At 43.6% G+C, this 60,948-nt stretch overlaps 1 protein-coding gene across 1 annotated transcript; it reads left to right on the forward strand.

Annotated features, from left to right (window-relative positions):
• The first annotated feature begins 27,521 nt into the window (after window positions 1–27,521).
• On the forward strand, window positions 27,522–60,720 carry LOC134407641 (multiple epidermal growth factor-like domains protein 6). The gene is made up of 14 exons (XM_063139510.1): window positions 27,522–27,754; window positions 29,261–29,381; window positions 31,853–31,940; window positions 34,527–34,715; window positions 35,866–35,974; window positions 43,530–43,637; window positions 49,738–49,930; window positions 51,105–51,241; window positions 51,958–52,182; window positions 54,136–54,277; window positions 57,164–57,287; window positions 58,418–58,609; window positions 59,476–59,613; window positions 60,409–60,720. The coding sequence occupies exons 1-14, from the start codon at window positions 27,697–27,699 to the stop codon at window positions 60,718–60,720; spliced, it is 2,136 nt and encodes a 711-aa protein (XP_062995580.1). The 5' UTR covers window positions 27,522–27,696.
• Window positions 60,721–60,948: the final 228 nt, after the last annotated feature.

Below are 60,948 nucleotides of genomic sequence, written 5' to 3' on the forward strand. Positions count from 1 at the left end.
CTAATAGCTAACTTGGAGGATTTCTTGAACTTCTGGTTGAATCCAACCATGACTAATTCTAGACTGAAATGCAATTTCTCCAAGGAAGTAAACAATTGAAGTCAGAGTTTGCAAAGGAAGCTTCGATTGGATGCCTTATCACCCAACTGGAAACCTAGAAAGTGACCCTAAGAAATGCATGCACTCTCCCGCACCCCCAGAATGCCACTTTAAACAATACTTTGTTGCCCTACGCTTACTGCTGACATCTGTATTTGCAGTGGATGGAATAGCATTAACAACCAACATGTATATAAAGCAACTGTCTTGTGGCACCTTAAAGATTAAGTAAGGGTGCAATCCTTCGCATGTTTAGGTAGAAAAAGCTGCAAGTCCTGGGAGATGTGAGGGTTTTTTTCCTGCCTAAACATGTGTAGGGTTGCATCCTAATTTCTTTCATTGAGCCAAAAAAAAAGGCGCTCAGATCAGCTTATGATCAAGGAAGGTGTCCCTGTCCTCATGCTTGAAACCTAAATGACATGCACAAAAGGAAAAGGGATTAGGAGGGAGAAGGAAAAAAGTAAACAAATAAACAAAAAAACTTAGTGTTTTTATAAGAAATAGCTGGAGTATACAGAGTTAAAGGACCAGAGTAACCAAAGGTTACTGGTGTCTCAGGGCAGTAGTGGGCCACTTTCTCACCTCCCTCTGTCCTTCATCTTGATGGGATGGCTGCTGCCAAGTGACAATTTGTGGAGGGTTGAGCCTCCACGAACTGGGTGTATCAAGAAAAATATAAAATACAAATAAAATGCAAAAGCTGAAATATAGGCAAAATATGTCTAGTGACCCTTGAGAGAACAGCAGTTATGAATTGTGAGGTTTACGAATGTGAGTGGTCATTGTGCTTATTTTGTTTTTAATTAAGAGTTTAATTTCCCAAATACAAGGAGAAACGAGTAAGAGAGAGAGAGAGAAAATCCACATCAAGCTTAAGTCTAGTTATTGAGAGAGGGTGCCATATTTAGGTTGCAATTATGGGAACCCTAGACATTGTCTGGAGCCTCGTGTGGCGCAGAGTGGTAAAGCAGCAGTTTCTGCAGCTGAAACTCGCCCCACGGCCTGAGTTCGATCCCAGCGGAAGCTGGTTCTCAGACAGCCGGCTCGGGTCGACTCAGCCTTCCTTCCTCCCCGAGGTCGGTAAAATGAGTACCCAGTTAGCTGGGGGAAAGGTAATAATGGCCGGGGAAGGCAACGGCAAACCACCCCGCTATAAGGCCTGCCAAGAAAACGTCAGCGAAAGCTGGCATCCCTCCAAGAGTCAGTAATGACTCAGTGCTTGCACGAGAGGTTCCTTTCCTTTTCCAGACATTGTCTGAGGGGCGATAGGATTACAGGGATTAGCCCTGCCCTCTAGGTATCAATGCAGTTGACACGTTTTGGTGTATGGATGTTCATGTATGAGTTCCCTCCATAGGGACATGAACCCTGGTCAAATAGGGTTTGCATTCCTATGAATATTTAGACAGTAACATGCATGTACAGCCATATGCATGTACCCCCCTCCCCCGGCAGAGTGCCTCTGGTCTCACATTGACCTGAGAGTATGGCCTCTGCATAAATCAGAGTCTACATGGCAGGGCTCCCTGGGTGCATTCTCAGGGGCCCCATCATGTATTCGGTACCCATAGGCATGCCCGATCACCACCCAGCTGGTACAGCTTGGGTAGAGGTTGTTTTTTGCGGGTGGGGGTGGGGGTGCCAGAAATAAAGTAAGATGTGATGGTTTCAGATGGTGATTTCTCTTCAATTTTTCACAATATAACTTCATGTTCTCCTACCTACTGTACCCCGTCTAAACTACATTATTCTCTTTCCCACACTCTAATCCACCAAAACAACAAACATGCAGACCCTTCCTATCTCTATCCCACATCTCTCTCTCAACAACTCTCATCTCATATCATTCCTCTCTCTCATATACTCTCATCTCATACCTTCTTGTTATTAAATTACATTCATTTATACCTGGTGTGGTCATTGGAGTACCTGAGGAAGGGTACAGGTCGATCTATGGTAGCAGCGGAAGGGAGAAGTTTGGGGCGAGGGTGCAGGTCTGTATAGCTGTGGGGCCTAAGCAAAAGTAGGTGTGCTACAGGGATGGATTTAGCATCTCAAACCCCTGATGAAGGCACCTGAGCTGGGTCCTTTGGGTTCAAAAAAGAATAGAGGTGGTCCAGAGTAAACCCAGTGAAGGGTGGGCGTCACAGCCCCATCATGTATTGAGTACCCATAGGTATGCCTGATCACCGCCCAGCCTCTACCCGGCTTGGGTAGAGGACGTTTTTGTGGGCAGTGGGGGGAGCCAGAAATAAAGGAGGATATGGCGCATGCTCTGCATGCGTACAGCCTCATGAGGTGGGGGCAGAACAAAGTCTATAAAGGCTCATCCCCACGAAGCCATCGGCCTCTTTCAATTTCAGCCCCACCTTCCCTCTTTATAAACCAGTATGGGAATAACCAGGCGTCCTCTTTGCAAGGGAAGCTGAGTATGAATTTTCCCTGTCATTCAGTAATGTGCAGGTTTTCACCTCCATACTGGATCCAATCTTTAGAAGTGGAGGATAAATAAGTTAATTATAAATGGCAAGGTTGTGCGGGAATTTTGGGAAGTCAGGATAGGGATGGTGAGCACTCTGGCACCTTTGTGGTGATTGGCAATCCAGAGGTCCTGCTCCTCGGGGGCTTTGCAGCTTTCATCTCAGGATATGGTTTGCCTTTGGGGACCTTCTTGTCTCATCTACTCGACTACGCAGCCTGAGTGGAGATGACATGGGTCGGTCTCACCAAACATGCAAGTGTAGTTGAAAAGAGGTGCCGGGTCACCCGACCCCTGTTTTCAGCTGAGTGGCTCACCCTAAGGGGGAAGGCTAGTTGCCTGAGGAATAAGCTTGATTCCCACACGTTCACACGCAGATCCATGGAGGGGAGAATCTCCATGTGTAAATAAAGAGGCCCTATTTAATCCCAAGATCTGGTGTCTGTGGGTTTATTTCTGGGACTTCCTACTCTGCTCGCAACAAGCACCTGCGTGAGTATTCAGTACCATGTTCCCTACGTCCCATCAAAATTGTGTGCATTTTACACAGTGGGGAGATGCAGAACCCCTCACTGCAGGGACAGATCTTGTATGCCTCCATATCAAGAGAAATGTGTGCAAGATCAATTCTGCACATGTCAGAAGTCAATGGCGCATCCTTATCGACATGTCCCAATCAGGCCATAGTTAGCTCAATGGTGCATCCAATGTAGAACTCAACTACTGAACTTTGTAAGTTAAAAAGTTAAAAGTAGTACTCCCAACATTCAAACGTATATTCTCCTAACTGATATTCCTCCATACTATGCCGCAAAAGGGAATGAAATTATACCTATGTTCTGTCTGTCGCCAGTTACTTTGAGTCATCCGGTCCCCAGCAATTTATTTTGTGATGTTTTCCTATTCTAGCCTCAAACCCCTGCATGTAGCTTTTGCTCATCACCTGCCCTGTAAAAAAAGAAAGGAGGGGGAAGTCTAAATTAAGGCAATAAAAGCAATTAGAGGTCTCATGGATGGAGGGAGCTCCATATGAGGAGGAGCTTTTTTAAAAAATAGGACGATTTAGTTTGCAGCGGAGATGAAAGTGGTGAAGATGGCAATGAATGAGAGAAGGTTAAGCCAGGCGTGTCTGTTTATCCTCTCCTGTATTTCAAGGACAAAGAAAGAGGGAGGTGGGAAAATTAAGCCATTGTGTAAGGAAGTGGGTTTCTATTATTTCCATAATTACTCTTTGGTAATTAAAAAACATTTTCCTAAGACTTTAAACAGCTTTTTACAGGAATAAAATAGGTATTTACATAAACAGCACTGTCCATAATTAGATTGGGTAAAGAAATTTCTGAAGAATTCTCAACGGCATAAAGTTCCCTTAGATTTTGTTTTGTACCAGGAAGATGATTAGTTTAGTTTACTCAACTTCTATGCAGATTCTCACACAAAAGTAAAACACAGAGAATACACTTGTTCATGAAAATAAATGGCTTGCTGCTGCTTTTTTTAATACAGTCTTTATCCTTGGTGTTTGTGTGTTAGTTCCATCCAATGAACATCTTATTGCATGCACATTACTGGGCATTTACAGAGTTTGCTCAGGTCCCTCCCATGACATTGTCTGCCTCCCTAGTGCTTTCTGGCCTCCCTTGCATGACAAAAAGCTCTCCATAAAGTCCGATTTTTTTTAAAACTGGGAATTGCTGCTCTCTCCTGCTGTGTGCAGGAGAAACAGCGCCATTAGAACAGTGGACTGAATAGGCCTCGTGCTCATTGTGTACTTCCTCTTTTGAAAAGAGGAACTAACTGAGAAATGAAAACGCGGGCAGAGAAGCGATGGTAGGGAGTGTGATTCCCCCCAGTGTGGTGGAGCTCTGTGGGGTGTGTGTGTGTGTGTGTCTTTTACAAGGTACAGCAACTGTGTAAGCAGTCTGCCCCCTGTTTTCCACCCTCCACAAAACCTAGTATGCTCTGCTTCATTAGAGGCAAAAGTGGCAGCTTCCACCCAAAATAAATAAATAAAATAAAATGAGGAACAGTTTCCAGTCATCGGCAAACTGGCTTCTCTTTTTCTTAAGGAGCTGAGAAGAAGCAAAACTTTAGACGTTTTCTCAGAAAATACCTTCTGAGGAATTTTGGCTCCGCTCTGCTGCCGTATCCTGGTCCTACTCAGCACTGATGACTATTTTGAAAGTGCCTGAGTTGAGAACACACACAAGAATGTAATTTTCATGAGAGACTGAAGACCCACTTTTCTATTTTGCTTTCCTTCCTCCCTCCCACCCCAGCCTTCCTCCAGTGGTCCATTTGCTAATTGCTTGGAAACGATTCTTGGGAACGAGGAATTCCTGTTCCGGAAGATGCAGATCAAATGCGATGTCTTGGGTGCAGACAGGGACAACGTTCTTGCTGCCCCACATGGATAATATTTGTCTCTGTGTTTGTTTGGCGGGGCTATTTTTTCCTGGCCCAGGGAAATGTTTGAGAAACTGAAAGTACCTTGCCATTGCAACCACTCAAGGAAGCTAAGAGATACACACAGCTGCTCTCTTTCCTCTTCTCCTCCTTCTCCTTCCTGTGCAGTGCTACATTGCCAATTAGCAATGCTTTCCCTCACATCAAACAAAAGGAAGAGCCTCTGATAACTGGAAAAATCCTGCACCGTGGTGGATTTAGCATCCTCTTGAGCCCTCGATGTTCCGATTGCAGCAGGCGAAGCAGAGATAATGGAAGGAAGAGATGCAATTTTTGTGCTGAAAATTTCTTTCTTTTATCTGGAGATGCAGACATACCTTATGTTTGGGGGTGGGGAGAGAGAGATGTCCCCCAAACAAAGTAGATATATTTCATCTCATGTAAATATTATTCACTGCTTTGCAGCCAGACGTCCTCGTGACTCAAATGCTCTCAGCAAAACAACTAGTTGCCCTGGGCCAAACCCAGCCCTTCCTGCAATGATGCTGCAATTTACCAATTTACCATTTTCTGTCTAATTTCTGTTGCCAGAACATACATTTCAACAGGAGGTGGAACGAAATAATGAGAAAGAGGATTACTGAACTGCAGAAAAAAGACCTATTTATTTCCTGTGTCAAATAACACGCATTTAGCCACAGCTGTTTGTACCCTAATGCTTAACACAATTAAAGGACCTTCTAAGCTTGAGTCATTGTGTGCCATTAAGCAGGGATGTCCATGAATAGAAAAATTGTCCCTTTGGGGCCCCAATGGATTCCCACTGCAATCCTAGCCTGCATTTGCAAGCTGGTACAGGGACTTTGGATGGGTTGGGGGAGGTAAATTTGTGCAAACCATGCATATTTTGACTGTAACTTACATAATTTGCAAAAATGATGGGCAAAATGTGAGTGATTTGTGCAAATTGAAGAAATTTGCATGAATTGTGCCAGCAATTTGCACATCTTGCTTCCCAGAAATAATAATAATTAAAAAATGGAAATTGCAAGCTGGCCCAATTTGATGCAGATCGAGTCAGGCCCAATCATGGGAAAGTGAGCCAAACTCTGACTAAATCCTGATGAATATTAGAGCAGTACGACAATGGAACCAATGACCTAGGGAGGTCGTGAGCTATCCCACACTAGAGGCCTTCAAGAGGCAGTTGGACAGCCATCTGTCAGGCATGCTTTAAGGTGGATTTCTGCACTGAGCAGGGGGTTGGACTTGATGGCCTTATAGACCCTTTCCAACTCATCTATTCTAGAATTCTAATTTCACTGCTCAGACAGATTCTGCTGACCTGCCAACTTGTACATGTACATTCTAGAATTAGAGGATTTAGGGAGACAGAGACAAGGGCTTCCAAAGGATAATCAGCTGTGTTTATATTAGAAATTAATCATTGAGTTAACAAAAGCTCAAAAATGTAGTAGCAGCCCTAGTGAATATAGGTGAAACAATTGAAAATTGAAAACAGAGAAGTATTATGCATGCTGAGTAATTTCTGAATGGGCATGTGAGTCTTTCCAAATATGGAAAGGGGAATGAAAGGAGATGGTGTAATTAAGATGCCACTGGGAGATACAAGGTGGTGGTGGAATTGAGGAGTGCAAATTCTGGGCAGGCTCATATGGGAGGATGTGGCCTGTCAGTTACCCTGAGCCCAAGCTGTTTAGGGCTTTATAGGTACGTACCAGAAACTTGAACTAGGGATTGACGAAACTGTCAATTTTACTTCCTCTCAGTCTTCATATTTTTCCTATCTTACGTAAGGTTGGTCTCCAATTTTGAGAATTACTCCAGTCTTAAGTTTGGTTTGCCCCAATTTGGGGAATATTTTTTTAAAAAAGAAGGCTGCATGGAATTTTGTAAGCACTTTTATGCACGGTTCTCCAAAGACGTGCACGTTGTATGTATTTTTGCCTAGTAACGTACATTTCTTCAAGCACATCTCCTAATACAATGTATTTTTGAAAGGTAATGGTGTTTCAGTTCATCCAGTTGTTCAAAAGCGCAAAATTAGTTAAGGTTCCATCCTTACTTTAAATTGAGTTTGGAAATAAATTTGAAGTCAGTGCCGCTGACCAGTGGGATATGTTCTATAAAATGTGCACAAGATGAAACGTTGGTTACCATGTTTTGCATTAATTGAAGCTTCTGGACACTGTTCAAGGGCAGCCCCACATAGAATGCATTGCAGTAATCTAAATGTGAGGGGATAAAGGCATGTATCACTGTGGCTAGATCCCCCTACCCCTTCCCCAGGTGCACCAGCCACACCTGGGCAAAGGCACCCTTGCCACCCACACCATGCTATTTTCACTAATATACCCATTTCTGCTTGCACTTTACACCAATATATGCAATTTTTATTCATTTCCTTCACAAAATTAGGACAAGTGATAACTTTGTTGTGGTTTGCATATTGGTTTGGGAAGTGCAAATTAGGCTGATTCGCATTAAAATGCAAACTGGTTGAATTTCTCCCCAGTGCGTATCCTTAGGGGGTTGACTAGATGGGTCTTGGAACTTCACCCTTCCCAGTTTTAACAAAATCATCTGTGCAATTAAGCAAGGCCACATAGCTAATTGATCCAAAGAATTGTAATTGGTTAGTGTAACTACTTAATTGATTTAATGTTTGCACTGTACCAGGAACCTCAAGCATGGTGATAGCAGCACTTCTATAGAGATTATCATCTTTGTAGAGAAAAAGATCAACACAAAAAATGTATCAGGGTTTTTGTTTTCAGCGGCTGAATGCTGTGTTGAGTTTTGGTTTCGCACAAATTTGCAGGAACAAGATTAAGTAGTGACACTTTACTGAGACTGTCAAGGTCATCAACCACAGACAAATAACTCAAAGTCCTTGTAGGAAATAGCTTGGCGACCCATTTTTTAAGGCACTGCATGTCTGTGGAAAATCATAAGTGTTATGATCAGGACTTCAAGCACCAACCAGGACTAAGATGTGGACAGGATGGGGCTAGTCCTGTTGAATAACAAGACCTCATATCCCAGTCACCTTGTCTAGGGCCCTGAAAGCCCATTATTTGAACATCCTTATTATCCAGCCTGGGAGGGCAACGACTTTTGGTCCAGGGCCAGATTATTACACACACCCCAGACACACGTCCCTTGATCTCATTCTTCTGGCTCTTGACCACAGATGGGACTTTCTCTACATACTACACATCATGCTCAATACATGGTGTGCAGCTCTATATTGGTTTTTCTTCACTCAAAAGTAAGCATGGAGCGGCGGGTCAATTTGGATCGGGATTGCCAAGGAGAAAGCCTTTCAACTCTCGGAGAGTCTGCTGCCCAGTGGACATGGATGCAAATAGCATCATTTTCTCATTGGGTCTGCTAAGATATGGAGTCACTTCCATCACCAGCAAGAAATAATTCTCAACACCAAATCTAGAGCACCCACCACTGCCTCTGGAGCAGGCATTGGTACCTCCACTGTTCCTTTCCCCTACAACACATAACCTTTCTAGTGTTCTTTCTTCAGTTAGTAGAGGCTCACAAATAAGCAAATTGCATCTCACTAGGGATGCACAGACTCACCTCTGCCCGTTCTCGCCAGGGGCTTGCCAAGTTGCTGCTGCCCACTCACTGTGTGAGCCACTGGATGACCTGGTGAGTGCCCAGCAAGTCCTGCAGGGCCACCCATCCCCTTAGCAAGTTGCCACTTTGCGTAAAAATGGCGGCTCGGGGTTTTCCAGAAATGTAATCTTGCATAAACGGCAGCAAAAATAGCATATACCGCTAGACTCGTCTTTCCTCTGAAAGAACAGTCTGATCCTTGTCTTCATCAGTATCTCGTCTTCATCAGAGTCTTCTCCTGTACCCGAAAAGGCTGAGAGAGCTGGGGTCATGGCACCTGGGTTCTTGGGGAAAAGGGAGGTGGCGGTTTCCCGTAAAGGTTTTGGGAGCACTCAGATGAATCCCTTGGAAAAAAAGTTCACCCCTTAACAATTATTGATACTGATGGTTTGCAAAAATGTGACTCATTTCAAGCAAAAGGATGCTCGTGTATCCGTCTTTGCAGCTAGGCCAAACAAGGCGTTTCATTGTGCATTTGAAATTAGTCAAGTCTGCTTTCTGATGGGAATGTAAGAAAGTGAATTTCAGTTCTAAATAGAATACTTTTTTAAACCTGTCAAGATTTAAAGTGTCTTATTTTAACCAAGGACAATCGGAACAATTTCTTTACAAATTAATAATAATAATAATAATAATAATAATAATAATAATAACTTTTTGCAAAATGCATATGCTCCCCCCAAACATTTAGAAAAAAATATCTAAAAATGGCCCATTAGGATGCAAGAAGCTCCCTGCTGGCATGTAATCCGTTATCACTCACTCCCACCACACTTTATTCAAACTGTGCACCCAACCTTAGCTCTGCAAAAATATGCAAAGGTCAAAATAACAAATTGCTTAGAGATTATAAAAATCCCATTTCCCATTCGCTGGAACCTATGCTCAGGAAGCTTCTAGCAATTTGTTGTTTCCACCTTTCTCTCTCTCTCTCTCTCTTGCTCTCTGCTTTGCCAAGTCCAACAAAACATGGTATGCTAGAATGTTCACGTCTCGTTGTTTTTCGAAAGTTAGGGGTTCAGGGGCCCTGCATGTAAAAGTTAGAGCTAAGTACCTTCTAAATTGGGTGTGTTCCGTTGCATCCAAACGGGCATGTCACTGAAGAGTTGTGGATCTGCCAACATTATTTGAGGAAATGGCTAAAAGAAGCTGTGATGGTACCAATATGGATTGGGTCCACATCATGGGGGATTAGGTCTACATCATTACCTTCTATCCCACATGGATTCAATGATGCAGACAGGTTCCCTCTCCAGATTGGCTATTAATTGTGGAGGAAGAAACACTGAGCCACTTTGCCACAGAAAATGTGCAACAGACAACTCAGAGAAGTCAAGATGTGTCCCCCCCCAAATCTGGTTTTTGTTTTGTTCTACATTGGGGCCTGTTCAGACAACATGTTAAGCCATGCAGCAAATGTTTAGTGAGGATGTTTAAACTGTGGTTATGTAGCATCCATGGTTAGGAATGGTTCAGCCGACACCCTAAGTTATGGTTCACATGACATACTAAGCCATGGGCCCTTTCTACACCTAAGGATTGTCCCAGGAAAATGGAGGGATTGTCCCTGCCTGCTCCCGGGATTCCCTGTATGTCATTTGGATGCACAGGGATGATCCCAGGATGATACTGGGGAAAAGGCTGGTGTAGAAACTGCCGTAATATTTAACTCAAAATGCTTAACTCCCATGGCTTACCATGTCATCTGAACAGGGTCATTGCCCTGGCCCTGACAAAGATCTTAATTAAAACACATTGGGCAGAAGAAATTAAATGTCTTTTGGTCTACTGCTTTCCTTTCCTCTTCATTCTGACTTTTACAGTCCCCAAATGGTGTGGGACAAGGGATGGGAGAGATGTTTATTCAGTCTGCCAGCCTAATTCTCACTTCCTGGCCTAAAATGCAGATTGGAACACAAGTTAGAATGCTCACTCCTCTGAATTTTGCAGTGCAGTTCTAAATTCAAAGAGGCTGTTAAAATGTGTGTTTTGTGGGAAATCATGTACGAAGTGTATATGTTAGGGGAAACTGTGTACAAAAATACACGTAGATTCTCATGCATTTCTTTTTTTAAAAAAATGCAGACCGATACAGAAATTCGGAAGAGCAGACTGAATACATGTGAAACTTACAAGGCCAGAAATAGACTGATTTGTCCATCACAACACTATTTTAAGAATTGCCTCCATCCATATGAATCTGATCAATCCTTGAAATCAGCCAGTACATCTGTGCCCCTCTGTCATCTAAATACATTAGGTCAGCTGAAGGGATGAGGCTTTTACTCTGGTAGCACTGCAACACCTTGCTGAGAGATATTCACCTGGCCTAATTTTTGTTCTCCCTCTGGCGAACAGCTGACTTTTTCAGCAGGTTTTTTCAGATGCTGGATTAGATTTTGATGCAGACTTAATTAGACTTCGAATAGGCTGATTGGAAGTGATGGAAGTTGTTAGAAGGTCTGCTCTAAGTATGGCTAAGTCTGGATTGAACCCACTGCTGTGGGCTTTAAACTAAATTTCTAACTGCAGCTGTTTTGTTATGGGTATTGATCTTTTAATTGCCATTTCAGCTTAAATTTTGTTTTAAGTATATCACTTGGAATTCTGTAGTTTGCTGCCTCGAGTATTTTGCTGGCTCATGAGAAAAATGCTGAAAAGCACACTACAATTCTCAGGGACTCAGCAACTGGCCCAGGAAACTGCTGAGCGACTGTCCTGAGTGACAGGTTGCTCAGAGTGAGGGAATGCAGCAGGCAGTGGAGGCAGGAGAGTGGGTTGGCAACTCTTGCACCACTGAACTCTCATTAGCAGTGTTGCCTCTTGTGTTTCTTGACTTAATCATCTGCAATCCACATTTTTTTAAAAACAACAACAACAACTATTTTGTTACCTGGACATTGGAGGGAGTCAGAAATCTATCTCTGGCCTGCAAAACTCCTGGTTTAGGCCCTCGAGTGCCTGGCGATTGGATTGCTTTTGATGACGGAAGAGGGTTTCTTTGGGAAGACAAAGTGGTAGAAGTTCTGCATTTCTGCACTGCCGAAGAGTTTAGGAGGCTTCTTTTATTAATCCCCCTGTAGGATGCTGATGAATACTTAATTTTGGAACCAGGCATCCTTTCCTTTCTCTGCTGCACCAGACCTCTGAAAGGTTGGACGAGGTCCACTGATAAGCAGGCATTGGGTCTGTTTGCCCTAGGCTATAAGATTCACTTCGCAAAGTCTGTGAAGTCAACTGAGTGAGACTTGGATGACTGGGCAATATTCATAGTCAAACTTTTCAACTGCGAGTTGCAAGAGCCAGCAGGAACAGCTGCCATGTCTTTGAAATGACAAAAGAAAGTTGCATTCATGCCCTTCAAGCAAAAAAAAAACCCCTCTGCTTGGAGTTGATGGGAGTTGCAGCAGAAAAAATATCTGCAGGGCACCAGGTTGGGCATGGATGAGGTAGCAAATAGAAGGGCAGGATCTACACTACTGCTTATAACGGTTTATAATGGTTGTGACAACTGTTCAGGCCCAGGACACATTACAAATACCATTTTCATACCGTTTTAAAAGTGTTATATCCTGCTTGGTGTAGATTGGCCCCAAGACACAAAGCCCCGCTTGAGACAAAGGCTTGGTAGGCTAGCTGGGAAAATAGTCTGACCTGGTAGAAGGTTGCTTCTTATATACAGCTATTATAGGGTTGTTTACTAGGAGTTTGTTACTGGGAGAAGGTAGGGGGTTTATTTAGAGCTTAGTGTTTGTTTTCTAATTTAAAGTTACTTATTGTAGGGTGACCATATGAAAAGGAGGACAGGGCCCCTGTAACTTTAACAGTTGTAGAGAAAAGGCAATTTAAGCAGGAGTCATTTGCATCCATGCAGCACCTGGTGAAATTCCCTCTTCATCACAACAGTTAAAGCTGCAGGAGCCCTGCCCTCTTTTGTATCTAGTCATTCTAGTATAGTGCCTGCAACTTTAACTGTTATGATGAAGAAGGAATTTCACCAGTTGCTGAATGCATAGAAATGACCCATGCTGAAATCCCCTTTTCTAAACAACTCTTAAAGATACAGGAGCCCTGTCCTCCTTTTCATATGGTCAGCCTGCTTATTGTGAACAGGGAAGGGGAGAATTTACTGCCCTGGGCCAGTTGCTTAACTCACATGTGTCCTGACACTTTGTCACTGGGGCTCCTTCTGCTTATTTTGGCATGCATCAAATGTGAAATTTTAAAAACTGATGGCTGCATGTCAATGGTCAAATACAAGTGCATGTCAATAATCAATTATTGTCAAATATGAAAAACTCCTACATGCAGTCATCAAATATGGCATCAGTCACATAGACCTTTGATAAGCAATGTATCTTCTTGATATATCCCTTGATACATATTATATTATGACCTTGTGGGTGATGAACTTGAAGTTACCATGTTGTCAAATAAAATTGAGTCATATCTCTCCCCCACCCTTGTGTTCAGGATTCCTGTCCCTGAGTACATGCTCTGTGCAACCCTTAAGCCGACCTGTGTCAGTTGCTTACCAGGGTGCCTGGAAAGTCTTCCAGGGCCTGTTAAACTAGGATGACCATATGAAAAGGAGGACAGGGCTCCTGTATCTTTAACAGTTGTATTGAAAAGGGAATTTCAGCAGGTGTCATTTGTATATATGGAGAACCTGGTGAAATTTCATCACAACAGTTAAAGCTGCAGGTGCCCTGCCTTCTTTTAAATCTGGTCACTCTAGAATAGCTCCTGCACCTTTAACTGTTGTGATGAAGAGGGAACTTCCCCAGGTTCTCCATATATACAAATGAGACCTGCTAAAATTCCCTTTTCTATGAAACTGTTAAAGATATAGGAGCCCTGTCCTCCTTTTCATATGGTCACCCTAGTTAAACCAGTGGAGTGCTTCTCAGCTAGGCCACCTTGCCACCAAATTAAACAAGTCTCTACTAGACTTGTCATGTCGCCCATCTTGATTCAGATACGCTTATGTGTTCTTCACAAATGAAGAAGTAAATAAAGCAGATATACACGCTCCTAAGGGACAGCAGAAGCAATATGCCATTCTCCTGTCACACAAGTTGGAATACAACAGAGCTGTAATTGCATAGTTTTGATAAGCAGGAGGAGGAGAGAGAGAGGTACTATTTAGTAGAGTGTTTCTTCAAACATGGTGAATGACCCAGCAATGGGGAAGAAAGCTGGGGCAGAATTAATCACTCCCTGAAAACAATTTCACACTAGACTAAACAGGGAAAAGAATTTTATTTATTTATTTATTTTAAAAAAGAGTTATGTGGGCCAGTTTGTAACCAAAGCTTTGATAATAAAACTTACAAAAAACATAATTAACTTGAACTGTGACCAAGATGCACTCAGTAAATAAAACCAATTAGAGGTTGTCAGGAAATTGGCCCTTTCTCATTAAAAATCAATAGAGCTAAAAACGTATTGTTCCTAAAAATTGTCCTCCAAATTTTTGCCTGCATATATAGATTTTAAAATATTCCCCAGATATTCCTTTAGTACTCAAATGTTGGCTGAATATTCACCAAACATTCTATCTATGCTTCAGATCCTGTGGTGTTTCATCCCAGTACTTGGTATCTGACAGCAGTACTATTTGATCACTGCATGCAAAAGTTTTTCATATTTGGCAACAATTGATTATTCACATGCAATGGTATTTGATGGATGACATGCAGTGGTATTACCTGACAGCTATTAGTTTCTAAAATTTCACATTTGATGCATGCTAAAATAAGCAAGAGTGAACAGATTCAAAGAGCTCAAATTGTGATGTGGAATTTCAGAATCCAAATGCAAGTTCTGTGTATGAATTTGACATTTCACACTCAAAATCTGAATGCCAAAAGTCGGAAAGTCTAGCACATATTTGGACTATTTGCAAATAAGTATTTCTGCTGGTCTTCACATTTATAGCTGAGGATGTAACAAGATTTGGACAACTTTCCCCCCCCCCCCTAGCAATACAAGAAAATCATCTGTTTGCAGGAACCTGGCAACAAAAATTAAAATAGAGCAGGTGGATAGAGGGAAAAACATGACAAGAAGGAGTGTAGTGGTTTTGTTAGATCAGTGAGTCATGGAAAGAAAAAAGCTGCAACTTAAAGAAACAATATGTACCCACAACCATTAATAAAAAAAGCAGCCCTGAATAACAGCACTTATTCACTGCAGGATCAATCAGTTGCACTCTAGTATTTGACAGCTTGTTTCGCCTGCCATTTAGGTAGACACAAAGTCAGGTGAAGGAGGCAAGCAATTCTTAAAGTGAAAAAGTCATCTGGATTTAAAGTTTGCAAAAGGTACAATATATATATATATATATATATATATATATATATATATATATATATTCATGTCCTTTCCATCTTGTTAAATATTTACTAGGCTTTAGAGTTTCCACATGCAGATTGACAGAAATATATAACGTGTTACAGATGTTGATACAGCTGCTGGAAGCATATCTCCATTTATGTCAAGATGTTCCTCCAAGCACAATGTGACTACAGGAAGATTAAAGCCATCATGAATTAATGATTTAACAATGGCCAGAGAAATGCTGGTACCAAACTGGGGAAGATCACACATTCCTGACCTGGATCCTTGAAATGTGAGTCGCTACTAGAAAACAGAGAAGCATGCATCAGTGTGTGGTGTTTCATGGTCATGGTCAAATGACAGGTTACTCCTTTCTTGTTCTGTTTTGATGAACAGGGAGGGATGTGAACTTTTAAACTATCAATATATTAAATATAGTTCATAAGGTTTGGAATGTGGTATCTTTCACTCTGTTGCCCAAAGTTCATATGGCCACCCAAGTGGGTGTGTTTATCAAAGTGATGGATTTCTTCCTATTGTTGTGTTTCCCAGAACACTCTTATTTTCGATGAGAGGCAATGACGAGGCTTGCTAAGTAATCCACAAAGCTTTTATTAAGGAATAAATGTCGCTTCTACCTGAATAGAGTCTAGTTTCTTGGAAGCGTCCCCCTAGGCAAAACTATGCAAACGAAGCAAGACAATTGGCTGTTCAAGAAGAATAAGAAGCTACTTCTCAAATGCCCATAAATTCAGAGTACCTGGTGGGACCTTCTCATGACTTCCTTTCGTGCCATGCGTTTCAGCTTCCGGCAGACCCTAGCACCAGCTGGGTTGATGGGACGCTTATCCCCGGAAGAAAACTCACTTCTCACTGAGTGCGTAAGATTTGGCCTTGAGGAGATAAGCTCTGGAGAGGGCTGACTCCCAGCTGGGGAATCGCCCATGAGAGCTTCCTCCCCCACTGGTACAGGCTGGCTGGTTTCTGGCACTGTGTCTTCTAGTTCTGAATCTGATTGATTACCTGAAACATCTTCTCCCAAAACAGGGGCAGTAGGGTTAGACATGACACCTATTTAGGAAGAGTTTTGGATAGGGTGACCATATGAAAAGGAGGACAGGGCTCTTGTATCTTTAACAGTTTTATAGAAAAGGGAATTTCAGCAGGTGTCATTTGTATATATGGGGAACCTGGTGAAATGTCCTCTTCATCACAACAGTTAAAGTTGCAGGTGCCCTGCCCTCTTTTAAATCTGGTCACTCTGGTATAGCTCCTGCACTTTAACTGTGGTGATGAAGAGGGAATTTCACCAGGTTCTCCATATATACAAATGACACCTGCTGAAATTCCCTTTTCTATAAAACTGTTAAAGATACAGGAGCCCTGTCCTCCTTTTCATATGGTCACCCAAGTTTTGGAGGGCTGTTTGCACTGGTCCTCTGAGTTTCTCGTTGAGTTTGAGCTCACTTTTTTTTTTAATGGCCATTAATGTTTTATAGGGTGTTAAATTGTCTTACGGATTTTAATACATATTTTAGTGATTGTTGGCCACCTTGAATGCCTTCGGCTGACTGGCAGGCTATAAATAAGAAAATTAATTTATTAAATACATGGATTTATTTCTCCTCTGGTGACTTCTGGGATTTGGTAGATCTTACTAAACTGTTTAGCTAAAATAACTGTGATAGATGCTTCCTTATCTTCTTTGTGGTGTTTTCCCCAGGAAGCTCCCACCCTTCTCTGCTTCGGTCTGTCCTATTCTATCTTTTTAATTAAAAACAAACAAAATATAACCAAATTGAGGCATTTAAAAAAAGTATATTCTTCTTATCCACCAAACCACTCTCTCTTTCTATCTGCCCATTGGGAGTAGTGTGCAAGGGCAGAGAAGGAGACACTCCATGAATCAAACCTCCAAGAAGTGTATGGAGTAGTTACAATTTATACATGCAAGATAGAAGGAACCAATGTAGAGAAAAGAACCTGGTTGTGAGTAATGATGAGGCTGTGGTTATCTCTTGCAAATAAATCCTGTTGCTGTAGCATCTTCTGCACCTGGGCTTTGCATGGGAGAGGTTGTATTTCATGCCATGTGCGTGTGTATAAAATACTTCCCATCTTTCAATAAGATCCCTGATGGAATCTCCGACCAGCCTTAAGTTTTGCCTCCTGGCTCAATGGACACATCCATTTCATTCATCCTGTGCTGTGAATAACCGAGCCTGCGACAAGGCTGTAAATCATTTTAATGGGGTCCTCAGATTCAGATAGTAGGAGCTTCTAATTTATTGGTGATTTAGGATGAAAGGATGGAGGAATCATTACCAAATACCTTGGATGGGCTGCATGCAACCCTTTGAATGTAACACTGGGAGCCTTTGATCAATCATCTGTCTTTGGGTATATTTTAAGCCTGGTCTCTTCCCTCCCTCCCCCATGACACTACACCCATGTACCCCTTTAGTGTCTAGTAAATAAAGCTCTCTTCATTTCTGACCATGTTTCTGTGCCACAGCCTGACCTTTTCTGGAGTTGGCCATTGTCATAGCTGGCTTGATATTCATGACAACTAAAGTAAACATGTTTTCCCAAAGGAGACTTACTCAGTCTATGGAAGACTAGCAGTGGGACACACTGCCTTGGGAGGTAGTTGACTCTCCTTCACTGGAGGTATTCAAGCAGAAAATAGATGACCATCTGTCAGGGATGCTGTAGTCACATCTTGCATTGCAGATCCCATATTGATTTGGGGGGGGGGGTTGGAGTAGGTGACCTTCAATGTTCCTTCCAAATCTGTGATATTTATTTCTTGGATGGCTCATTCACACATGCAAGATGCTTTTTGATACTGGAGTCACGGAAAGATAATATATACATAGGAACCAGCCTGAGCCAGCAGGGTGCTCCATTGAGCCCAGTGTGTGCTCCCCGGACACACAGGAGCTCCATGGAGTCTTTCTCCGTGAGCCCCTGCTAAAGGAAGTGAGGCAGGTGGCTACTAGGTGGAGGGCCTTCTCCGCTGTGGCAACCCGGTTGTGGAATGAGCTCCCCAGAGAGGTCCGCCTGGTGCCTACACTGTACTCCTTTCGTCGCCAGCTGAAGACCTTTTTATTCACTCAGTATTTTAACACTTAATTTTAACTTAAATTTAAATTATACTGTTTTAACTCTGTATTTTAACCTTATATCAATTTTGCTGCGTGGTTTTATCCTGGTTGTGCTTTTTATATTGTATTTTGTATTTGTGTTTTTAACTTGTTGGTTGTTTTATGATGGTTTTAATTTTTGTGAACTGCCCAGAGAGCTTCGGCTATTGGGCGGTATAAAAATGTAATAAATAAATAAATAAATAAATAAATAAATAAATAAATTTTCTAAACCCTTGAGAATATTTTAACTGGAGTTGCTGGGACCTTCCAAATGCAATGACCTCTGCCCATGTAGGTGCCTGGATGTGTTCACTCTTGACTATTTCTCTTCTGCTGTTGGACAACATGTCACCAAAAGGGTAAGAATGCTTGAATCTGGGAGCCAGTCTTTTGCTCTTTTAAAATGTTTGCCCAAGGATGAAGCTTTTACAAATTATGTCCATACAGTAATCATTAAATTTGGAATGTGTATATTATTTATTTATTTATTTATGTATGTCATTTATATACCACCCCATAGCCGAAGCTTTCTGGGCAGTTTACAAAAGTGAAAAACAGTGAACATTAAAAACAAATATACAAAATTTTAAAGCATAAAATGCAAACAAAACAGACAATCTGTTAAAACCAACTATTCTCGGGTCAGTTAAAAAACTCAACGTATGCTATTAAATGCTGTTAAATGCCTGGGAGAAGAGAAAAGTCTTGACCTGGCACCAAAAAGATAACAATGTTGGCACCAGGTGAACCTCGTTGGGGAGATCATTCCATAATTGAGGGGCCACCACTGAAAAGGCCCTCTTCCTTGTTGCCATTTTCCGAATGGCATTCCAATCCTCTATTCTCTTGATGATGGATGAACCAACTTCTAAGTTCAATCTGTTGCCTATGATGAGTCAGGGAGGGAGAGAGAGGGGGGGGAGAGAGAGAGAGAGAATGGCTCAGTTCAGACAACACATTTCTCAAAGGTGGTTTTAGAACTCCACAGTGGGTTTTTTACACCACTGTAGAGAAATGTGTTGTCTGGTGGGAAAACTCCACCCCATGGTAGAGTTCTTTTGGAAAACACTCCACTCTGAATATCCATGTTGTGCAGAGGAGAGTTCCTGCACAACCATTGTGTTGTGTGTTGTGTGTTGAGCTCTGTAGAGTTTTCCGTTGCATTGCATTGACTTTTCCCACTGGCTACAGAGTTCCCTGGCAAGAACAGCAAAAGGAGTGAGTTCTGCTCTAGGAGGGCTGCCAGGACTGGTGTTTTTTCCCCCAGCAATGTCTGATGGGATACCACTCAGAGGACCAGGGGAGGAAAGAGGGCAGAGGAACTGTCAATTAAATGTTATGTTGACTTTTACTCAATTCCACGTTAGCCCACAGTCACACAATAGTGGAGTTAGAACATGTTGTGTGGGGAGGACCCCCTAGAAACTCAACTGCTGAGTAGAGTTTTCACACTGTGGGCCTTGCTAGACGAGGCCTTAGCGCGCTTTGAGGCCCGGTTTCCCTGCTGTGCATCCACATGACGCACAGGGGAATCCGGGCCCAGGCCGCACTAAAGCCTCCCCTAACGCACCATAAGCGAATTCGCTTATGGTGCGCCTTTTCCACAGCCTGGGAACGTCTAGCAAGGTCCGTGGCCAGGGGGGGGGATCCGGGGGGGGAAGGCCAGACCCGGCAGGAGAGATTGGGATGGCGCAGGGTGACACACGGGACAGGGAGGGAGGGCGCAGGGCGACACACGGGACAGGGAGGGAGGGTGCAGGGTGACACACGGGACAGGGAGGGAGGGTGCAGGGCGACACACGGGACAGGGAGGGAGGGCACAGGTCGACACACGGGACAGGGAGGGAGGGTGAGGAAAGAGTGGGCAGGGGGCAGGGGGCTTAATATAAAAAAGGGTGGGGGCTTAAGTAAAAAAAAAACACTTCTCCGAAGTCTTCAGGGCGCACGTGGCCCCTTTAACAACAACAACAACAACAAATGGCCGACGCTGCAGGGCTTCCGTAGTCCCTGCGCGTCGGCCGTCTAGGAGGCACTAAAGTTAGCGCGCCGTGGCCCCGCCTCCCTGCCGGCTTATCCGGCAGGGTCTAGCAAGGCCCACAGTTGACTAAGGTGTTGTCTGAACTGAGCCAATACAACTGATGTCTGTTTACAACAGCAACTTTCAAAATTACAGAACCCATCACTGCTCACCCTCCCTCTCACTTATGTTGGGAAAAGAGAACTCTTGCCCTATATTCACCATCCCTCTTTGCCAACTCCCTTCACCTCTCTGCCAGGCAACAAAAAACATCCATATGCCTTCTGCAATCCCTTTCCTCGTCCCTCACCAATGCTATGTCAAGAGCTTAACACAGAGCTGTCTGTTTTGCCCCCAGCTCCATTCCCTCCAGATCTTTCCCTGATGGTTCACATACCATAGCTTTTCTGCCCTTGGTATCAACAGAACATTGCCCACTTACAGTGAAAAAGGGACTGCGTGTAACATTCCATCCCTGTAATATGCTCACCAACTTGGTCATCAAGGTCTGGGACACTCAATGAAAATGTATAATCCTCCTAGGCTGGGGAATACAATACATGCATTTTATTGCCTAACCTTGTTGTTGAGAGAGTTCTGTCCATTTAGCTATGAATAATTCAGCTTGAAACAGGGTTTATTGAAGGGTGGAAAATGCACCAGTTAAGGCTCTGGCAACGTTTTCCATTATAAATCCCCTATATACAGCAGGTTTTATCACTCCATTACTAAATCGGAACTAAATAAGATGGGGGGAAAGAATCTTCCTGTGCCAATAAATAGAAGACAAAGTCTCCAAGTGCCTCTGTGTCTTCTAATTTTATGCCCATAAGCATGAGTTCTGCTGTTTTGTTGCCAGCTCAGTCCTGCACATATCTACTCAGAAGTAAGTCCCACTAAGTTCAGTGTGAATTATTCCCTGGTAAGTGGGCGTGGGAGTGCAGCCAGGCAGTGTAATCTTATGCATGTTTACTCAGAAGTAAGTCACACTGTGTTTACTGGTGCTTACTCCCTAGTAAGTGCATTTAGGATTGCAGTCTCAGAGACTTTTCAAACAAATGAAGAGAATGTTAAGTGTATATGTTATTAGTGCATACTTATCTGTTTCTGCAGCTGAAACTCTCCCCACGGCCCCAGTTCGATCCCAGCGGAAGCTGGTTTCAGGCAGCCGGCTCAGGTCGACTCAGCCTTCCATCCTCCCAAGGTCGGTAAAATGAGTACCCAGTTAGCTGGTGGAAAGGTAATAACGGCCGGGGAAGGCAACGGCAAACCACCCCGCTATAAGGCCTGCCAAGAAAACGTCAGCGAAAGCTGGCGTCCCTCCAAGAGTCAGTAATGAGTCAGTGCTTGCACGAGAGGTTCCTTTCCTTTCCTTTCCTTTCATTTCCTATCTTTTATCAAAAAGATAATAAACCAGGATACACATTCTCTCTCTCTCTCTCTCTCTCTCTCTCTCTCTCTCTCTCTCTCTCTCTCACACACACACACACACACACACACACACACACACACACACACACCGGCCTTAGACCTGGGATATCTAGCTGGCTAATGTCATAAACAGAATGCTCAACTAGATGAACCATTGGTCTGAACCAGCAGGTTGGCTGTGTATTCATCCCATGGGCATAAGTTACGTTGCCAAGTACAACCATTTAAAACTCGTGCATAAATACACACTGAATGAAGACAACTGCTCTATAATACAATTCTGTCTAAATCATTTCAAACCCAGCACACTCTTCTTCCAACTTCAAACATCTGCTATACAGTCAGAAGTCCATATCTCCCAATGTTAATTTTTCTTAAATTTTGTTTTGTTCTCTTCTGGCCTCTTCACCTTTTGTCCTTCCAACTTTTTATAATAAATTCCAACTGCATCATATTGACGTGATTTCTTTGCACTAGCCCCAATTCCTCTGGGTTATTTTGCAGAAGTGTGTGTGTGCTCTGATTCACAGAATTTCCAAAGTAATCATCCCAGTGAGGCACCCGGCAGTAGCACCAAGTTGAACTCCCTGATTGCATGGCTTTTCATGTCTTTATTAACTTCTGAGCAATGCACAAAACACATTTGCTAATTCCTGCTTTATCCCTCATCGCCTTTCCTTTGACACTGCCCATGGCAGACTCTGCAAGAGAAAATGATGTGTTCACGTGATTTCACTTTAGGTTGTGCAAGCAGACAAAAGTGCACTCACACCCAAAACCATGTGGAAAAAAGGCTAACCCTAACAAGGCATGCAGTGGTTCCTAAAAATAACACTAGCAGATGGCCTGTCAGGGAGCCTGTCAGGGAGCCTGTCAGGGAGCCAGTAAGAGGTATTTGGCCCTTCCAACTTCTATTAGTCACAGAGTGTTCAGATGATTCCAAAACCTGTTAGTTTTGCTCTGTCAAATTCTTTAGCTTGAACATTAGCATGCCAAAATGGTTTTCAAAAGGAAACAAAGGAGTTCAGTACTTCTTGGCACTTGTTTCTCATGCAACAAGGGAGCAATAGAACAGGGTTGCAGGAATGATAAAGAATGTAGATCTCATTTGGCGGGAACAGAGGCTGAGTGTGGATTGCGTGGGACAGACCAGGATGCTGTCTGCATGCACGGATGTGATAGGTCACATCACCATCTTCTGTTGCCTTTGGCTTGCACCCCGTGCCTTCCTGGTCATGAAAGCGAGGCTCACTCCATTGGTGTACGGTGCTAAAATAGCATCTGTGCTGTTGTGCCGCTCCCCAAATCTGTCTGAGGCATCATTGTCATGGATGTGTCATTATCTTGTCAGAGCTGCCTTCTTCCCGAGGTGTTAACATCTCTTTGGAAGGCTAGAATTACCAGGTACGGCACCAATCACAAGCTGACATGAAAGATGCAAATTATTTCCATCTTGCATCGGAAGGGATTGGCAATCCTTAAAATGCAGCTGGAGAGGTGAGAGGAGGGAAGCATTGAAACAGCATTGCCTTTGCTAGCCCAAAGGTACGGCATCAGTGCTTCAGCTGGTAAAAAACAGGGCAGCCTGTTTACTAACAGGGACTGGCCGGCGAGATCACATTACGCCAGTCCTTTTACAACTTCATTGGCTGCCAGTCCAGGTCCGGGCCCGATTCAAAGTGCTGGTATTGACGTTCAAAGCCCTAAACAGTTTGGGGCCAGGTTATTTGAAGGAACGCCTCCTCCCATATGTACCTGCCCAGACCTTAAGATCATCTCCAGGGGCCCTTCTCCGTGAGCCCCTGCCAAAGGAAGTGAGGCAGGTGGCTACTAGGAGGAGGGCTTTCTCCGCTGTGGCACCCCGGTTGTGGAATGAGCTCCCCAGAGAGGTCTGCCTGGCGCCTACACTGTACTCCTTTCGTTGCCAGCTGAAGATTTTTTTATTCGCTCAGTATTTTAACACTTAATTTTAACTTAAATTTAAATTTTACTATTCTAACTCTGTATTTTAATCTTATATCAATTTTGCTGCGTGGTTTTATCCTGGTTGTGCTTTTTGTGCTGTGTTTTGTATTTGTGCTTTTAACCTGTTGGTTGTTTTATTATGGTTTTAATTTTTGTGAACCGCCCAGAGAGCTTCGGCTATTGGGCGGTATAGAAATGTAATAAATAAATAAAATAAATAAGGTGGGATTTTAATGTTGGAAGGTGTCATGATCAGGCCCGTTCCCCTTAGGGTGGGGGAAAGAGTTTCAGGCTATCAATTGGAATCAGATTCTGAACCAGAAGAAACAGGACTAGTAATGTACCAGCCTACACAGGAAGTGGAGGTGGAGATTCTCCCATCTCCCAGGCTCTTCAGCAGCCAGGGATGAATCTTCACCAGACTTTACAACTCAGAGTCTGTGGGAACTCAGCAATCCTAAAAAGGGGAAGGGACATCAGAGCTGACTAATCTCAGAGTTCACCACAGATTCAAATTGTTGAAGCTAAAAGGAGAGAGGTGATCAGCTCAGCTAGCTTCTCGCCAAAGGCTTCTTCAGAGGAATCCTTCCTGAAGTTAAAGGGCTCAGGGAAAAGACCTTCCCTTTTGTTGAAAGGACAATCGTCTAGCTTAGCCAAGTTTTAGCCTAGAGGAAAGTTCCTAGTGGTTACAGTCTCTTCAGGTGTGAAGATATGTTTATTTGCTGAATAACATTGTGTGGATTATTTGGCAGACCTCTTTATTGTCTCACACAGGAAGTGGGAGGGCTTGGAAGCATGACAGAAAATGTTTATTTTTTATGAGGATGGGCAAATGGGTGATGTTGAAGATTGCTAGGCTTCTCTGAATCTCGTCTCACTGCTCATGTCATGCCTGAGTCCTGTTCACTCTGTTTCCCAGTATCTACCTTGATCAAAGTGTCCTGGGATGTTCATTTGAATCAGCTCCTGTCATACTCAAGAGTTGATTCCCCCACAAAGAACTCCAGTATCCACTGTTAGAAATTCACAACTAGAAACATAAAGCACAATAGACCAAGTTGTAATGGAAGAGGTCATCCAAAGGACCTTGTTTTTGCTTTCTCCTGGCTTTTCCCATAGAGTGGCCAACAGTTGATTTCAAAACTACTTGCCCCTTGATAGGACAAATACTTGTCCAATTGTGAGAGGGAGCTGCATCCAAAAAGAAGACCCCTGCTGAATCAAACCAAGGGTCCATCTAGTCCAACACTCTGTTCACACAATGGCTAACCAACTGTTGACCAGGAATCCACAAGCAGGACACAGGTGCAACAGCACCTGCCCATCCATGTTCCCCATCAACTGGTGTGCATGCCAAAGGGAATCTCTGTTCTTATCACCAGTCAGTGAGGATTCCTATCCCTGCTATTCTTCAAAGAGTGGGGCTTTAGGGGAGGGTTTTAGGGAAGAGCCTCACCCAAGGTCCCATGGGCCAGAGATGCCCCATCCCTGGTTTAGACTTTATAGGAATCAGGATAGTCTAGGATAGAGTTATGGTGAGGTAAGGCCTGGTGAATCTATCAGCACCATCTATCAGGCCTTGCAGAATCTGGTGCATCAGGAGAAAAGGACTTTAGAATTCAGAGTTTACAGGTTCTTCAACCTCGATGAGTGATTAACTGGCAGAATTCAGCTTTTTTGATTCAGTCAGTGAAATATACTTGCTGGCAGGCAAACTTAAACTCCCACCCTATAAAATCCACAGGTGTTCTCAGACTGCTAGCTATCTGGGAGAGGAAAAAATACAACAAAAAAACTATATCACTGAATTTGGCTGGCTGCCTCTCTTTAACACTGTGTTGATAAAGATTTAATTGGCAATTCTTGTCTGTAATGTAAGATAATTGCAGATATTCCCAGGAATTGTTTATAGAGTGGAAGGAAACAGATGCATCTGAGATGTATTGGAAGAGTTTAATTAAAGACTTTATGAAAGTGCAACAGATGGCATCTTGCTAGCTAAAGGGGCAGGAGGCGGAGGCCTTTGGTGGCATCTCAGAGACTTGAAGGAGGTGTCTCTTCCATGCTGGTTGAACACACTCCCTTTAGAAGTCTCTGTTCTGTTGGTATATCTGCATTTCATATCCTCCAACTCTGCACAGATGAAAACAGGCATGCTCTTGTAGAATTGTAATAAAGCCATTTTCACATTAAGGATGAATATCAGATTCACTTTGCTCTTATTGATGAAGGTTCTTCTCTGCCTGCTGTTCTTACACGGGGTGCTAAACCAGGCACTGTTAATTGATTGTCCACAGCACACACTCCAGCATTTCAGAGATGAAAACAGGTAGGCAATCTTTTGGGGCTGTAGGCACATTTGACAATTTGAGAAACAGTCCTGGGCACCACCACAAAATGGCTGCGGTGGGAGTGTGTGACAAAGGGCCAGTAGCTAGAGATGGTGGAGAAAGCTGCCATGGACTTGAATGAGATGAGATTCATGAGAATCTGAACTGCGGAGTCCGCAGCGGACCAGCTCTCCATGTCTTCTGGATTTCAGCAGCCACAATTTACACATAACTAAGCAATTTATGGCTGAAAATTGTGTAAAATACACTGGTCATGTCCAAAATTTGTCCAAGGTACATAAATTGCAGCCGCAATTGGTGTATCGTGCCCTGCGTAGAGAGAAACATCACACACACACACAGTGAAATCCAGGGGACATCCCAGGGGTTCTGAGGAAATCTAGTGATCCCCAAGAGGGCTGGATTTCCCTGCAATGGACCCCCAACTGGACTTTGGGGGATTTGCACATCCCTATAAGTAGTCTGCTCAAAAGTCTGGGTGCAAGGCAGAGGTGGGGTCTGAGCCCCAACACACCACACAACTCTGTTAAACTCACGATTTTCAGCACCGACAGGAACTGATTTTACACATCTGGTAAGCAAATGCGCTGACTTAAAAATGGTGAAAGGGTAGGTCACCTTGGTGGATTCCAAGGAAGGTGTGTAGTGGCCTGCCCCAGGCATAGCATGTAGCTGAACGTTCATTTTTTATTTACTCTTGTGCAAGCACATGTGGTCTCAATGCAGATTGGGACAACCATGCACACATAGAAGGGAGAATTAACCCTTCCTCCACCAGCAATTCTGTGACTGCATCTGCCCAAACATGGTCTCCATTGCAACAGTTACATTCATGGGAGCACTGTGCTTCTTTGAATCCAATCGTCCTACCGGGCACGCTAACAGCAGCCAGATAGATGTAGCAGGAGTATCGGACATTTAGGACATGGTGGTTATATCTATCACGGTTTAATCATAGAGATACGTCTTGTGCATGTGGAGGTGCTATTTCTACTGATCATACAAACTAGCCTTTTGTAGGTCCGTCTTCTGTAGCTTCAACTAATTTAGCAACTTGACGAACGTAGGGGATTTTCTCTGCAGTGGCACCCCGGCTGTGGAATGAGCTCCCCAGAGAGGTCCACCTGGTGCCTACACTGTATTCCTTTCATCGCCAACTGAAGATCTTTTTATTCTCTCAGTATTTTAACAACTAATTTTAACTTACATTTAAATTTTACTGTTTTAATTCTGTATTTTAATCTTATATCAACTTCTGCTGCATGGTTTTATCCTGGTTGTGCTTTTTATACTGCATTTTGTATTTGTGTTTTTAGATTGTCGGTTATTTTATTATGTTCTTCATGGTTTAAATTTTTGTGAACCGCACAGAGAGCTTCAGCTATTGGGCAGTGTAAAAATGTGATAAATAAATAAATAAATAAATAAATAAATAAATAAATAAATTTTAAAACAAAATAAAACACAGTGCTTTCAGAATTTGGGGGTGATGTTCACAGTGCCCTGAATTTTGCTGGTGCTTCTACTTTCCTTCTCTCTCTCCCCCCCCCACCCCCTAATTTCACAGCCGTCCTTTCAAGTTTTTCCTGTGACCTCTTAGGGGCTGTCGTCTTTATCCGCTGCTCGGTGTTCATTTCACTTCAGGCTCTTTTGGAAAGTGATTACCCGGGAGAGATTTGGTTACACGTTTGGCTCCAGCAAAGGAAACATTGGTCGCTGGGGCAGCGAGAAGCTTGGCAGGGCTTTCTTTTTTTCATGCGTTTTGGGTTTCTGTACTAGAATTGGTCTGCCTCTGGCCTGATGGCTGAACTTTGGAGTCACTTTATTTTGTTTTCTGCCCTTGCTTGCTTCTCAAGTGGTATGTATATTTCTTTTCCCCGGTCTTAATTGGTGTGGCTTTATTTTTTTTCATTTAGAAGCCCCATAGCTATGAAAACCTTCTGCTTGTTTTAAAAAAAGGATCCCTCCAACTTTTCTCTGATATGTTGCTTGCACAACCCCCCCCCCCCCCAAATTTGCCATGATCTTTTTTCCCATCCCTCCAGAGCAGATGTTTGGGAGGACCAGAGGCTGCAGGAGAAAGAGGACTTTGGAGGCAACTCAAGAGCCTGGCCTTTACGTATAGCCAGAATGAAAACGGTTTTCTGCTCCAGATTAATCTCATTTACACAGGACACAAACAACATTTGCAAGGCTCTCAATGTTGTATGTGAGGGTATGGGGGACTTTCCTTAGCTATTCCATCACCACTTCTCCCCTGAGCCCCCAGATATTTTTGAAACTCAAATATCAACTCTGCTTTTAAACTCAAATATTCCTAGGACTGTGCATGAGTCTCACATTTTAAACCTTTCTTCTCCATGAGGAAGAAAGGGGAAGAGAGAGAGAGAGAGAGAGGGAGGGAGGGAGGTTAGATGTCCGTTGCTAAGTACTTGACTAAAGGAACTTTCTTTGGAAGGATCTTTGAGCACATTTAAATTTTTTATGTGAAAATAAGCATTTCAAGATATGCTGAACAGTTTCCTGGATTTTTGAAGTTGCATGGCTTTGTTTCAGCATATATATAGATATTTAAAAATGCGATTGTTTTATATCATAGAAGTATCTCTTTATATGTGGGAACACTGACATCTTTGAGATAATCTCTCTCTCTCTCTCTCTATCTGGCATATGCATAAATGAGGAGGATGAGACAATGATGAATCATCTAATCCATTTCTTAAGCACCTTTCAAGTCCAGTGTCTTCCCAAGGTGGTTTATAGCATAAAAATATAATTGAAGAATTACGGAGTGGGACATCTAGGTAACTTTAGACTCTGGACTTACTATGCAATCCTATGTATGTTTGGACCCCCAGGAGTTGTAATACATTTTTTTTCCAGTCTGAACATGCAGCATGTATGGCTCGATTTAGGTTTGCAAGCCGAGCTGCAGGCTTTCCCCCAAACTTGGGAAACTTTGTTTTGCACATTTTTTTCACAGGTTCTGCAAATTTGCAGAAATTTCTGAGCAATTCACATGAATTACAGCTGAATTTGTCATCATTGCTTAGAGTTTTCCACAAATGGCTCAGAAATGTTTGCAAATTGTAACACCTGTGTGGGAGAAAATGCAAAATGCCCAGAAAAATCCATGAACTGTTTCGACTCACTGCAGATTGCGTTGGGCATTTCAGCAGGAACTGAAATGAAGTCCAGAGGACAGAGCCTAGGAAAAGTTATTAAACTCCATCCTCCAAATTGATCTCTCAGACATCTCTAGTATGAAGTAAAGTGGCTCCCTGTTTGTGTTGGGAACCTTGTATCCTTATCTTGGTTCTGCTTCCCTTGCCACCTCCAGAAACCATTTCCATCTTATTTGCAGGAACGGCCTCACTCTCCTCAAGCCATGAAGACATGGACTGCAAGAGCCGCTGCCTCATTAACTGCTCTGAGGGACACTACTATGCATCTGGCAATTGCCTGGAGTGCCCAGTTGGATTCTTGTAAGGAAGCACCTTTCCCCTCCCATTTTTTGCACAATTAGAAAATAAAATATAAATGTATTTATTTATTTATTGCATTTCTATACCACCCAATAGCTGAAGCTCCCTGAGTGGTTCACAAAAATTAAGACCAAAGTATAAAACAACAGTATAAAACCATAATATAAAATACAATATAAAAGCACAACCAAGATAAAATCAACAGCAGTGCAGAAATACAAATTTCAAATACGTATTTAAAACAGCAAAGTTTAAATTGAATTTATAGACTGTTAAAATGCTGAGAGGATAAAAAGATTTAGACCTGGCGTCTAAAAGAATATAGTGTAGGTGCCAGGCGAACCTCCTTAGGGAGCTCATTCCACAGCCGGGGTGCCACAGCAGAGAAGGCTGGGAACCCAAAGCCCAGTGTGTGTGTGTGTGTGTGTGTGTGTGAGAGAGAGAGAGAGAGAGATTTCCTTTCTTCCTGCATGGAAGAGGTATATGGGGAAGCATGCATCCCTCCCCACCAAAATGGAGTTTAGTTAGCACTTTACGGAGTAATGTAAGCAAAAGAGAGGTCTCTGCCTCAATGTGTTTACATTTTGACATTTCAACACGTGTTATTGTGGTTTTGTTCCCATTTCCCATTTTCATGTTTTGCATCATGCATAGGCCATCTGGTGCACTTGTGTGTTGAATTTTTAACCTCAGTGTGTTCAAGCCCAAATGTCTCTTTCTGTATATTGCACAGGGTAATTTGTGAATACTTAAATTAAATAAATTAAGATGCTAATATCTGCCTTTCAGGAGAATGTATTAAATTTCAGAAGTAATTTTGCTATCCCGTATTACTCCCCCAACATTTCTGTCACACAAGAAACAGAGCAGCCAGATGGGGCTATGGATGTGTTAGCAGGTTGTGTGATTCTCAGTGGCTTTCACAGAATTCTATGGGTCAATAGAAGTAAGTTGTGATGTCAGACACAGATAAAAAGGCCATGCTGTCTGGGGTTTATGGAAGTTGTACCAACATCTGGGGGACACCAGGTTGAGGAAGGCTGAGCTCATGTAACTTTTAAAGTGTCTCCCCCCCACCTTTTCACTCATTCTGGAAGAGGATTACAAATGAAATAAACATTTGCAACTGCTTGAAATCCACCAGCTTTCCCTTTGCATCCACATTTCAATTTGTCGTTGTGATAAATATATTTATTCTGCCCTTCAAATCACATTTCCGGTGCAGTTCACAAAAACAAAATTGAATATGACTTTCCCCCTTGAAATGTGTCTTGTTGGCTGCATGGCTTGATTGCCTTGATTCCGGCAGGCATCAAATATGCCGTGTCGTAAGTTGTCAGAGGTCAAATACCATTGCAAGTTATCGATGTCATGTTGAACAATGCTGTGTACCATTGCACAAAAATGGCCGCAAAATAAATAGTATTGCATGTTGACTGTCAAATACAGCCAAATGTTAAATTGTGTGTTAGACCGTTGCATGTCAGCGGTCAAATATCATGGGCCAGTTCTGCAAATGGATCTGGGGGAGCAAAGTCCAATAGCTCTATAGTACCTTCCAAATCTTGAAGGGTGAGTTGGGCCATTTCAATATGATCTCATTCATCGTGTTTCCTGATGCTTAATAGTTAAAATGCTTGCAGCCTGTACTAATATGTTCTTCCATTTTACATTATTTTGGCTTGTTCTGCCATGTGAATAGGACATAGCCTTCTAGTATTAAAATCTCCCTTCCTGGGGGTGAATTAGAGTAAAACCTTCAGTTGAGTCCCATAGTAAAAGGTAGTTGTGGGAGGTGAGGCCCAGATAGGGCCCAGCTGTGAAAAAAATCACAAGAAAATGAAGACCAGTCATGCAAATCTTAATTGCTCGATGAAAATGTTGACCCAGAGAAAAAGGCAATTTCCATGTTAGGTGTAATTAGGAGAGGAATTGAAAATAAAACTGCTAATATCATACTGTCCTTATATAAAACTATGTTGTGACAAGACTTGCAATACTGTGTACAGTTCTGGTCACCGTGCCTAAAAAAAGGATATCGTAGAGTTGGGAAAAGTGCTCTAAGGGGCAACAAAAATGATCAAGGGACTGCAACAACTCCCTTATGAGGAAAGGTTACAAAATCTGGGATTGATAAAAGGATGTATTTCTTCACACACTACATAGTTCAACTATGTAATTCACTTCCACAAGATATAGTGATGGCCACCAACTTTGGTGGCTTTAAAAGGGGATTATATAAATTCCTGGAGGAGAAGGCTATCAGTGCCTGTTCTGCTATCTATATGGTACCTCCAGTATCAGGGGCAGTATAGCTATGTACAACAGTTGCTGGGGGATATGGATGGAAGGATGCTGTTGCACTCATGTCTGCTTGTGGGTCCCACAGGGGCAGCTAGTTGGCTACTGTGTGAACAGAATGCTGGATTAGATGGATCCTTCAACTGACCTTCTCATGTTCTTCATTGCAGCTGCTCCGGAGGTCAGATGGCTCCACAGTGGTGTCCGGTAGGAACATACAATCAACACACAGCTCAGGCAGAGATCACTTCCTGCCAGGTAAAAGAGAAAACGTGGGAGGAAGGGGAGGTTGAAGGGGACCATAAGTGGCACAGGATTGTTAGTGTGATTGATGTCTGTGCTAAGAGGTTGTTCAAATGGCATGTTCATTTTTGTCTGCTCAGATGATAGGATAGGCACCTACACTCCACCCAAGGTTCCATCACTAAGTTTCCCAATTTTTGATATTATTATTGTGGTTGGGTGGGGGCTGGAGAGGAAGAGATCAAGCCTCCCTTGGTAGGGAGGATCTCCAAAGTCTGGGCCCAACCTTTGAGAAGCCTCTGTCTCAAATTCACATCAGATCTAGGCAGGGCAGCGTGAAGAGGAAATGCATAGTGGGCTGTATTCCTGTGCATGACTATTTGGGTGTCATTTCCACTGAACTCAGTGAGACTTACTCCTGAATAAATACGTGTGAGAGGTCCTTCCGATGCACCAACTGGTAACTGCAACTCACGAGGTGATTGAGCAAGGGGGCAAATAAATGCACGTCAGACAGCGGCACGGCTGAGGGGGCGAGAAAACGGCTGTACAGATGGCAGTTGCCAACATGGGAGCGGAGAGCTGCCGAAGCCATCTGGAGATTTCTGTAAATGCAGGGGTTGGTCCCCCGGCTCCTGCCTGCATCAATCCTGAATTCCCATCTAAATGTGTTTGGAATGAGAGACAGGGGCATCTCTGTTAAGAAGGAAAAGCAGCCCTCATCATCTGTGTACCAAAGCACCCATCATTAGGTATACTGAATTGCAGTCATATGTTCAGCTGTTATCTCTCCCCGAGCAAAAAACATGTGGTCGGTTTCCAAATCTGGTGACTAACATTTAAGAGAAATTACCCTTTCAGCAGTTGCTAATGACTGATTCAAGGCCAGAAAAAGAGAAATTTTAAGGGAGAGTGATACAAAATTTGGGCTATTTCTGAAAATCCAGCCTTTTGCCTCAGCTTTGCAACATGTGGGAATCAGATGTTCTGCTTTTGATTTTCTTTCTTTCGTTCAAACTTTGCTCTTCAGTAAAGTCATGCATTCACCTCTACTTCCTTCCCTCACTAAAATAAAAAAAGGGAGAGAGAGTGCTATCTCTCTCTCTAATTCTGGTGTAAAGCTCACTTCCTGATAGTGCAACAAATCACAAAGATTTGCCCCTTTGTATTACGTTGTTATTTCATTGTTTATATTTTTAATTAAAGCTAATTAAAAAAATTAATCACAAGGGATAGGACACTTTGCATCAGGCAAGATGATCTTTAGGGAGCTTTCTTTCTATTTTGGGATGTACTGGGTTAGAACTGACAAATTTTGGAACTGCACTCTGCTGTCCCTTGTTATGAATGAGTTCCCAGGGATGGTCCGTCAATTTCAAGGTTGACTCCATCTGGCAATCTCTGCCTGGTTATGGAAGCTTCAAAGTAAGGTTTAGCCTTTTCCTGGGTGTCTGGTTGCTATCTCTGGCTCTTATTTTGCCTGCCAAATTACAATCATGCCTCAGTCCTAGGGAAACATGTCTTCTGCTCCCTGTCCTGCCAGTTCTCTGATGGCCTACAGCCCTTCCTCATGACGTTATGGATGTCTGTCTTCTTTGGTTGAAATGGGTAATGAGAACACGATGGGATTCTTCCATCATCAGTCAATCTCCCATCTGCTGCCCATCCAACTTGTGAGTCGGGCCGAAGGAGTTTGCCAAGAGGTCTGTTCGCTGTAGCTAGAAACAGCCAAGAGGGGGAAGCAGAAATGCTGACATTTATTTTCTTACAGAGGCAAATGTTTGGTCACGAAATTGATCACAGATGCCCCAATGTTTGGTTGCCACTGAAAAGTCCTTCATTAGGGAATTTAAAGAGATCTTAAACTTCCATGTGCTGGCAAATTATTAGTCCAGAAACTTTAATTAGTCCAAAATAATGGCAGTCAGGCTGGTCACCGCTACACCTAGGGGTGGCCACATTATACCACTTTTAAAATCTCTTCATTGGCTGCCAATTAGTTTCTGGGCGAAGTATAAAGTGTTGGTTATTACCTTTAAAGCCCTACTTGGTTTGGGTCCAGGCTACCTGAGGGATCACCTTCTCCAGTACAATCCACCCCTCACACTCAGGTCTTCTGGGAAGAGTTTACTTCAGCCAGGCAAAACTAGGCTGACAGGTATTACCCAGAGGACCTTCTCTTCTGCTGCTCCCAGACTGTGGAATGGCCTGCCAGAGGAGATTCATCAACTTGACAGTCTTTTAGCATTTAAAAAAGCAATAAAGACTGATCTCTTCCGGCAGGCCTATCCAGTGGAATTTTAGAATGTTTTTAGGGTGTTTTTTAGGATGTTTTAATCATGTATACTATGTTTTTAATCAGTTTTATGTGTTTTATATTCACTGTTGTTCCCCGCCTCAATCCAAGTGGAGAGGCGGGTAAGAAATATTATTATTATTATTATTATTATTATTATTATTATTATTATTATTATTATTTTGCAAATACACCTGTGAATCTCAGTTCAGCACTTTGAAAACCTTGGTCTGCTGTACTACTCTTTGCGGTTCCCGTCCCACTCAATGAAGTCACCCAGTAATTGTTCACAAACTCCTTGACAGGCCTGTCCAGATGGTTATATCAGCTTGGAAAGTAGAGCTGGATGCCGGGCATGTCCAGACGGCTACTCGTGTGATCCACAAAGGGGTCTGCAGAGACATTGCCTCCCTGGACAGTATTCACCCGAAGGAGAGATGGAGTGTCAGGAATGTCCCAAAGGTTATGTCTGCCCAAATGGGCAGGAGAGATGGGTAAAGTATATCGTCTGATGCCTGATGAGGGTGATTTTATGCAAACATTATTTTCAGAAGACATCCCAGCCTTCAGAGACGTTTTTGCAAGTCTCTCCTGTTGCCTTATAGCATAATTCTATACATGTCCACTCAAATTGCATTGATTTTAATTGGCTTACTCCCAGGTAAGTGGGTTTAGGATTTCAGCCTTACTCTTTTGAATTTGCCTCCAGGCGGTGAAAGGGATTCAGCTTTCCTCCCCAGAAAAATTAAACAATGTCTTGTTCTATGATTTTCTTCTCTCTCTCTCTCTCTCACACACACACTATGGGAAGGCACATCTGTAAGACAAATACAACATAGACAAATCACAGTGAATTCACACGTCAGTGTGAGATTACTTGCGGAGGTGGGAAGAGAGATCACAGAGTCATAGAATCATAGATTAGTAGAGTTGGAATGGTCCCAAAAGAGTCCACCCCACTAATCAATACAGGAATCATGTAACTTCACCCTGAAAGAGAGATCCCAAATCATCCTAAACCAGATAGTTCTATTGGGTATGGCTGGCATTGTTGATATTATACATTGATTAGATGAGTGGGATTAAGGGAATCCCAGCCTAGATGTAATTTAGATGTACATGTGGAGAGCATGGCGGGAGGTAGTTTTTAGAAGGGCGAAGGAAAATTCTTCATTATTCTGTTTGAAGTGAACATTATGAAACCAGGGTTGCTACCAATTCTTTTTTGCACATCTCAGGCCAGATGTCTGAAATCAAATATCCGAACTTTGCAGCTCAAAGTCTAATTTCTTTGGAGGTGGAGAAAATGGGGTGGGAGAGAACACAAAATTTGAACAATAAAACCTGCATTTCCATAACTCATTTTCACTGGTCCCTGAAATGACATGTTTGGTATCAAAACTCTCCTTCCACCTTGTCCATTTATTGTGAATATTGGGAATGAAGGCAGGGTCTACACGACTACTGCTTTACAATAATTTTAACAGTAGTGACAACTGTTGAGGCCCAGGACGCACTACATATATAGTTTTCAAAGTCTCATATCCTGCTTGGTGTAGATCTGGCCTTAGTGAATGTTGTGTTTGGGAGATAAATGCGGACAGACACACATATATGAAGCTCTCCTCTATCTTCTCTCTTCAGCATTGCCTCGGTGGCCAGGAGCCCAACCCCAGCAGTACATTTTGTGTAACCTGTTTTCCTGGTTTTTTCTCTACCGAGGGGACTTCTGAATGCCAGCTATGCCCAGCAGGTAGGTTATGCATCTGGGACTGTCCTCAGCCACCTGGGATGCTCCCTGCATCAATAGTACTCCTCCTCCTCCTCCTCCTCCTCCTCCTCCTCCTCCTCCTCTTCCTCCTCCTCCTCCTCCTCCTCCTCCTCGTCATCCACTTCTAAATCCTGGAAGCATTTCTCTTTAAAACAGTGGCCAGTAAAAAGTTAGTCTACAACTTGGGTTGGAGAGTTTTGAGCGTGTTACAGTAGTGACTTGGGTTCTACTTGCTCCACATGAATCTTAGGAAAATCAGATAATAGGATATGGCAAGGGTTAATCTTTCTTTCCTGCTTCTCAGTAACAGGTGCTGCAGAATAAAAGAAAAGCACCAGACTTAATTAAACTATGGGATTCACTACTGCATGATGCCACAAGATGTAGTTATGACCGCCATTTTGGACGGCTTTAAAAGGAGGTTGGAGAGGATAAATCGGAAGCAGTATGAGGCCCAGGATAAATTCCGGGATAAATTCCTGGAGGAAAAGGCTATCAATGGCTACTAGCCCTGATGGTTGTGTGCTACCTCCAGTATTCAAGGCAGCAAGCCTGTGTGTACCAGTTGCTGGGGAACATGGGTGGGAGGGTGCTGTTGCACCATGTCCTGCTTGTGGGTCCCTAGTCGACAGCTGCTTGGACACTGTGTGAACAGAGTGCTGGACTAGATGGACCCTTGTTCTGATCCCACATGACACTTCTTATGTTCTTATGCCTCTGGATACTGCCAGTTGCTGAGGAATATGAGCAGGAGGATGCTATGGCACTCATCACTTAATTGTGGGTTTCCCACAGACAGTTGATTGGGCAAGGTGTGAACAGAATGCTGGATGAGGTGGATCTTTGGTCTGATCCATCATGGCTCTTCTTATTCTCACTGTCGGTATATCCCTTATTGGTTAGGAGGCTACACATGAAGTCTGCTCAGGGTGTATCAAATCACGCATGCTAAAATCCATGGTTCTTCATACGGATGGGGCCTCCCATGATGAATACAGCCACATAACCTGACGGTATAATTGCTAGTAACACAGAAAAGGGGAGGATAAATAGAAGTAAACATGAGGCGTATGGAAAATCAGCACCTTAGTTTAAGCATATTAAATTTGAATCCACCCCAATTTGATATGCCATAAGCACTTAGTAACTTTGGGTGCTCTGATCTGGGACTCCAGATTTGGGCACTATTACAGCACCTGGCAATGCAGAAATGAGAGGCTAGCTGCAATTTTTTTCCCCCGCTGTCAGATGCCCGTCTTGGGAGTTGTCCCGTTTTAATAGCTTTGAGATGTACGACACCAAAAAGGCAAGCATTCTGGGCTATGAAGCTTTCACAACACTATTTTGTGCCCCTCTGTGTCTCCAGCAGAAACTAAAGTGGAATTCTGTGTAACCTCAACGTAACAATTTGTAATAACAACATTGGTTTGGAAGAGAGAGAGAGAGAGAGAGAGAGAGAGGATCCTGCCTCAGTGGGAAGGGCTGGACTGGATAACTTTCAGATCCTTTATAGTTCTACATTTCTATAACTTGAAGCAACTTGGCAGGATCAACTTTTAAGTCTTTGAAAACCCTGGAAGTAAAGCCTGGGAGATTAGATGTGCTCCACCAGTAAATAAATGAATTCTCAATTGTTCCCCATAAGCCATTTAAAGAGCTGCTCTCTCTTAACTACCATGTGCCTCCTTCTACTTGATATTCCAGAGAAGTCTTGATAATCCCATCCTCAGGATATCGCCAGCCTATCATTGTGGGAATGATAGGGGTGTTGCGAATTCATCACTGTGACATTAGTGCCGAACCAAGTATGACAGGAGGACGGGCAGAGAGGAGGGCGACTCTGGCCTTTGTTTTAAAAAAGAAACAATTGCCTTTGAGAATTATGAAAGCGTAGAATGTTATTAGAGATGATTAATTGGCTGAAATGGCTCAGAAAATTGCAGAGAAAGACAAGCAACCCACACCAGAGGGCTCTTCCTAGTGCACAATATCTCTCACCATAAAATTGGGTTGGAAGGGAATCAAATATCTGAAATAATTCATGCTGGGAATTTATTTCCCTCAGCTAGCGCTCTGAAAATGGAAGAAGGTTGAGAGAAGAGCTATCTATGAAAATCGCCAGGGTTTTTTTAAAAAAAAGGTAGGAAGGGAATAGATGTGACTTTCCCTTACACACACACACACACACACACACACACACACACACACACACACACACACTTACATGCTGTAAAACGTATCTTGAATACAGCCACATTGTTTCTACTTGCTTATGTAGGCTAGGGTGACCATATGAAAAGGAGGACAGGGCTCCTGTATCTTTAACAGTAATGTAGAAAAGGGAATTGCAGCAGGTGTCAATTGAAGTGGGTGAAATTCCCTCTTCATCACAACAGTTAAAGCTACACTAGCTATAGTAGAGTGGCCAGATACAAAAGAGGGCAGGGCTTCTGCAGCTTTAAGTGTTGTGATAAAGAGGGAATTTCACCCTCTTCAATTGACACCTGCTGAAATTTCCTTTTCTACATTACAGTTAAAGATACCGGAGCCCTGTCCTCCTTTTCATATGGTCACCCTAATGTAGGCATACAGATGTGTAGGGTGACCATATGAAAAGGAGGACAGGGCTCCGGTATCTTTAACAGCTGTATTGAACAGGAAATTTCAGCAAGTGTCGTTTGTAGATATGGGGAACCTGGTGAAATTTCCTTTTCATCATAACAGTTAAAGCTGCAGGTGCCCTGCCCTCTTTTAAATCTGGTCACTCTAGTATAGCTCCTGCAGCTTTAACTGTTGTGATGAAGAGGGAATTTCACCAGGTTCTCCATATATACAAATGAGACCTGCTGAAATTCCCTTTTCTATGCAACTGTTAAAGATACAGGAGCCCTGTCCTCCTTTTCATATGGTCACCCTATAGATGGATGAATGAGTAATTTTGGGGTTCTCCTTTTTCCACCTCAATACTTGTTTTACCTCATTCCCACTTAGAAATGTGTGTGTGTGTGTGTGTGTGTGTGTGTGTGTGTGTGTGTGTGGTGGGTGGGTCTGAACAGGGAAACTGCATTTTTTTTAAAAAAAAAAACTATTTGTATTTATTTTCAAGTAAGGACAAATACAATAAACACACAGAGTAAAAGAAAACACTCAACAACAATATAAATGTTCCCACAGCACCACTATAAAAAAGCATGGGTGTTCATTCCTTCAATAAGCACTTGTTACAGAAAAAGATGCAGGTTAAGTTAGAACCTCTGACCAAAAGGATTCCTGAGTCATTGGGGGTCTAGGTTCGCCCGGATTCATATTAATAAATGTGAAAAAGTCCAACCAGTTTTCCACCAATGTGTCTGACGTTATTTCTCCTCTTGCTAACCTGCTATGTTGTGTCAACTTATCATTTAAAGCTAGTTTCCAAATCTTATCAAACCAGCGTTGATGGTCAAAAGGTCTGTCGCTTTTCCAGAATTGGGCAAAAAAAAATAATGCACACTTACCCCAAATGCATGCTCTCCACCATTAATTAAAGCATGCAAATGCTCCTTTTAAAAATGCCACGTTTTAAAATGTGCATGTTTCCAAAAGGACTCATTGTGCAAGTGCCATCACCAGCTTGTAAATTTGCAAGCTTTTTCCAAAACGTGGGCTCGCATTCTGGTTTTGGAATGGGGCATTTTTGTGAACGAACGTTGCATCATCCTTTCCTATGTAGGCAGGGCTTCCTCGGCTATCCGGTGAACATGACTACAGGGCGATTTGAATACCTGTCCCAAACAGATATTTTTATTTATTTATTTATTGCGAATTGTTACACTAAAATCTATGGAAAGACATCAAAGGAATCTGTAAGGTTCATGTGCTGCATGGCAAATTACGAATGGTTGACAACATGCAAAGATTTTCAGGGATATTCTGACATCAACGGTGGCTTTTTCTTTTCTTTTTTTTTGGTTGTTGTCAATGTGAGTTGGCCAAATACTTCCTAGCCTCTGCCAATTCCTGTTTTTTTTATCTCATGTTAGGTGACACATTCGCTCTAGTCTGAAATAATAAATGTGCGTTTGCTGAAGCATAAAAGCAAGTGAGCAAGCAGTGGGGGTTTGGCTGAGTTCTTGCAGGAGCAAGGAATGACCCCACACCCCATACTTCTGTGATTAAGACCAAGTCGTATTTGCTGGATCATATTGAAAGATTGTAGTGAGCTCTGCAACACCACGGCCAGCCTACTAACCAGAAATGGGGAGGCAGGCACAAATCCTGAAGTAGATATCCGATTTCCAGAGTGGCAATGGAAATTGAGGCAGGGAAACACCCACACACCCACACACCCTTCCACCCCACTCGTCTAGACATGCCCCATGTCAGTTTCACATGTGCTTGTCCATTCGTGTCTCATTCCATCCATGTCCATTCCAAATGATACAAATCATATCCTTTCTATTCCAATTTCACTTTCTTCTATGGAGAGGTGTTGGGGTTTTTTTTTAAGGTGCATGACAAATGCATTTAAATGCATATTTAAATATGTGTTTAAAATATACATTTCTAAACATATTTTCTCTAAAAATGTGTGGTCCTAAGCTTATCTTGTTTTAAAATATGCATTTATCAATGCATTTTTGTTTATTATTATTATTATTATTATTATTGAAAAAGTGTGCAACATTTGAGAAAATGCCCACATAGGTCTGCATTGTTATATTTTCACCACCAGATGAAGACTATTTTATTTTCCCTTCAGTTTTGTTTTTAAATAGATTGTTGTGTTTTTTAGACCTTTATACTGCTTATGGCTTTTACTGTGGTTTTAATTTTGGTGTTATTCCATTTTAAACTTTTAAAAGTTTATTATTTTATCATGCTGTGCTTTGGGGGGGGGCTTTATCATTTGTAAACCATTTAAAGTTTGGCTATTGGGCAAAATAGAAATATAGAAATAAAACAAATAAAAGAATAAATTAAAATCTGATGGCTAGCTACGTTCCAATCCTCCTATTAGTCCAGGCATTGCTGATCAGTTTGTTTTGGAATTCACAAAGATCAAATTCCTCAAGCATCCTGCATCCCAATACATCAGGTGCGTCTTCAGTACTGGACAGCTCCTTAAGGCCTGTCACTGTGAATTCAACACTTAAGTCAAGCCGGTGCTTGGTGATACCTTGGGCCAAAGTTCCATCTTCCAGTGAGTGCCAGACTCTCCTCTTCTTTGAGACCTGTTGCTCCACTAGAAGCCAAAGTATTTAATGAGCACACCCAGGGACCTCTTGCTGTGCCACTGTACTCGGTAACTTGATTCTGGTGTCTGTAATGAGGATCCTCTTAATTAAATAATGAAGTGTTCCTGTATTCCGGCTGCCTTGATGTTGACTGATAAAAGATAAGATGGAATGATTGATGCTCCGTGAAAAGCCTCGTGGTTCACATCGAGCAGTGGTCTGTAATTCACTGTTATGGAAATTAGATAACCTTGGGTCTTAGGTTTCTAGGCTTTCAGCATCTAGTATTAGCACTCGATGAATACTCGATGAACACTCCCAGTTGTCTCCTGGGAGTGTTCATTGTGTGCAATATGGAGTTAGGAGAATGTATGCTGGCACTGAGGCAACGCGTGGGGATCAGCAAGAAATATTGTAATTTTAGCGGTTCTGGCAGAATGGGATTTGTGATATTTGTTGCCTACAAAAATTGGCAGTTTTGGACACAATGGAACATGTGCAAGCCAGTCCCTTTTCGAATTTATTGACAATCCTATTCAAGGCTCATAAAGATTGGAATAAATATGCAATTGGCTGGACCTCAACAGTCTGATGTTTGGGCTATAATTTGTCCTGTAGCCCAGCTCTGGGGCAAGATCAGGATGTGACTGGGCAAGGAAAAGATTGGAGCATGTTCCTAGGCCAAGGCTGAGCAATAAGTGGCCCACCCCACATTTTGGCCTACTACTCCCATTAGAACTAGCCAGAATGCAAGAAGAGCCATGCTGAGTCAGACCAAAGACCTATCTAGATCAGCATTCATAGAAGCATCAAATTTTGGAGTTGGAAGGGACCATACAGAATCCAAACTTCTGTAATGTCCAGGAAAACCAGTTAAATCATTCAAGAGAGGTGGCTGTCCAGCCTCTTCTTAAAAACCTCCAGAGATGGAGAACCCACAACTTCTGTAGGTAGACTGTTCCACTGTTGTACAGATCTTACAATCAGGAAGGTTGTGTTTTCCTTATATTTAATTGAAATCTAAGTAGCTGTAACTTCTTAGATTATTTTGGGTCCTCATTTTTGTGGAAATGGAAAATAGTTCTTGACCATCTTCCCTGTGGCACCCTTTTGTGTACCTGACCACCGCTAACATATCTCTCCTCAGTCATCTTTTCTCCAGATCTTTTCAGAAACCAGCAAATAACCATCTAGTATCTTTAGTGGTTTTGTAACACTCGCTCTTCTTTCTTTATCCCTACTTTGTACTGTTTTATATAATGGTGTATCTTCTTGTTTTATATTGGTCTGTTGACTGTAAATAAAGAAATACAATACAATGATCATCCCAAATTCTTTCTGCCCGTCCCCCTCATCTCCTATTTTAAGAAGTATTTCTAAAGAGGGAATGAAAATGAGAGATGGGGATGGGGAAGGCCTCTGGCCTCTAAGATCGCTCTGCTTCTCTTGTTCTCTGTGCTCTACAAGTATGTTTTATTGGTCTTCAGGGTAGTGTGTTGCCATTCCTTGTCTTAAGTTAATCTGGCATCTCATGGTCATTCGTGTGTTTTTCAAAGAACATTTAAAGTGCAAGTTATCATAAACACACAGAAATTCCACATGCTGCTGCATCATGTAACATCTGGTCTCTTTCCCCCCACAGGACATTACTGTCCCCATGTTGGCATGATTCAGCCACTCTTGTGTCCACCCAGTTCTTGGACCCATGCTCCTGGACAGACCGAGTGTGAAAAGTGCAATAGAAGTTCTTGCTGTCCGGAGGGTGTGGGTGAGGTGCAGCACACCCAGGATCTCACTCGCTCTGCTGGAGGTCTGCAATACCAGCTCTGCCCCTCAGGTTAATGCTCGGAAACAGTTGCACTCTAAAGCTCGTTGGAGCAAATTGGCCGCTTTCTAGAATGTAGTGACTCCTTGTGTCTGATTGGTTGCTCTGTCTGGTTGGTTGTTCTAATTGGTTGTTCTAGATTCTAGTGAATCCCTTGCCTGACTGGTTGCTCTTCCTCTCTGTTGGCTACTTCAGCCCACATGCCCAGTCATACCTCAGTGATTTTGACGCAAAGTCAAGATTAACTAGTCTATGCAGACATATACCACTTCAGCCTGCAGGTGGATAATTGCATGACTGACTGCTCTTTAAATACCCTACTTGTACTCTGGAGTGGTATAGTCTACCCACGAGGTCTCCTGTTTCTGAGTAGGCTCTACGTTCAATCATCTCCTGCGGTGATGTTCCTGACTTGAGGCCATTATCAGAGGGATTGCTTTTGGAGGAACGTGAAGGTTGCATCACAACAAATATATTGGTGTATCTCATCTTGCAGGTCACTTCCGTGCTGATGGGCTCATGACAGCACCATGCCCAGCAGGAAGCTTTGAGTCCAGAGAGCGTTTTGCAAGGCCCAGCGATGGTTCATCTTCATACTTTCCAGGTCCATGACTTATATTATCTCCTCTTTGTACAATGTGGAGAACCATTTCAGCTCTAAATCACACCACTAATTAGGCTCTTCTACAGTGCCTGACAGTTATAGTGCTTATTTACTATCCTCTGGCATAAAGCAAGGCAAGTTAGACACCAAGGAAATTTCCTAGAAATTTGTACATGCAGGCATTTGAGAATTATTAGGGTTTTTTTCCACTTTTTTTTAGCAAGATACAAAGTTGGGCTATAGGTTTCAACAATTTGTGAATGTTTTCTGCAGACACACGCTTGTGCTCATGTTCAGCACTTCGAATGGGGCACGCTCACATGTTTTGTGAGCAAAAAATGAAATGCTCATATGTACTTATGAACCTGCAGGCATAAGCAACCAGCACTGGACTGTAAGTCGGGAGGTGAAGTGTGAATCTCAGGGGATTTGAGACTGGGCAGAGTCCTTGGGCAGAACCTCAAAAGAAGCCCTCTTCAGAATCAATCAGCTGCAAGCTAGGGTGTAAGTTGAGAAGTCTGACCAGCAGGGGGCTGGAAGGAGGAGGTCCCATCACTTACCTAATCTCTCTACATACAGATGGGAATACTGTGCTATCTCCAGTATTTGAGGCAATAAGCCTGTGTGCACCACTTGCTGGGGAACATGGGTGGGAAGGTGCTGTTGCACCATGTCCTGCATTGTTGGTCCCTGGCCGATGGCTGGTTGACCACTGTGTGAACAGAGTGCTGGACTAGATGGACCCTTGGTCTGATCCAGCATCAGGGCTCTTCTTATGTTCTTATGTTCCTATGACAAACAGGAAGCCATCAGAATGGGATGGAAACAGGTAAGCAGAGCGAGAGAGGCTGCACTCTCCATCCCATTTGCCTCTCAACATTTAATGCCTCTCTGTGCTGCAATGCCAGCAGATTCCCATGGGAACACTATTGTAGAGAGATTAGGTAGCTGATGGAGTCCATTCTATTAACGCACAGGTTTATTTTACTTACAATTGACGTCCATTAGGACAGGAGATGGATGGTTTGGCCAACGGCCTTTGTCATGGCATTTGTCGTAATGGATGATACCTGTAAGTGAAATAAACCTATTTTTAATGGAAACCACTGCATGAACAGCCTCCTCTGAAGCAGAGGGCACCTTCATGAATATGTATCCCACATGCCTGATCTGTGCTGATCTTGTCGGATATCAACCAAGGGAGCACAATGGTGCCAGTTAATTGGCATCTGTAAGTATAACTTCTCATTATCCACTACTTAAAGGAGCGTAGGATGCAGAAAATTACACTTCTCAGTATATACCAAGCTAAACAGAATCCCATCACAGGAGGAAAGTAATTTGATCCAGGATCTTCATTGTCGAATACATGGCAAGGTGACAAATGCCCTCACCTTTCCTAAAAGTCTGGAAGACTTAAAATCAAGCGTCCCTTGAGCAGAAACCCCACACCCTCTATAGCTGATTCCAGAATCTGTTTGGGAAGGAAAGTGACCAGATACTGCTAGATAATGAGATGTATTGAACACGCTCTGTGTGGGACTGCCCCTGAAGTTGCTCCGGAAGCTGGAGCTAGTGCAGAATGCTGCAGCTCGGCTGTTGTCTGGAGTTGCCCCTTTCCAGCATGTAACTCCTCTGCTGAGGGAGCTGCACTGGCTGCCTATTCGCTACCGGGCCAGGTTTAAGGTTCTTGTACTTGTGTACAAAGCCCTAAACAACTAGAGACCAGGATACCTGAGAGAGCACCTTCTCCCCTACCAACCTGCCCGGTCACTGAGGTCATCCGAGGGCCTGCTCCTGGTGGTTCCACATAGACCTATCCTCCGATTGGAGTCCACCTGGGGAAGAGCCTTCAGCGTGGTGGCTCCCCTCCTGTGGAATTCCCTGCCTCTGGAGGTCAGGCAGGCGCCAACTTTGTACTCCTTTCAGTGCCTCCTGAAATCATCATTATTCCAGGAAGCCTCTCCTTAATGTCCAGCCATGAGACACTGTATTTGCTTCTTTTAAAAATTTGTTTTGTTTTATTCTGTTTTTATTTTCATTTTATCTTGTACACTGCTCCGAAATTTTCAATGGGGAGCGGCATATAAATATTGAAATAAATAAATAAATAAATAAATAAATGTACTCAGGCATAATAACAATATCTGCACATCTGTTGTTTTACATATTGCGCACATGCTGCATACAAATCCCCCACACACACACACACACAAAGATATGTAACTGGAAAGTGTGGAGTCCATCACTGGGCATTTGACCAGTCCCCCTCTACTGAATTTGTGAGCAATCTTTCCAGTCCGACATGATTAAAATTTGGTAGTGCCAACAGCTACCAGATACAATTCCTCTAGTGGGCAGATTCAATGTGAAGGCTGCAAGTGGCTGACCACCCTTGTTCTATGCAATAACTGTGCTGTAAGGTCACAATTTTCACCTCTGTCATATTTACTTCTCCAAGGATAGGCTCAGACAGCTGCTCAGTTCCTATTGCAGGTATATCATTTATTACCAGAAAAGCAAAGTGACAGAGAAATAGTTTTCATAAGGCTTTCATTTAACTACAGCGGAAACTAACAGGCTCATCGGATCATTTTGTTTTTTAAACTAATTCCAGCTTTTTATTTCCCTTAAGCATTTGGGTTCTTTTTTTTCTGTTCTTTTTTTTTACTTACCTTCTGGATTATTAGTTATTATCCTTACAGTACGATTTTTAGAAGCCGTCCTGTAATGAGTGGGGAAACCTGTTCAGTGTGAATGAGTTTTGCAAATTGAGAAGTAATTGGGCAAACTCAATTAAAAAAAAAACAAACCATACCATCCGATGGTGGCACATCACAAACTGCACTCGCTTCATTTATTTTGATAATTGTCGTTTGTCTTTAATTATTATTTTTTTCCTCCTGGCACACTAGTGAGTAGTTTGAAATATGGCTATTTTTCCAGTGAGGGAAGAAGTATCTAAGTTAGATCTAAGCTCTAGAAGCATTTTTCCTTATTTATTTTATTTTATTTATTTATTTTTTACATTGTTATACCGCCCAATAGCCGAAGCTCTCTGGGCAGTTCTCAAAAATTAAAACCATAATAAAACAACCAACATCTTAAAAGCACAAATACAAAATACAGTATAAAAAGCACAACCAGGATAAAAACCACGCGGCAAAATTGATATAAGATTAAAATACAGAGTTAGAACAGTAAAATTTAAATTTAAGTTAAAATTAAGTGTTAAAATACTGAGAGAATAAAAAGGTCTCCAGCTGGCGACGAAAGGAGTACAGTGTAGGCGCCAGGCAGACCTCTCTGGGGAGCTCATTCCGCAGCCAGGGTGCCACAACAGAGAAGGCCCTCCTCCTAGTAGCCACCTGCCTCACTTCCTTTGGCAGGGGCTCACGGAGAAGGGCCCCTGGAGATGATCTTAAGGTCTAGGCAGATACATATGGGAGGAGGCGTTCCTTCAAATAACCTGGCCCCAAACCGTTTAGGGCTTTAAATGTCAATACCAGCACTTTGAATCGGGCCCGAACCTGGACTGGCAGCCAATGAAGTTGTAAAAGGACTGGCGTAATGTGATCTCGCCAGCCAGTCCCTGTTTCCTTAACCACCTCTCCTCCCTCTGGCTGCCTGTTCCTCCCTCCCCCTGATTTCTTTTTATTTTTATTATCTGTACCTGCCCAGCTGAGCAGATGCAGATAATAAAATTTAAAAAGTGGGGGAGGAGGAACGGCCCTGTTCATCTATTCCCCTCGTATTTATTCATTTACTTTTACAGAGGAGTGGGGCTGCCCCCTTCCCTGTCCAGACCATAGTGACCAATCAGGGGGTGCCATGGGCTGTGACAAGCCTCTGCTGCCCAAAAACTTGGATGAAGTGCCCAACTTTTTTGGAGTGGAGTTTTGAGTGTTTGCCCCCGGATGGCTTCACAATGGCGGCTGCATCATGCAGTTGATATGCTGCTACTGCGAAGCCACCCTGGGGCAAACCCCTGGAAACCAAAATGAGATCCAGGGGAGGAGAGATCCTTCTAGCTTAGGGTGACCATATGAAAAGGAGGACAGGGCTTCTGTATCTTTAACAGTTGTACTGAAAAGGGAATTTTCAGGTGTCAATTGTATATATGGAGAACCTGGTGAAATTCCCTCTTCATCACAACAGTTAAAGCTGCAGGTGCCCTGCCCTCTTTTAAATCTGCTCACTGTAGTATAGCTCCTGCAGCTTTAACCCCCCCCCTCTCCCGGCCTTACCTGGCGCCACTCCCCTCCACTGCGGAGCTCCAATTCGGAGCCGGAGCTCAGCGGCGAAGAGGAGCGGAGTATGGGCGGAGCGGCGTGGAGCGGGCCCATCCGAAATTTTCGGATCAGCCCGCGGGGCGGAGCGGGGGGTCCGTGCACACCCCTAGTTTGTGTTTCACTTCCCTTGCCAGATAGAAATGCGCTCTGTGAATGTGTGTGGCTGGTGAGATTCACTCCAGCTGGGCCTCATTCATTTGCTCCTCATTGTTATCTCAATGGCGCCTCCTTTCTATGCCCACAATGAGGTGGCTCCATTTTTTAAGGTGCTCATTTCCCCAGCCCCACCACACCTTTGGGATGTTTGACATTCCTGCAGGTGTCCCAGTGTTTGTGCTGAGTCTATCGCCAGTCTGCGGAAGCCATTCAGCACACTCTCCATTCAGAATACAAATGTGGGCTCTGCTTTTTGTAATACAGACCTGTCTCTTCAAAGGCCCAGACGCAGGTGCTCTTAAATTAACTACATTTAAAAAGAGTCGATGGCGAACCTGCACCCACGCTTGTTCATTGGCTGATATATTTCTTCGGGGTTTAATGTTGCTCTTTCTCATATGATCTGCTGTGAACAAAAATCCCTACTGCTTTTTAAAACTCCCAGGATTTTCTTATTATTATTATTTTAAAAACACTAAATAAAACGAGACCGATAATATGAAAGTTCAGTTGATCCAACAGCACCACCTGGTGGCCCTTAAACCTGGGCTCCACATCATATTTAAAAACATAGGAAATCACCTTAAGCTTGGGGAGACTCTTGGTCCATCTACCTGACTCTGCTTTGACTGGCACTTTCCCATGATTGGCTACCTGACCCTTTTATTTGGCGATGCCAAAGAGTGTACCTGGAACTTTCTGCGTTCAAAGCATACACTCTGCGATTATGACCCCATCCCATCCAGAACAGACATGACCTTTCCCTATTCAGAAGTGTGTGAGTAGAGAAGCTGAGAAATTGGCTGAATGCACTCTGCTGGTGTGCATACAAAAGCATAGAATCCTGGAATAGTAGAGTTGGAAGGGGCCTCTAAGGCCATCAAGTCCAACCCCCTTCCTCAATGCAGGAATCCACCTTAAAGCATCCCTGACAGATAGCTGTCCAGCTTCCTCTTGAAGGCTTCTAGTGTGGGAGAGCCCACCACCTCCCTAGGTAATTGGTTCCATTTTTGTACTGCTCTAACAAGTCAGGAAGTTTTTTCTGATGTCCAGCCGGAATCTGGCTTCCTGTAACTTGAGCCCATTATTCCGTGTCCTGCACTCTGGGATGATCAAGAAGTGATCCTGGCCACATTATGTCTAACCCAGTATTGACTAGAGCAACAGTGGGGAACCTCCCACCCGTGGTCTGCATGTGGCTCAACAGGCCTCTGTCATTCTGGCCCACCCATTCTCCCACCAGACCACACCCTCCAACTGTGCCCCAACGAAGGCCAGCATTACTCCCCTCTGCTTTTGGGGATCTATTTTGTTACTTAGAAAATGCCTCCGAGCACTTTGCAAACTTAAAGCAGCTAGGCACAACTCTGGGGGGTGGGGAAGTCCTACAACTCCCAGCATGCCCCAGCCACCATGTCTGGATGGTGCATGCTGGGAGTTGTATTTTTTTCTGTCTGAGCATGCATAGGTTTGTGCCCTAACTAGCTTAAAGCAACTCCATCCCTTATCCCTCCTTTGACAGGGATTGGTATTGTAGTGGAACTCTCAGTAACCTCACATTCTTCAGGGAAATCAGGGCAATCTATATAGTCTTCGTTATTGGTGATAATTTTCTTCCTTTTTCTTTCTTTTTTCCTGTCCTCCTCATCCAGGAGCAAAACAGTGTCTGAAGTGCCCTGCTGGATATTTCTGCCCTAATGGAACAAGTTACCCGAATCCATGTCCCTCGGGGACCTACAATCCACTCCAGGGACAAGATGAATCTACAGACTGCAGAACGTGTCCTGCAGGGAGAGTTTGCACCCAAGCTGGCTTGGCCATGCCAGACTCAGACTGCATGCCAGGGTAGGTTTGGGCTGTCCAGCCTCCTTTGTATCTCTTCTTGAAACTGCCATCTTCAAGCAAGCCCAAGTGGCCAAGTTTGGGGCACGAGGGAAATAGAGGCTGTAGCATGTCTGGAATAGGACTAAGAGGGCATTTGCCCAACTTGGTGTTCTTCTTCTGTGTTGGACTGCAACTCCCATCTTTCCCAGTCGATTGGTTAGGCTGATGGGCACAAGAAATATGGCCTTCTTGGTGGTGGCCACAAAACTGTGGAATTCCCTTCCTAACTATTTGCCCCTTCTCTACAGGTAAGCCTTGTGGGGCTTCCTCTTCAATGCCACCTTTAACTGAGGTTGCCATTAACTTTGTAATTTTAGAAGAGCTGTTCAATGTACTCTGTACATTTGACTAACGCTGCTCTGGTTTGTGTATGTCACTTGGTGAGGGCATCACTCTAAAAGGGAAATCAAAATACTTTAAATTAAGAAATAAATGAAACTTTCATCATATGGTCACAAAATGATGCAGACAGATGGAGGGTATGAGTTGTGTCAACCATCATTTCTGATGTCATACAATGGCTTCTATGGCAACCCCATTACTCCACACGACAACAGAAATAGAGATGTAAGGCCATAAGAGGAGCCCTGCTGGATCAGACCAAGAGTCCATCCAGTCCAGCGCTCTGTTCACACAGGGGCCAACAAGTTGTCGACCAGAGACCAACAAAGCAGGACATGATGCAACAGCACCCTCCCACCCATGCTCCCAAGCAAAAGGAGTAGTTTCCTAGTGGGGAAGTACAGAGGTTTAGCACTGGGAGAGTCATCTCCCTTATTTCGAGAGGCCTAAGTCTCGTGTGGCGCAGAGCGGTAAAGCAGCAGTTTCTGCAGCTGAAACTCTCCCCATGGCCTGAGTTTGATCCCAGCGGAAGCTGGTTTCAGGCAGCCGGCTTGGGTCGACTCAGCCTTCCATCCTTCTGAGGTCGGTAAAATGATTACCCAGCTAGATGGGGGAAAGGTAATCATGGCCGGGGAAGGCAACGGCAAACCACCCCGCTATAAGGCCTGCCAAGAAAACGTCAGCGAAAGCTGGCATCCCTCTAAGAGTCAGTAATGACTCTGTGCTTGCATGAGAGGTTCCTTTCCTTTTCTTTCCTTTCCAAGTCTTATGATGAGTAATGTTTTGTTCACAGATATGTTTGCCCGTTTGGTTCATCCAGTCCACACGCCCCTAGCAATGCTTGCCCTCCAGGGACATTCAGCAACCACTCTGATCTCTTTGATAAATCCCAGTGTGAAACCTGCCCAGAGAGATTTGTCTGTACAAGAGGTACGTTGCTCCATATTTAGTTATTTACAAAGTGTTGATAAGATGAACAGGCATCAGTTTCAGTTGAAGAAGCAAATCTGGGCTGATAAATCTGAGTATTGACAGAAACTGGTGGCGTTGAACAGATAGGATCAGCTCCATTCTGGCCACTTGCCAAATAGATGTTGAACAGTGGCCCTGATTCTGCAGCCCTCATGGGGATGTGTGAACCAGCAAAACTTGAGCTCATCAATGGTCTCTGAATTCCACCTTGAAGCTCATTCTGTACAAGTCTCAGTATCACATTGCAAGGGTTGTTGTTGTTAATTTACACCCTCCAAAAAGGGATGTGTATTTTGGCGCACACTTTCCCAAATGTATGTGTCAATTCTGAAATGTATGCATTTTTGAAATGTACACATTTTTTGTCCCATTGACTAAAGGGCATTTGTGCACATTTTCAAATATGAAAAAAAAAATATGTGGGCGTCTTTCAAACATCTGCATTTTTTAAAAGTCTTTTTTTTATTATTTTTGTCCTGCCAACTTGGAAATATGCAGACCAACCACAGATAGTATTTGGGCCCTGTGGAGAAATTTGGTGAAATAGTCCCCTGCCTGCCCCGTTTCTCTGCCCATAGAGAGGCGAGTCTCAAGAGGCCATTTGTGCAAAGCTCTACTTGATTTCCTGGCCTAGACTGGGCTTCAACGCTGACCATCCATCATTGTGTTCACAGGCTCAGGGGGGAAGCAGAAACCACCTGCCCCATGTCCAGCTGGTCACTACTGCCCACCAGGAACCAAGCACCCAATGCAGTACAGCTGTGCACCTGGCACCTGGAGCAACAGGACAGGACTAGCATCAGAAAAAGACTGTGTGCTGTGTCCATCTGGATGGTTCTGCATGGCAGGTGCTCAGGCCCCTTCAGGAAGTTGCAGTGCAGGTCATTTCTGCCCAGAGGGTAAGGCAGAGACAGCCAGGTTGAGCTTGCTTTCCATGCATCTGTTTGTCATTGGAATTCTTCCATTGTATTCTTTCCAACCTCTTAAATCAGGATCAGTGCAGGACATGGCAAGATCAAGGCCCCTGGAAGGTCACAAGTCCATGAAGATCAGGATTCTCAAGACCAAAAGACCAAGAAGCTTGTGGATGGCACTTTTCACCAATGGAGTTTCAAATGTCCCTGGAAATGTAGACTGGGATTATGTGACATGAATTGTCATGATTCCAAACGCCTTCCAGAGTTCTATCCTGCTGCTTCAGTTAATATACCCATAAGGATACAAGAGCTGTCTCACTGAATCAGACCAATGTTGTGTCTAGCCGAATGTCTTGGTTTTCAAGAAAAGCCACAATGGGAAATGAGTAAGAAGCAAAGAAATCTGGTGCGATGCAGTTTCTGGAAGACTTGATATAAGGAGATGACTTGTAGTGAATCAGATAGTTGATTGAGACATCTAGCCCTGGTTTGGCTTGTCTAAGTGGCACCAGCTCCCAAGATCTTGGGCTGGGGGCTTCCCAGCCCAGCCCAACTACTCAATATCTGCAATGCCAGCTTCAGGTTTTAGAGGACACTTGGACAAGACACCCTCAACAGGTTCCCTCCCTTGATGATTCTACCTTTCTCACCAGGGGGGAATCTACACGTCGTACTGAAGGCGCTTGCGTGTGCCTCCAGTGCGTCCTCAAAACGATGGTGTAGACGGAAGAAAGAAGAGACGGAGAAAGAGGTGGAGGAGGAGGAGGCTGGGGAACCAGCCGCGTCCTTGCCGCCGCCGCCGCCTCCCCGCCGGCCTCCTGCTGCCGGGGTAAGAGCGACCCGGGTCGGAGAGCTCGGCTTCCACTTCCGCCGAGCTCTCCGACCCGGGTTGCTCTTACCCCAGCAGCAGGAGGCCGGCGGGGAGGCGGCGGCAGCAAGGACGTGGCCGGATTCCCCAGCCTCCTCCTCCTCCTCCGTCTCTTCTGGGCAGGTAGGCAGGAATCTACACCATCGTTTGGGGGGCGTACTGGAGGCGCATGCAAGCGCCTTCCGTACGACGTGTAGATTCCCCCCATGAGTTGCTATTGCTCCTCATCCTCTTTCTCCTCATTGCTGCCACTAGCTTGCTTGACAAGCAGAAAACCAGTGAGCAAGTAGACAGGGCAAGATGGTAGATGCCCAGCTTCAATCGGTCTCTCCTCTTCCCTCCTCCTTAATCTGGGCTTGAATTTTGCTATGAAAACTGTTAAACAAAGACTGTGGGATATCGCCTTCTGCGACTTACGCGCTCGCTCTTATGTTTCCTGCTCTCCCAGTGCATTGCATGTTCATTACGTTGGGCCTCTTCAGCTGGCTGACTATCTAAAGAACCTGTCGGTGGCTAAATATCGTATTGCTTTCTCCAAGGCCAGATGCAATGTTTATTCTATTGAATTACTTCAGGGCAGATATGCTGGTGTCCCCTATCAGGAACGACGGTGCCCCTGTAGGAACATGGAAGTGGAGACGATGGAGCATATCCTTCTGTCCTGTAGCTTTTATAATCAGGCCCGCCATCTTATGATCACCCCATTGTTGAGTAAACTGTCCAGAAGTTGAGACAAATTTTATGTTAAGTTTCTGTTAGAAGATAAGTCCTCAAGAGTAACTTTGGCTGTTGCTAAATTTCTTACAGTGGCGGCCAGGATTAGAGCTCTCTGTGTATTAGACATAAGTTCATAATAGCTCTAACTGTATGATTTCATGTTTGATTCTTGTTTTTTCATGGATCTATGGATCGCAATAAAGAAGTATACTTGTTCACTGGTTTTCTGTCAGTTGAATTAACTTGGCCTACTCCATTCAAGATTGGGAAGAGTATGTCTTTGATTCCCCCCCCCCTTTGCCTATGACTATGGTTGAGTTCATCCTGTCCCTTTTGTGTCTTTGAAAAAGGTACTCAGACAAGTACACAGTTCCCTTGCCCAGCAGGAAGCTATAGCAATAGGCTTGGAAATGATAACATAGATGATTGCATTGCCTGTCCCAGTGGTGCCTACTGCCCTGAAGGAACCGCCAAGCCAGCTCTCTGCCCACCGTAAGTCAAAAATGTCACACTGACCCGTACTTGGATAGTATAATATGTAACATGATAGTAGATTCTGAAACTGGATTCATCATTAAGAACATAAGAAGAGCCCTGATGCTGGATCAAACTGAGGGTCTATCTAGTCCAGCACTCTGTTCACACAACAGCTGACCAGCTGTTGACCAGGGACCAACAAAGCAGGACATGGTGCAATAGCACCCTCCCACCCATGTTCCCCAGCAACTGGTGTATATAGGCTTACTGCCTCAGATACTGGAGGCAACACACAACCATCAGGGCTAGTAGCCATTGATAGGCTTCTCCTCCAGTAATTGGTCCAACCCCCTTTTAAAGCCATCCAAGTTGGTGGCCATCACTACATCTTGTGGTAGTGAATTCCATAGTTTAACTATGCACTGCGTGAAGTAGCTGTGGTGACCAGAACTGTATGGGGTATTCTAAGTCTGGTCATACCACATCTAAAAAAAGACATTGTGGAGTTTGAGAAACTGCAGAAATGAGCAACTAAAATCATCAAGAGAATGTAGTAACTCCCTTATGAGAAAAGCTTCTAATGTCAGGGAGTCTTTAGTTTAGAAAAAAGGCAAGTAAGGGGAAACATGATAGAGGTGTACAAAATTTTGCATGTTGTGTAGAAAATGGATAGGGAGACAATTTTTCTCCCTCTCATAATACCCAGGGTCATCCCCGGGTCATCCCATGAAGCTAATTGGAGGGAGATTCAGGACAGATAAAATGAAGAACTTCTTCAAAAAAAGTATGTTGTAAAACTATGGAATTCACTACCACAAGATGTAGTGATGGTTACCAATTTCGATGGTTTTAAAAGTGGAATGGACAAATTCATAGAGGATGTGGCTCTCAATGGCTACTTGACCTGATGGCTACATGCTACCTCCAGTATCAGAGGCAGTAAGCCTTTCTACTAGTTGCAGGGACCATACGTGGGAGGGTGCTGTTTATTTATTTATTACTCTTATATACCGCCCCCATAGCTAGAGCTCTCTGAGTGGTTTACAGAAATTCTAAAATGAGATAAAAACAAGTATACCAAATTTAAAATTCTAAAACACAGAACATACATACATGAAGCATTAAAAACAGTTATTATTATTATTATTATTATTATTATTATTATTATTTATTTATTTATTTATATAGCACCATCAGTGTACATGGTGCTGTACAGAGTAAAACAGTAAATAGCAAGACCCTGCCGCATAGGCTTACAATCTAATAAAATCATAGTAAAACAATAAGGAGGGGAAGAGAATGCAAACAGGTACAGGGTAGGGTAAGCAGGCACAGGGTAGGGTAAAACTAACAGTAGAAAGTAACAGTAGAAGTCTGCACAACATCAAGTTTTAAAAGCTTTAGGAAAAAGAAAAGTTTTTAGTTGAGCTTTAAAAGCTGCGGTTGAACTTGTAGTTCTCAAATGTTCTGGAAGAGCGTTCCAGGCGTAAGGGGCAGCAGAAGAGAATGGACGAAGCCGAGCAAGGGAAGTAGAGGCCCTTGGGCAGGCGAGAAACATGGCATCAGAGGAGCGAAGAGCACGAGCGGGGCAATAGTGTGAGATGAGAGAGGAGAGATAGGAAGGAGCTAGACCGTGAAAAGCTTTGAAGGTTAACAGGAGAAGTTTATATTGGATTCTGTAGTGAATTGGAAGCCAATGAAGAGATTTCAGAAGCGGAGTAACATGGTCGGAGCGGCGAGCCAAGAAGATGATCTTTGCGGCAGAGTGGTGAACAGAAACCAGCAGACTGATGTGAGAAGAAGGAAGGCCAGAGAGAAGAAGGTTGCAGTAGTCCAACCGTGAAATAACCAGCGCATGAACAAGCGTTTTGGCAGAAGAGACAGACAAAAATGATCGAATCCTGGCAATATTATACAGGAAAAATCGACAAGATTTAGCTACTGCCTCAATATGAGGAATAAAGGAGAGCGAGGAGTCGAATATAAAGCCAAGGCTACGAGCTTCCTTGACCGGAGTAAGCGTAACATCATTGACAGTAAGAGAGAATGAGAGAATGAGTTAAAATAAACATGTGGGTGATTAAGATGTGCTTCCATATGCCTGGGCAAAGAGGAAAGTCTTAACCTGGCGCCGGAAAGATAGCAGCGTTGGTGCCAGGCGAGCCTCATAAGGGAGATCATTCCATAGCCTGGGGGCCACCACCGAAAAGGCCCTGTCCCTCGTTGCCACACTCAGAGCCTCTCTCGGAGTAGGCACCCGGAGGAGGGCCTTAGATGTTGAACGTAGTGACTGGGTATATTCACGTCAGGAGAGGCATTCTGACAGGTATTGTGGTCCCAAGCCATGTAAGGCTTTATAGGTCAAAACCAGCACCTTGAATTGGGCTCGGAAACAGACAGGCAGCCAGTGCAAGCGGACCAGAGCAGGTGTTATATGGTCAAACCTTCTGGTTCCCGAAATCAATCTGGCCGCTGCATTATGCACAAGCTGCAGCTACCGAACTGTCTTCAAAGGCAGCCCTACATAGAGCACATTGCAGTAATCTAACTTGGAGGTTACCAGAGCATGGACAACTGAAGCCAGGTTATCCCTGTCCAGATAGGGGCATAGCTGGGCCACCAACCAGAGTTTGTAAAAGGCTGTTGCACTCATGTGTTGCTTGTGGATTTCCTGTGGGTTGTCTACTGTGTGAACGGAATGCTGGACTAGATAGACCGTTGGTCTGATCCAGAAGGGCTCTTCTTATTTCCTTAAATTCTTGGACAATTCCTTTTAGGGTGTGTCTCTGACATGAATTCTATTTTGAGAAAACAGAGTGCCTTTACTCTGTTTTCTCAAAATAGTATTAAAGTGATTGAAATGGTGAACCGTCCTCCAACTTCTGCTTTCTCTTCATACAGGGGAACATACTGTTCAGAGCAAGGAGCAAAATCTACTGGAGATTGCATTCCCTGCCCTGGGGGGTACCACTGCCCTGACATGGGCACCATCACCCCTCACATATGTGGTGCTGGCAATTTTTCAGTAAGTACCATTCCATTCTTGCCTGCCAGGTTGGTTGTACTGCTGAAGGACCTTTGATTAATTTGTACGACTGTCTTATAGGAACAGATGAAAAGCATTTCTGGATCCATTTTTGCAACAGGTACATAATGCTCTTGAGGACTGTGACTTTTGCAGCCCCACCGCACACAATTGGCTGTACGATGGTCTTCCTTTGATGATCATTAATGCAAATCATAGGGGTTTGAGAAACACATTCCGATTGACATGGAAATTGCTGTCATTTTAATAGGCTCTGGTGGCTATCCAGCTGGCCGCTTGCCATTTTGAAGAAATGTGTAATTTGGATGGTTTTCCCCTCCTCGTTGTCGAAACGATTAAAGCTGTGGAAAAGAAGGATGTGGCTAGTGTTTCAGATTGGCTCCTGGGGGAGTACAAATTGCAAAGAAATTGAATGTCCCTTTTGCCATCAAAGCTAAAATAGTGTGTTAGAGCTACAAAAGCTGAGATGGGCAAGATGGTTCCTCTGATAAACAAATGGCAAACCCTGTGCCCCACTCATCTGTCGCTACCTTGGGATGAACAATGTTTAACTGTTAATGATCAACATTTCAATATTGATGGAGGGGGAAAAATAAACATTACTGCTCTCAGGTTTGTACTGCTGTTTCCATATAGCCTGGAAGCTTCATGATTTTGATGATACATCATTTAGACATGTGTGTTATCATCAGAGATGTGGAGTGAATGATGAATGGAGACCCGCAAAAAAATATCCCAAATCCACAGTTGGGTAGTACCTTTATTAAGACCAACTAAAATACCAGAAAAGCTTGTGCTAGAATTCAAGTTCTCCATAACTTTTTGTCAAGCTAAGTGGTTAGAGAGGGAAAAAAAGAGCAGAAGAAGAGAAAAGTCCAACAAGTCCATTGATGGGAAGCCATTATGGTCTTTAACACCACTGAACCCTAATTTTATTGCTGGTACAACATGGTGTGTGGTACTTGGTAAGTCAATTGGACCACATTCCCATGGGTCCTCCTGTTTCTCTGGTTCCCCTGTCCATTTGGGATTTTCTGTGCACACTTTTCCTACCCTGCTCTTCTTGAAATAAGGCTGTGATGATGATGTCTCCTCCTCCCATTGCGCAGGAACCTGGGTCCATGTCCTGCTCACCCTGCCTTGTTGGGCACTACTGCTCAGACATGAACACCAGCAGGGAGGCCATGGTGCATATGATGGTCTGCCCAGCAGGTATGCTTTGCCCTGAAGGACTGGCAGCTGCTCCAAATGTCAGTGGCCACGCCTGCCCAAGAGGCTACTATTGCCCACAGGGGGATGTCGTAAGTACTCTTGTTTTGATTATTGCCATTTGCTCTTGTCCCCTTCTGATTCACTGGGCTGGGATGCTGCAGAATGAGGGGCTGGGGAGATACTGTAGTGTAGTACAAATGTCCCCAAATGTTTTGGGTCATTGGGCACATTTGGAATTTTGAGAGACTGTCATGGGTGCTCTCACAAAATGGCTGCCATGGCAGGCAGAAGGACCTTGCCCATTCATGAAATGGCTGCCGGCGGGCATGGCCAGTCACAAAATACTCATTTCCCAGAAGGTCTACTAACGGTCCAAGACAGAGGCTGAAGTCCAAAACACAAGAACATTCTGTTGAACCCAAATGACTTTATGATGTTTAAGTTCACGGATCCTTGATCTACTTTAAAGAGCTGTCGTTAGGAGGTTTACTAAGATAATGTTTCACAAATTGTCATGCAGTAACTTTAAAGATGAACAGATTTATTTTGACATAAGCTTTTTGTGACCCAGAGCCCACTTCATCAGATGCATACGTATTAACCTCTGCGAGCAGATATATATGGTTAAGGAGGGGCAGATGTAAACAGTGGGACCATGTGACTATGAAATGCATACAGTGCAGCCCGTGACATTCCAGAGCTCAACTATGTACAAGCTAATCACAGTGCTCATTCCCAGCAGCAATAATAGATAAACTAAGATCACACCCTTCGTAGCTTTGCTGTTTACGTTTGACACTTGTACTGTAAGAGGAAACCACTGTCTTGATCCAGACCTCAACAAATAGACTCAAACTTATTGAGAAAGTATGTGGTGCTTTGAACACTCTTAAGTGCGTATAAAATGTTGCTGTTGTTAGAGTTTCAGAGCAGCTTCTCTTCTTTTTGCTTCCAGCATTCGCGTGCTAGGCCATGCCCTAATGGGACATATGGTGGTCAAAGGGGGCTGGGCAGAGCTGAGCAATGCTTGTTGTGCCCCATGGGCAAGTACTGCTTCAGAGAAGGGCGAGAACCCCAAGGAATATCTCAGCCTGTGAGTACTCCCATTCTGTCTCCTCCTTAAGCATACCCCACACACACTTCTTGAATGCTTATGCATTAGAGAGAGAAAGGCTCAGTTCAGACAACAAATTAGTCAACACAGTGTGAAAACTCCACTCGGTGGTTGAGGTTTTGGGGAGTACTCCTCACACATGTTCTAACTCCACCGTTGTGTGATTGTGGGCTACCATGGAGCAGAGTAAAATCCATCACGATGTTTCATTGACAGTTCCTCCACCCTCTCTTCTCCCCTGGTCCTCCCAATGGTATCCCATCAGCCATTGTGGCAAACTGCCCCCCCCCCAAAGTAAAACACCACCAAAACAATCCTGGCAGCTCTCCTAGAGCGGCACTCACTGCTTTTGCCACTCTTGCCAGGAAACTCTGTAGTGAGTGGGAAAAGTCAACTCAATACAACAGAAAACTCCCGACCCCTCCGCACAACACAATGGTTGTGCAGCATGGATATTCAGCATGGTGTGTTTCCCCCCAAAAAAAGCTCCACTGTGGGGTGGAGTTTTCCCGCCAGACAACACATTTCTCAACAGTGGTTTAAAAACTTCACCGTGGGGGGTTCTAAAACCACGGTTGAGAAATGTGTTGTCTGAACTGAGCCAGAGAGAGAAAGAGAGACAGACAGACAGACAGACAGACAGACAGACAGATCTCCTTCTTATGCCTGCTCATTGTCTTCTTCATTGTGCTGGCTGGCTGGATTCTTCTATCCCTGTCATGAGGAATGTTGTATAATTAACAGCTCGTGTGTGTGTGCCTGTTTTCTTCTTAGACTGGAGATTGCCCCACTGGATACGCCTGTCCCCCAGGGACAGGCTCCCCCTTCTCTTTTCCGTGTCTGCCTGGCTCCTACTGGGATAATTCCACGATGGATGGAGGAGATACATGCAAACCATGTCCAGCTGGATTCTATTGTGACTCTGTTGCAATGACCCAACCTAAAATATGTCCACTGGTAAGTTGTTGGCAAAGAAAGGAATGTTGGGTAATTGTTATCAGACAAATGGGACCGTCCACAAAAAGTTGCTTTGTGGAATCCTTGGGTGTTATCTGCAAGATGGTGTCATTCTGCAAAAGCAAATAGCGCTAATGACATTCCGCTGACTTGTTCCGTTGGGTGAGTGGTTGCTCATTATTACCCTTGTGCAAGCAGTTGTGCAAGCAGTTGCACAACCGATTGCAGAGTGGGTTGCACAAGAGTTATGCACAATGGGTTGCACAGGCATAATGCACAACTGCTTGCTTAACCATGCTCACAGAAACCTAGTTTCCACTTGCCCAATGTCATCTTCACTAACAGAATAACCCAGTT

This window comes from Elgaria multicarinata, chromosome 12 (assembly GCF_023053635.1).
Source record: "Elgaria multicarinata webbii isolate HBS135686 ecotype San Diego chromosome 12, rElgMul1.1.pri, whole genome shotgun sequence".
Classification (NCBI taxonomy): domain Eukaryota; kingdom Metazoa; phylum Chordata; class Lepidosauria; order Squamata; family Anguidae; genus Elgaria; species Elgaria multicarinata.

What these genes read in the sequence shown, in the direction of transcription:
- LOC134407641 (XM_063139510.1), top strand. Translation starts at nt 27,697, where the DNA reads ATGGCTGAACTTTGGAGTCACTTTATTTTGTTTTCTGCCCTTGCTTGC. An exon ending in CAAATGGGCAGGAGAGATGG is followed by an intron (nt 34,716 to 35,865) that starts GTAAAGTATATC and finishes TTCTCTCTTCAG; the next exon opens with CATTGCCTCGGTGGCCAGGA. An exon ending in GAGATTTGTCTGTACAAGAG is followed by an intron (nt 51,242 to 51,957) that starts GTACGTTGCTCC and finishes TTGTGTTCACAG; the next exon opens with GCTCAGGGGGGAAGCAGAAA.